The sequence below is a fragment of the Ruditapes philippinarum genome, unplaced genomic scaffold (genome assembly GCF_026571515.1).
Source record: "Ruditapes philippinarum isolate M1 unplaced genomic scaffold, ASM2657151v2 ctg791_1_1_1_1, whole genome shotgun sequence".
NCBI lineage: Eukaryota > Metazoa > Mollusca > Bivalvia > Venerida > Veneridae > Ruditapes > Ruditapes philippinarum.
This window is the reverse complement of record NW_026861391.1, coordinates 436,733-506,783: the sequence shown is the minus strand read 5'-3', so window position 1 is coordinate 506,783 and position 70,051 is coordinate 436,733. Positions and strand designations below refer to the sequence as shown.

Here is a 70,051-nt window from a genome sequence, read left to right as displayed (position 1 = left end):
TTTTTTTTTCTTTTGATTCATACTAAATTTTAAGACTGTTCATGAAAATGTGTAGCCATTGCAAATCTCGAAGGAGGGACTCTATTACTATTATTATTATTATTATTATTATCATTATTATTATTATTATTATTATTATTATTAATAATGTAATCATCATCATCATCATCATCATCATCATCAGCAGCAGCAGCAGCAGCAGCAGCAGCAGCAGCAGCAGCAGCAGCAGCAGCAGCAGCAGCAGCATTATTATTATTATTATTATCAAGCCAGTGAGAAGTCGCTTTTAACTTTTCTAGAACGATCTTATGACACTAAAACACAAATATACATGTATACGTTTGCATGTCCAATGTACAAAAACTCAAAACACCCGAATTCGCTAGTTACTGCAATACTTAAATACAAAAAAACAACCTTTATTGCATTAAGCAAATACATATCTATAGCAAAAGACCATACACGTACATGTTTATTCTTACTGACGCTGAAATAACAATACTAATAAACTATTGGTCTGTATTTATCTTCAAAGAATATGGCAAATGTCTAGTTGGCTGAAAATAGATTCACACACGTAAATCACATTTATAGAAATCTTTATAATGAATTCTGTGTAAAAAATAACATAAAGAAAAAAGAAATACAGAATACTGACATGTACTTACAAATATATCATTTATAAAGAATATATAGATGTTCAAACATTAATGTGCCAGTAACTAACTATCATATCACTGCCTGTCATATTTGTTTTTGTTTCCTAGAAGAACTGATATATCCTAATAATATCCCAGTGGTTAATTCTGTCCGGTGCTCTACTGGGGGACCGGTTCGAAAATCCCGTGTTGGGCATCGTTCAGTAAACGTCACTGTTATTTGTTGATTCTATACTTTGACTTACTAAAGACCATTTGAAAATTGTTTGATATCATATCATAAATTGATCGTTTGAAAGACTAATCATTATGAAGAAATGAAGAAGACAATTTTATTTAACTTATGCATTTACATGTATCTCGTTATACATTAAAATTACTATTTATACATATAAAAACATTTTGTCACGGTTGGTATTCAAACATAACATGATAAAGTCAAAACGTAAAACAAGTTAAAGAGACACCTAAAATAGAAGATGTCTTACTTTGAAAAGTCATCAATATAAATATGCTATAATTTAATTTCAAATGTTTACAAAAATGGCATTTTCCTTAGCTACAAGAAATAATTCGAGTATAGCATAGGAAAGAACAATAAAAAGACCAGGGGAAAAACGCAGTTGTTTCAAATAATGTTTTCACTCACTACAATAGACATTTACTATGAGGAATGGCATTTTCCCGAGTAAAATCGTTGCGTAAATTGTCATAATAAAACAATCAACAAAATGACCGGAATGGAAGATGAGATCAAAACAATCTTCATAAAGTTGGATAGTCACGCAATGTTATAATAACACTAATATTACAATATTGTTTTTGAGCGTAGCCAAATGAAGCCGTAAAATCCGATTTGTTAATATCTTAAATACGTTAATATAAACTAATGGATATTGAAAGCAAATAGATGTATTTCTGATTATAAATTATACGCATTCTTCTTAAAATTAGCTTTAAAACATTTGTTAATATCAAATTTACCATGATTTCTATTGATTATGGATATCACGTGACTCATTATATGAGTTTGCAGCCCATATGCCAGAAGAGATACACACAATCGGCCTGCTAAACAGACACACGCAACCACCCCCCCCCCCCCCCCAAAAAAAAAAAAGTCACATACACCTATGACTTCCGAGTTAACGTCATCAAAACAAGTTAACCAGTCGGTTTTTAGTGTGGACCGCAAGAAACCACGATACGATGGTACGAAAAACAATGCAAAGACAAACAACAGTAAATAATATTATATTGAAAAGCAATACCATTAGTTGGGTCATTTGACTACCAGAAGTACATCGCGATAAGAACTTTTTGATCAATCCTCGTATATCGTATATACATATATGTAATGTAAATTGCAGTATCACATTTCAGAAAATGAACAGTCAATATATCATCATGTTTTACTATTGGCACGTTAAAGTCAATTTTACAAGAAATTTTATTATTTTGTTCTGGTGATTTTTAAGAAGAAATACTAATTTTTCCGTGTTTGTCATGTTGTTATATACATCATTTGTAATAATGTCATAAATGTCATTGATCTTATATCATTATATACCGGACACACAATTAAGAAATGAGATTCATCTTCAGTTAATCCTGATTGGCATACAGTACATAGTCTTTGTTTGTCGTTTGTCGCAGTACAGTATGTGAAGACAGGAAACACTGGCGCAGTACAGTATGTGAAGACAGGAGACACTGGCGCAGTACAGTATGTGAAGGCAGGAGACACTGGCGCAGTACAGTATGTAAAGGCAGGAGACACTGGCGCAGTACAGTATGTGAAGGCAGGAGAACACTGGCGCAGTACAGTATGTGAAGGCAGGAAACCTGGCGCAGTACAGTATGTGAAGGCAGAGACACTGGCGCAGTACAGTAATGTGAAGACAGGAGACACTGGGCGCAGTACAGTATGTGAAGACAGGAGACACTGGCGCAAAGTACAGTATGTGAAGGCAGGGGACACTGGCGCAGTACAGTTGTGTGAAGGCAGGGACAAGCTGGCGCAGTACAGTATGTGAAGGCAGGAGACACTGGCGCAGTACAGTATGTGAAGGCAGGAGACACTGGCGCAGTACAGTATGTGAAGGCAGGAGACACTGGCGCAGTACAGTATGTGACGGCAGGAGACACTATATGAGAGCACGAAAAACGATGAGAGATGGTAATAACAATATCGCACGTTTGCATTCCACTTTCGTGATTTCAAATCAGTTTTTCTTTTTTTCTTCTTTTTTTGTTGTTGTTTTTTATCCATCTAATGAACATGTCGAAACAACCATACAGCAATGACCTTAATTTTCTTCTTCTATATATATTCCTAACGGTTAAAGTGTTTGAAGTCCATATGCTAAATATATTATTTTGGAAAAAAAAACACTTTTAAACTTCTCTTTGTTGTATATTTCAGCAAAGAAGCCATTTGAAACATTAATTTAACAGAATGTTTGTATTTCATATTTCTTTATATTTATTTATATCACTAAATGTCAAAATATTGAAATCTTTACCCGTTCCACGTACACGTGTATATATATACAATAATTTTTGTATTTAGTGCAGAATCATTGGCTTCAACGCGCCGTTTAATTTAATTAAAGGGATATAACCGAATAGTAACTAAAGTTAAATACAACTTACGTTTGTCTTCCTTTACACATGCTGTTATACAAAGAGGGAGCTTATAAACACTGTTTTATTTTATATTATTCATTAAAACTGTGCACGCAGGTATACATATATACAATTTGATCTTACTGTAATAACACCCCCAGTAGTTTTTCATTATCAAAACATTTGCAACTAAACATGTGGATCGTTGAACAACAAACAAACAAATTCAGATAACCCGCATTAATTGCTTAATTATTTTTATTCTCTTGGGCAAGAATAGCGTTTTATAATACACCTATTTAGGGACTTGGACTTTTTTGTAATTAAATGTTGAAATTCTGCTTCAGGCCGGTGGCAGGGGGCGTGGACGGTAACTTGCACTTTCCAAGTACCGTCCATAAAACAGGCTCAATCAAACCGAGCCTGCACATTTTACAATTTTGCCAAATGTTGGGCTTCTTTAGGGCTTCTGGTGTTTTCTCTATTTTATTTGTTGTGCTTACGATAAAAAATGAGCATTAACCTCTATTCGCATTGTGATTTGGGTTTTGCGTATATAGCTTTTTATCTTTGATTGTTTGCAGTGCCTGTGTCTTTACATCAACTTTCGTACAATATTATAGTTCTCATTGTAATCAAATCAAAATATTCTAAACCCGCATTTATCGCAAATATTCAAAATGAAACATCAAATTATAACAAATATAATTATTAATATTTATGTTACAGAATATATTTGTCACTTTTTGCTTTTACTAATAACCTATAAGAAAGATTTGCGGCGCGTTGAGCATTTTAAACATCAAGTCCTCGATGTGATGAATCATTTTCCTGAATTGTAATAGTACTGGTTGATAATAATGGCAACAAAAAATATTCTAAAATAACATGATATTCAGTTGGTGAATGATGTAATAATTATTTTTCAGCAATTTCGTAACAAGCGTCCATTGTACCTTCTCGGAAAAAAAGTGAACAAACAAACCTGTGTAGATAGTAGATAGCATTTTCTCCACATTGAGATAATCCTGCGGACGGACGGACGGACAACCAAGTGCAAAACGACTGTTTTGATATGTCCGTATAATGTTACATTGAATTCTGCATTTTACGTATGATATACTTGATGCAAAACAACGTCAGAACATATACAGAACCTAAATGGAAACTTAAAATGTAATGAGATAATCAACGCAATAACTAATACATGTTTATTAGAATTTATGGCCATGCTCTTGGGCCATCTCTTGCTTTCCACAGCCGGTTTCGATCACGCAGCTTGAAAACATTGAACTGTTTATATTGTATATAAAGCAAACATGTAATTTCTTCTGAACTTGCAATCCTTACAAAAGCATGCACGTTATTACTCTCTCTTAAGGAAAAGGGGTGTTTGTGCTTCTATGAATCAAGAGAATTTGTGAGTTAGATAGTGTAACCGTACTTGTTTATTATAGTCACATGTGTAACATGAGTCAACATGACATGTATAGATATTATGATTACATAAAACAATCCCCATAAGAAACATGTTTTAGCAAACACCGTGTCACCAGTGACATATTTCAGGACATTTTACTAATTATATTAATGAATTAATGATACCAGTAAAATTCTAAGCATTTATGATAAATGTCGCGACATTTTGCAAAACTGCGTTCACACAGTGGTTATATAATTGTTCATAATTATTGTGATAAATAGCACGTATATCAGACATTGGCTGTGAGTTTCCTGGTGATTTAGGAAGTGATCTGGAACTAAAAATCTGATCAAACTTACAATATTGCCTACGTTTTATAAACGGTAAGAACAACTTTATTTTTATCTTTATTTTTTTTCTTTTGTGAATGATAATTATATACATGTATAATCATTGGTGTTCATGTTTCAAATGGAATGTCTGTAATGTATAAGATATTATTATTTGCTTTATATGTTCTTATTAGTATGGTGTCCGTGGCCAAATTGTTAGGGCGTTGACCTCACACCATCTTCCCCCTTATCGCTGTGGGTTCGAATCCTACAAGAGACTTTAAATTATTTCATGTCAGGAAGCTATTCACAGTTTACGGAACGTCGATGGTTCTACTGAGGTGCCCGCACGTGCCTGAAATATCAGAGGGCACCTGAGGTCTTCCTCCAGCAGTAAGCTAGAACGTCACCATATGACCTCTTATGTGTCAGTGCGACGTACAATCCTCCCTCCCCCCATAACTACTCAACAATATTTAACTTAATATTTCTAAAATATCACACACCCGTCTTTTATCACAAACTTTTTTTTTTTTACAGAATGTACTATTTAATACAACTTCATGCTTGAAGCTTAATGATTTCTATATTTTCAGATCATTCATATATTTTAGAGCAGAGGAATAACACAGAATTCTAATAAAACAAGATGTTGCCTAGTAATGACTTAATTGTTCAATCTAACAAATACTTTGGCCTATGGCACTACATTTGATTCGGTTAAAATTATAATTTGAAAAGAAGAACGCGAATGGTCCAAGATAAAATGATGTAAATCACTGAAACATCGTATGAAAACATGCTATTTACGTCATGAAAATGATTTAGAAACTGCAATGAGGGATCCATTCTTCGGTACAGGAAATTTTACAGAACCAAGTTACAACAACAGCGCGTCTGTAGTTGCTGACTATGTTGGTACGTTGTCAGGAAATACAAGCGTCTCTGGTGACGTAAATGTATCATCACGTGACTTAACTTTCTACAGAGACGGATGGGATGATTCAAAAATTCAGTTATATGTATATTATTTAACTTTAACAGAGCGTACTGTATCTCTTATAGGGTTGTTATTAAACGTGTCAACGTGCGTCACACTTTTAACATTAAAAGGGTCATTAAAAACGCAATTAAAACTTATTCTTAGCCTATCTTTGTCTGATGGGGTTATTGCCGTTTATCATCTGTTACTAACTTATGTCAGGTTTCCTAACATTTGGAGTATATTGAAGTTTTCAATGAGGGATCATACCTATCAAGGTGTTTTTATAAATGTACTATAGCTCACGCAAACCATTGCAGGACCTCCACAATGAGCGCATATCAATTTGAAGTGTTTTTCTAAGCGTACATAAACCACTGAAGATATGCAATGGTTTAAAGTGAAAAGGCGTGGCAATTTTTATAGCTTGGTTCTGGGTAACGCCCATGCTTTAATATTTGACATACGCAACATGCTTGATCATATTTCACAAACTTTGTACCCCGGCCACTGAAATATGTTTGTCTTCTTCAATTTTTTTTAGTTTCTTGTTGTTTGTTTTTATTCTTTTTCTTCTTTCGTGATTATCTATGCATAATCAATTACTCTATCAATACATTTATGCAAAACAACCGTCATCTTATCGTCAACGGTAAAATAACAAGAGACAGCTGTCACGGTATGTTATAATAACGTGTATTTTGTTTTTTGTTATGCCAGTTTTTATTAATAATACTAAGTGAGTTTGTTGTGGTTTTTCAATGGATTAACGAGTATGCTTGCTTTACGTAGTAAACACGATTGTGATCCTGGTCATTATGCCTTCAAGAATCCCCGAGATTAAGGCACATACAGAATTATATTTAAGGAAATTATTTAGATGTAAAACACGAGGTGGAAGACAAAATATATTGAGCCGCGTCACGACAAACCAGCATAATGGGTTTGCGACCACGCATGGATCCAGACCAGCCTGCGCATTCCGCGCAGTCTGATCAGGATCCATGCTGTTCGCTTACAAACCCTATAATCAAGTAGAGAAATCTGATGCGAACAGCGAATGGATCCTGATCAGACTGCCGCGCGGATGCGCAGGCTGGTCTGGATCCATGCTGGTCGCAAAATCCTTATGTGTTTTTGTCGTGACGCGGCTCATTTAGAACTTGTGAGAAACAGAGCAATAGGAAGGAAATATATACTGAACAAAAAAGAAAAGATGTAAAATTTCCCCGTGTTTCAGTGGAGAAATAGTGTTGCAATGCACGGGAACCCAGTACATCGTGTATATTCTATGAAACTTTCATTGTGAATTGTATAGATTTCCAAATGTCAAAAGAACGATTGCCTACGATGCCAGACAGTCCTTCATGCCGAAGGGTCATACCCGATATTTAATTTATGATTTTTGTTGGGCGACCCCTTCTGCATTTTAATACCATTTTGATAAACCTCTCAGCAAGTGATTTTTTTTCACAAAAAATCGCAATATAAATACTTCTTTCGATACATATAAGATCTACTTTCGTCATGATTTTCAATAATTTGTGTATATCTGCACTTACATACAGGGGAAGTTTCTTTTTTGTTCAATCATATTGATAAAATACTTGTAAATGAAAGAAACGGTTGTTGGTTTTCTAAGTGTTATAGTTTACTTGTATGGGTATTATCGAAATAAAAGAAATATGTGAACATGTTTGTTTTTAAGTTTGAAAACAATCAGTACTATATGTCGTGCTTTGTCACTTTCTGTATTCATTGTTATTTCGGTTAAAATTAGAAATTTACTTTTTTAGCTAGCGTACATGGAAATCTTAAAGATCCTCCAGAAATGTATTGGTCTAGAATGTTTTTCCTTTTATTTCTTCGCTTGAAAAGTACCAGGCTGAGTGTATTGTAGTTGATTTTCAACTATTGTCTTATCTAGAACTAACAAAAAATATTTTTCTTCACTGTTACTTTTGATTTTAAATTTCTTTAATCGTGTTCATGTTTATGTAAATAATGTAGGCAAACCTAAAGGAGAAATATCTTCTAACTGAAGAGTATTCGGTGTATATAGGACGTTAATTCAAACTTCGACATTATATAGTTTCAACTGATCATTGAGTTTACACCATAATAAATATAGCATCAGTATCGATATGTCTGATTATGTACTCAACAACATCATGTTTATATAACATAAACTTTAACATGTATAAATGTTGACTAACCTTCTCAACATCATGCAGTAAACTTCACTGCACTTTATAGCGAACATGGATATAGCGAACTCTGTTATAGCGAAAATGAATATAGCGAACATTGTTATAACGAACATGGTTATAGCGAACACTATTATAGCGAACATGGTTATAGCGAACATTTTTATAGCTAATGGACAATTACTTACGGTACGAATGATGCCCTTCTTTACTATTACTATTTTTATTATTTCAAAGGATATATAGCTCTATCTAGTGGAATGCAATTCATAAACGTTTAAATTTTGTTGTTACAATTATCGTTTGGTTGATTCTTAGAAGATTAAAAACAAAGCATAGTAAAAAAATAATGACCCGGAACAATATATCGTATTTTGCTGCTATATTAATTATGGTGGGCAAAGATATCACGCATGCACCATTTGTTCCAACGGAAATATACAAACATTTTTCTTTGGTATAAAGGTATTTTGGTTTTCTATTTTTTTTTTCAAAATTCAAACAATAAATACTTCTATGTTTTAATGTACGCTTCATATAAAATCAGTACTTTAAGATAGGAAATATTTTTTTTACTGAAGAAACTTTAAAACAGATTCATGTATCATTAATTTTCTGCTCTACATTTATACGTAATGCGTGTTTATAGTTGATAAATAGAAGTTACAATAAATATCACCATCTGACTTTGTGTACAGTAACTTGTTTGATAAATAAAAATCTATTGTTATAATATCTTGTAATATTTGTGACACTGCATTTCTACATTTTCAGGTCATTATGTGTTTCATTATCTACAAAAAAATCAATTATGTGTAATCATTCAATTATTTTCAGCTAAGTATATGTTTTTTTAGAATAAATTAACACCGCTGTTTTTCCTTTTCTTTTCCTTTTTCCATTTTCATTTATATTTATGTTAAAATATACAAGTACTAAAATACTTTCATAAGGTAGAGTATAAAGTAATTTGTGATTTGAATGGACTAATTATGTATTGCAAACAAATTGGATTAAATTTCGAAGAGGCTGTTTTATTCTGTTCCTTCAAAATTTGTGAAATCCAATAACTTAACCGAGGTTTCATAACATGACGAGAAAGAAATTATTTATTTCGAGATTATATTCCATAGATTATAGATGTGAGAATAGACTATTAGATTGTGTGCAAAATTTCAGATCATTTGCTCACTCCTTTTTCTAGAATGGTTATTAGTTACATAATTAGAATATACTAAATTGGAAAGCGTTGCAACGGCTTTCACTAAAATTTGATGAGAATGATTATCAGTGAATTTCTAAATATATTTCTTAATTATCTTTTGCATATCTTTCTGTTTTCAGTGCCCCAGCTTATCTATGTAAATAATTAAATTTTATGTTTCTAGGCTTTAGACCTCAGTGGAGTTCCTTTAAATCGATAATTAATCAATGTACTGTTTATTTGCCAGTGTTATCACAAATAAAGGGGGACGGGTGAAATACGTTAGGTTAAATAAAATGGAACATTGGGATACTACATGGTTATTGAGCAAAAGTTTATTCAACTTTATCTGACATTTTATGACCTTAAATTCTTTTGTTTCTACAGTGAAATCGTAAACATTACTTACCATTACAAGACGTTTAAAATATAAAAGAATAGAGGTTGTATCATAAAAGTTTAATAATAAGGTAGGCAAAAGTTTCTAAAGTCAACGTACACAATGGCGAAGGAAATAGCTGTTGAATATAATTACCTCGGTAAGACAGGAGTTCGAGTTTCAAATCTATGCCTTGGTACCATGACGTTCGGAGACGGCGTAAGTGTTACTATAAATATACTAAAATCAGTCATTAAATCATGATCTTACCTTAGGTTTAATTTGAAATAAATATCATTTAAAAAGAATGAAATACACGAAAAAATTTAAGTTGTAACTTGTAATTAAAAAATACTCATAGGTATATGTAATTAAAGATACACATAAGTATGAGTTGCTTTTGTTGTCAGTGCTAACGATGGATCGCTACTTACAATAATTTTAAGAAAATACAACTGGTGATATAAATGTATAATGACACATTTCAATTAGAAAAAATGAAGATATATATTATAAGATTATAGGACAACATTATGAATTATAATTACAATTTAATGCATCTGTTGAAAGGTAATGCCAGTTCCAACCCAGCTCAATGAAGAAATGTCACACAAATTGATGGACAGATATTCTGAACTAGGAGGTAATTTCCTAGACACCGCTGATATGTATGGTATCGGTGCGTCGGAGCGGGTGGTTGGCAGTTGGCTTAAAAAGTAAGACCTTTATGATGTGTAAAGTCAAAGTAGAATGATGAGATTTATTTAAGTATCTCATTACTATCTTCTTTAGAACAGTAACCCTTTAAGTTAAATCTTAGTGGAACATTGATTATCAGACTTTGACATCTTTGGAGTACACCTCAAAAAGTTAAAACAATGTAAAACAAAGGAAAACATCTTGGAAGTTTGATGTTGGCTAACATATTTATCAGTTACTTTGCGATAACCTTTCCAGATACTGAAATTGCAGTGATAATGACTTGTACCTAAAACGTACAGAGGTTTATCCTTAGACAACTATATAATGAGAAACGAGAGTAACGAACCACTTTAATTTGCACTTCTATTGAAAAGGGATTGTAAATTCAATGGAGCATTTTCCGCAGATAGTGTACTAAATAATTTTGACAGGAACATTTTCTTGTAATGCACCAAAAACCTGTTTGTGCTACAAGTACATTAAGAATGAGTCATTGAGTTTGGTTTTGCCTTTTTTAATTTGTTGAATATCATTCACGATTTCCTTTTATAGAAGCAATCGCAGTAAATTTGTCCTCGCAACAAAAGTGAGATATCAGACTGATTTTAAAAACGTAAACAAAGTTGGCTTAAGCAGACGACATATTGTTGAAAGCTGCGAAGGAAGCCTGGAACGACTGCAAACAGACTACATAGATCTATACCAGGTTCGGGTCAAAATAGTTTTGAAATAAATAATACATGTATATCATTTTGTAAAATGTACCTTCTTTACTAAAGTATGCTACCATTTGTATATTAATTAATACCTCATTTTTTATGAAGGCTATTTAAGTAAACATAAATTTGAACATTTATCAAATTATCAGTTACCTATTTATGCAACAGAGTTTCATTTAAAACTTCAATTTTATATTTTTTTCAACTGTATACAGTCGCATGCTTGGGATAATGGCACTCCGATCGAAGAGACGCTGAGGACATTTGACGATCTCGTGAGATGCGGGAAAATACGATATTTTGGTGTTTGTAACGTCTGCGGATGGCAGCTTCAAAAAATTGCCGATAAAATTGAGATGATGGGCCTCAATTCATGTGCTACACTTCAGGTATAAAATATATATGAAATTAAATGTATCTATTGTTTGTTTACACTCTTATATTGTGTAAGTGTATTTAGGGAACTGAAAAATAAAAACAAATTGCCAAAATTATTATTACCATAATCTGAATCAGTTGGTTTGAACGTCACTTCATTTATTTATGATTTATCAACGTGCATGCCTTTTCTTCTTTCAGCAACAATATAACCTACTTGCGCGGCAATCTGAGTATGAAGAATTTATGGTGTGTGCAAACGAAGGCATTGGAGTCTTACCCTGGAGTCCATTAAAAGGGTGACTACTCATTTGTTGTTTTAAATTGTTTTTTTTGTAAGTTCAGAATTTGACCTACAAAATATCTGCTTTCAAATTCCTTGGATGAACTGGTGTACTATAATGTCATCTACAACTTTCACTTTTTTTTGCAGTGGACTTTTAACCGGGAAATTCGAGAGAAACAAAACACCAGACGCAAAAGGAAGTAGAATTGGATTTGTTCATCAAGACGAGTCTAAAGCCATGCAAGCTGCGCCAGCATGGAGTAAATATAATGATGATGATAATTACTGGAAGATGATGGACGCCATGAAAGATATTGCTAAAACTCATGGTAGGTTTAAAAGTTTAAATCTTACTTTGTTTTAAATTATCAGCTTAAGTGGCGTTATGTGACTTTTAACTGTAAGATATTCGGTTTCCTGTTTTATTTTTAAAGGATAAACTCTAAAGGACAACGATTTATTGATAACTCTTTACAAAAATATCTACTTATGACTATAGTGTTTATATTTGATAGGTAAAACGGTCCCTCAAGTGTCACTCCGCTGGCTTCTACAGAAAGATGTCGTCTGTTCAGTTATTATTGGAGCCACGTCTTTAAAACAACTTGAAGATAATATGGGCGCAAGTACAGGATGGGCACTGACAGACGAAGAGGTGAGTCCGTTTAAAGCCGATAAAGCGATTATTCTAGAACAGAAATGTTAACTTACTTCGTAATTAAGAATATTTTGGGGGTTTCCCCAGCTTATCCAGGGGTGCAAACAAACTTTTACAGAAACTGTTACAGCTTCAAAAATAAGCGTAGCATGTTGACTAATCTATTGTGACCGGTAGTGCAGTGTGCAACTAGAACGGTAAAAGCTTTTTTATACCGGGACATTAGCTGGGGAAACACCATATTTGCCGAGTTCCGGATAACACCTATTCTAAAACTTTGTATTTACTCAAAATGGTCGCCATTGTACAGCAATCAGATGTGTCATGTTACTACATGTATATTATTACCAGACTTCTATCGATATATATACTGTAATATGATATTATTTTGAAAAGAAGACGGCATTTGATTAAAACATGATAAATGATGAGCTGTTAATAATTTATAATTTTAGAATGCTCCTTTAGAGTTTGTATACATTTAAATATACTTTACATAAATAATATCTTTACCATATAAACGTTTGGAATACATCTGATACTTTATTAGATATTTACAACATGTATTATACGTTATTTCAGATGTCACGGCTTGATAAGGCCAGTCCGAGGGTAAATATGTATCCCTACGATACAATATGGCGTCCTGGTGCCGTCCGGATAAATCCTTTCAACAGTTCTAATACAATATAGATGGCGGTGTCCAGGAGTTCGCATAATACATTTTTCATTATGTTCTGTTATAACAAAGAATATCAGAAGTTTTATGCTCCTGTATTAGCCAACAAATGTAGACTCGTGTGTTTTTAACCACCTCCGTCGTTGTAGAGAAAAGAAAATAAAAGAATTCAATGTGTGTTCTGGAATTCTTTTTATTTCTATCAGGACTTGACTTCATTGTTCAATAATTCTAACCACTTTTTCAAAAATACTTTTGTCCAGACTTAGTTGAAGATCGTGAATGAAAATTATTGTTGATATGACGTTTGCCGTCTTCCTGAAATTAACTTTTTCAAAACCAGGAACATTCAAGCAGCCTCGAAGATTAATCTGTATCTCATAGAAAGGGTCCTGGTTTACTTTCTTTTACAATCTTCAACTTATTTTGGATAAAACGTTTAGGTCCTTACTTATGCACAAGAATCATCAGCATCAAGTATAGTATCATTTTTGCTCATCAATAATAGTATGGAGAAAATTGTGATCTAAATTAAAAACGTCTGCGCATCTGTTCTCATATAGTTACGGAAGCGTCATGGTGCAAATTTAACATGTTCTATAAAAAAAATAACTCCTACGTAGGAGATAAAAAAAGCCTAATTAGGAGTTTATAACTCCGACGTAGGACGTAGGACTTTTAAACTCCTACGTAGGACATTGTAACTCCTACGTAGGACTTTATAAGTCCTACGTAGGAGATAAAAAAGCCTAATTAGGAGTTTAAAACTCCGACGTAGGACGTAGGACTTTTAAACTCCTACGTAGGACATTGTAACTCCTACGTAGGACTTTATAAGTCCTACGTAGGAGATAAAAAAGCCTAATTAGGAGTTTAAAACTCCTACGTAGGACTTTTTAACTCCTATACGTAGGACTTAGTAACTCCTACGTAGGACTTTATAACTCCTACGTTGGACTTTATAACTCCTACGTAGGACTTTTTAACTCCAACGTAGGACTTTGTAAGTCCTACGTAGGACTTTGTAATTCCTACATAGGAGATAAAAAAGCCTAATTAGGAGTTTATAACTCCTAAGTAGGACTTTATAACTCCTACGTAGAAGAACACTTAAAAAGTCCTACGTAGGAGTTATAAACTCCTACGTAGGACTTTTAAACTCCTACGTAGGACTTTAAAACTCCTAATTAGGTTTTTTATCTCCTACGTAGGAGTTATAAAGTCCTACGTATGAGTTATAAAGTCCTACGTAGGACTTATAAAGTCCTACGTAGGAGTTATAAACTCCTAATTAGGCTTTTTTAACTCCTACGTAGGAGTTATAAAGTCCTACGTAGGAGTTTGTAAGTCCTATGTAGGACTTTAAAACTCCTACGTAGGAGTTGAAAAGACTAATTAGGAGTTTATAACTCCTACGTACGACTAATAAAGTCCTACGTAGGACTAACAAAGTCCTACATAGGAGTAATAAACTCCTAATTAGGCTTTTTTTATCTCCTACGTAGGAGTTATAAAGTCCTACGTAGGAGTTACAAAGTCCTACGTAGGAGTTATCTCTTTTTATAGAACTTGTAAATTGGCACCAGGATACGGAAGCGTCCTGGTGCCAATTTAACATGTTCTATAAAAAAAGATAACTCCTACGTAGGACTTTTTAACTCCTACGTAGGACTTTATAACTCCTACGTAGAAGATAAAAAAAGCTAATTAGGAGTTTTAAAGTCCTACGTAGGACTTACAAACTCCTACGTAGGACTTTATAACTCCTGCGTAGGACTTTATCAGTCCTACGTAGGACTTTGTAACTCCTACGTAGGAGATAAAAAAACCTAATTAGGAGTTTTAAAGTCCTACGTAGGAGTTTAAAAGTCCAACGTAGGAGTTTATAACTTCTACGTAGGACTTTATAAGTGTTCTTCTACGTAGGAGTTATAAAGTCCTACGTAGGAGTTATAAACTCCTAATTAGGCTTTTTTTATCTCCTACGTAGGAGTTACAAAGTCATACGTAGGAGAGGAGTTATAAACTCCTAATTATGCTTTTTTATTATACGTAGGAGTTAACTTTTTTTATAGAACATGTTAAATTGGCACCAGAACGCTTCCGTACTATTGCCTGGCAAAATATTACACGAAAAAAGGAGATTTTTGTCTGTCTTTTGAGTATTTTTCGCGTATCTTTCGATAAAAACTACAAATATATCTAACAATAAAACATTTAGCGATGTTCATCCTCATTGTTAAAATGTGTGTAAGACACTCGTACAAATTATTATAATTAATTATTTATAAATAGCGAACCAATAAAATATCAGTCATATAAAAACCTGAAAGTGACTGGAACCCATATCGTGCTTGAACAGAAAGTGATAACCTTATTCACCAGAGTAAAGCAGCCAGAACCAGACAAACCTGTACATTAGTCTAGTCTGACCGGGCCTGATGCTTTTGTCTGACCACCTTCAGCGGATAATACACGGTTTTCAAGGCTTCTCGGCAAACGACTGACTGCGTCACAATCAAACCCTGTAATCACACAACCTGAAATAAATGCATTTCATAATTAACATATACATATGTATCTCACAGCAAACAATTAAAAATACATGTCCACCTTCTAGTTTTCTGGCACATAGCCATGTGTTTTTCATTGTTTAGGTCATTAAAATCAACGACAAAAAGAGTGGATTAACCCTATTTGCAAAATAACAAAAAATATATTAACGCCCCAAAATTAAATCACAAGCTATAGTGTTTCTTCCTCCTTAAACAATGCCCTATCTGAAAATAAATCCCTACGGGACACATGCAATTAGCTTTTTTACTATTTTAAATCTTCTGCATACCCTTTAAATTGAAGAGCTGATTTCCGAGCTAGCTTTATGGATCATACATTCGAATCTGATAGGTACTCCCCAACATTTATGGGTCAAACATCACTAAAATCAATTTTACTTGATAAATGTAACACAATACCGAATTATGGCAACTTTAAATATTAAGAAGTTCAAATATCCACTTCAATTACAAAATGGTCTCTTCTTTGTAAATTTGACCCTGGCCAATTCGAAACTAAACGACCGAAACTGTGTACTGCCTCCAAGGGGATGGATAAAGATAGGAAAATCGTTAAGTATTTATAAATGATAATACATAGTCAAACTCAATCATACCTCAATCGCTATCAAGAAAACATTGAAGTAATATTTCATCAGGTTATGTATGTACAAATTTAAATCAGTTAGGGTATGTTCCCAAATCAGAATGTATGTATTGAGCAATTTAAATATACTCGCAACATAGATATTTATAGCATTTGATCTGGAACGGCCCTGACTAACTATATATATGGTGGCTGTTTTGATACATGAATGGCGATGGTAACGCTAAGTTAAGTTATACATCGTTGTTGCACTAGGAAATGTCATTTTAATGTAGTCCAGGTGTAGAATAGATAGTAATTTCGTTCCAGTTATCTCTCTTGACATGTTTACTTATAACTCATTGTCAAACGCGTCATAATTTTTTGTAAATACATGTAGTACATCAGATGTTTAGTTAAACTTATAGAAAAAAACATAAACATACGTGTAAATCATGACTGAAGCGACAGTAGCGTACAATTTCCTCGGCAAGTCAGGAGTCAAGGTCTCGAACCTGTGTTTGGGTACTATGACATTTGGCGACGGGGTAAGTGATTTTTCTTGTATTGATATAATATAATTTAATTTTATTACATTAATACTAAATTCTAAATGCACTTTGTCAATTATAATTAGATTTACACCTTTTAAGAATATTAAACTACATGATTACACACCGTGCATGCACTGTAAAGTATCTTTTGTTTTAGTTTAACGTATTATCCGGAATCTAAATATATTGTGATTTCGTTTCATAAAGTAAAAATTATAATGTGTGAAGAAGTAAAAGATTTTCTATTTTTTACAAGTTACCCCCTTTATATACATTTTGTTGTTTTTGATGAAAATAGTCATTTTGTACTAAGTTAAATGAAAATATAGCACATTTCACCTCAGAAATTCGTATATATTTTAATTCTTTAGAAAGTCAATCATGTGTTTAACAATGATTTGATAATGGATAAATAAAGAGCATATTGGATGTTTTAAAACTGAAGAAAGTTGCGCTAAATTAACAGAGGGAAGCTGCTTTAAGGCACAATATGCCTCAGAAAGGGACTAACAATGGGCTAACAAGTGTTTAGTATTGTTATAGTGCAGTTAACGTATATGTTTTTTTACGCCGGAAATTAGAAGCGCTGAATGTGAAACAATGTGTTCGGTTTCCTTGTTGAGCTATGTTTTCATTTTATTTTTACATCTATGTCTTTAGATGATGCCGATTCCAACCCAGCTAAATGAGGAAATGTCACACAAATTGATGGACAGATATTCTGAACTAGGAGGTAATTTCCTGGACACCGCTGATATGTATGGTTTCGGTGCGTCGGAGCGGGTAGTTGGCAGTTGGCTTAAAAAGTAATAAACTTGATAATATGTAAAGGTCAAGGCAGAATGGTGTAATTTATCATATCTATAACTCAAATCAGCAATATCGTCAATTATTAGTCAGGGGAAGCATTATTTGTGTCAGACTACGAAAACTTGACCGTTTTGGATAGACTTCAAAGAACGTTTGAATATGATTCAGATGAAATTGCCTTGACATTGACTAGTACCTTAAAAAGGACAGAGGCGTCTTTTGATACCTATCTAAATAGAAATCTCCCACATTGTCAAAGTAAATCTATATAGATTGTACTCATTTCACTAGTATACGATTGGAAAGGGATAATAGAATTATATATCGATTTAACTCAGAAAATGTGAAATGTAATTTCAGATGTTCATTTGTTTAAGGCGTTTAGGACCTATTTGTACTACAATGAATCAGTGAGCATTGTAATGCCCTATTTCACTTTGTTAAATTCTTTTACGATTTCTGTTTCAGGAATAACCGCAGTAATTTCATTCTTGCAACAAAAGTAAGATATCAAACAGACTTTAGTAATGTCAACAGAGTTGGCCTGACCAGACGTCATATTGTTAAAAGCTGCGAAGAAAGTCTAGAAAGACTAAAAACAGACTACATAGATCTTTATCAGGTTTACTCAACATATTTTATATACATCTATATATAAATCTATGTTTGAATGATTAATCTTCAAAGGATTTTCATGTTTAAATCGAAGAACATCTAGAGCAATATTTATTTTATGCATTAAACTCATTAAAGACAGGAAGAAAAATTCCCTAAAGAATGTCCAACGCGGGAAATCTAAAAGTGTGCATGTTCGGTTTGATTGAGCCTATTCGTGGACGTTACTGGAAATGGCAAGGTACCTAAGATCCCATTTGCACTTCAAATCTCACTATTTGTGATGAATTAACATACACATACGAGTAAATCTAAATATAAAAATAAAAATGATCAAGTACAAATAAATGCAATAAAATTTCATTTAAAACTGCAATTAATATTTAAATTATTGCCTATCTTTACAGTCACATGCGTGGGATAATGCCACTCCAATAGAAGAGACGCTGAGAACATTTGACGATCTCGTGAGATGCGGGAAAATACGATATTTTGGTGCTTGTAATTTATGCGGATGGCGACTGCAGAAAATTGTCGACAAAATTGAGATGATGGGACTAAATTCATGTGTTACACTTCAAGTAATAAATATTTATTTGTAAAAAATTACATGGAATTAAATCTCTCTGTTAGTTTACTCTAGTAATTAGTGGGGGAGGGGTCTATGGCCGTATGGTAAAGTCCCCACAAGGACTTTGAATTCTTTCTCGTGAGGAAGCGATACAGCTAGCTTACGGAACGTCGGTATTTCTACTCTGGTGCTCGTTCGTGCTTGCAATAAATGTACGAAGGGCACCTGATGTCTTCCGCCACCAGTAAAATTGGAAAATCGCCATATGCGCCATATGACTTAATACTGCACTGGTGCGACGTAAACCCAAGCAAAAAAAAAATCAACTTGCAATGAGGGAACGGAAAAATGATCAAAAAGTCATCGCTATGATTATTATCATTCTGAATCAGTTGATTTGAATGTCACTTTATTAATTAATTATGATATATTGATAAGCTTGAGTCACTTTACTAATTTATGATTTATCAACGTGCGTGCCTTTTCTTCTTTCAGCAACAATATAATCTACTTGCGCGGCAATCTGAGTTTGAAGAATTCATGGTGTGTGAAAACGAAGGCATTGGAGTCTTACCCTGGAGTCCATTAAAAGGGTGACTTGTTTATCAAATTTTATATTTAAAATACAGAATCATTAGCAACAAAGTTTTTCAATTGTCATTTCCTTTCTTGACATGTTCTCTATATTGTCACCTACATTTTATTTAACCTTTACAGCGGACTTCTAACCGGGAAATTTGAGGAAAACAAAACACCAGACGCAAAAGGAAGTAGAATTGGATTTATCCATCAAGACGAGTCTAAAGCAATGCAATGCGTGCCAGCATGGAGTAAATATAACGATGATGGTAACTACTGGAAGCTTATGGACGCCTTAAAAGATATAGCTAAAGAACATGGTTAGTATATAAAGTATAGTGTTACATAGTTAAAAAACTCATTACAATGACTATGTGTGACGTTTTTCTGAACAACGTCCAAGGACGTCACGTTAAGTTTACGAGTATTTTCTGGGAGTAAAACGTCACTTTAATAGAAAGCGTCTTCCTATAAGCATGTTGTTTATTTCTGACAGGTAAAACGGTCCCTCAGGTATCACTCCGCTGGCTTCTACAGAAAGATGTCGTCTGTTCAGTTATTATTGGAGCTACGTCTTTAAAACAACTTGAAGATAATATGGGCGCAAGTACAGGATGGGCACTGACAGACGAGGAGGTAAGTGTGTTTAATGTCGATAAAGCGATTTTTTTTCTAGAATGGAATAATAAATGTCTGTTAGTTTTAAAACCCATTAGCAGTCGGCAGAAACAAAGTCTGTAAAATACGGGATAAGCAAACATTTAGAAATCTTAAGATATTTAAAAGTTGAAAAAACAACATTTTTTTCCATGAAATGTTGTTAAATTCTAAATCATTTCCATTACAGAACAATCAGTAGGGTTATATATTATGATTTTAGAACTTGATATTTTTGATCATAGAAGACATATGACGGGTTTATTTCAAATGTCGTCTGCTCAGTTTTTATGATGTGTTTTTTATGTACATTAAAATATAATAATATTTAAATAAGTAATACTCGTACCATAAAAACGCTTTGACTATAATGAATGCTGTATATTACACATCTTGCAGATGTCACGGCTCGATGACGTCAGTCCGAAAGTAACAATGTATCCATACGATGCGTACAATATGGGGACCAGGAGCTGAATCCACTCAACCGAACTCAATTCAAAGATAACAGTGTCGGAAATAATGTGCAACAAAACATGATATTTGTTTACATAATATACTTTGTATTATGTTTTGTTATTACGAATGAAGAAGACGAAAATCTGGTGAAAGTGTAATCATTCGGAAGCATTAATCACAACAAAATTATATGAAATTACAGACACGGTATTTAGGTGGATATTCTTGTAATTTTAAGCGAGACGCACGTTACCTCCTTTGTTTATTCTCCTTGAATGGAGCCATTTCCATCTTTGTAGTGAAATCTTAATGATACATTAAGTTTGCGGTATTCTAATGATTATAACACGACTACCAGAAGGGCATTCGTTTTTTAATTTAATAATGAATACTAGCTAACTATCTCAGCACCAAGAGTTCATACCATGATTTGATGTCCATTTGGCACCCCAAAAAGGACTGTAGTCCAGAAAAAGTTGCAGATTATAAAAAAAACGACGTAAAAAGACATGTAAAAGGGCGATATCTACGGAAGAGCATTAGTGCCAGGTGTATGTTTTTTATTAACTCGAAATTTCGAGTTACTAACTCGAAATTTCGAGTTACTTATCTCGAAATTTCGAGTTACTAACTCGAAATTTCGACTTATTAACTCGAAATTTCGAGTTACTTATCTCGAAATTTCGAGTTACTAACTCGAAATTTCGACTTACTAACTCGAAATTTCGAGTTACTAACTCGAAATTTCGACTTACTAACCCGAAATTTCGACTTAGTAACTCGAAATTTCGACTTACTAACTCGAAATTTCGAGTTACTTATCTCGAAATTTCGACTTAGTAACTCGAAATTTCGACTTATTAACAATTAAAGAATGGCCAAAGTTATTTTTAGATGTTAAGAATGTACAGTGTTTGAAGATGGAGATGGAGAAAACGGGTTTGCCTGGACAAAAACTTTTGAAATTTTAACTTAAACTTATAATGCATATACACACCCGAAAAAAAATACAAGCTTCCTTTAATTTTGTACGTTCAGGCGTTCTTCAACGTTGTATTGTATTCATCTGTTCGAACATATCTTTTCACTAAAATCATATTCCTTCTCATCCCTGTAAAAAAACCGATCTATACTTTACGTGAGCGGACATCTGAGGAAAGTATCCGCGGCGTGGCCAAAATAGGGAGTGCTGAGGCCTTTGTGTCAAAATTGTTGGACTGACTATATTTCTTGTAAAATCGGATGCTTTTATATTGTTCCAACATATATATTATAACAAGTATCACTTTATCAACTTTTAATCAACACAATATGAAATCAAGTATTAGTAAATAATGAATAATGTTACAAAAACATTATTAGTATAAAGAAACGTGACAGACTAACTGGCCTATACACGTCATTTAAAACTTATTTAACACATGATATTGCACAGTTTACAATAGGGTGGGTTTTGGACTTGTTGTTTCTCCATATGATGGTTGTATGTGTGCTTAATAAAAAGAAACACCCTGTTAACACGGAAATGTGGAAAGTGTGATTTTACACCCCCCCCTCCACAAAAAGCGAAGGATATGTTCAGTATGTGTGTGGACAATTTGACCCTATAAAATGTTCTGTTAAATAAATGTTAAAGGTGCTCTGTCAATGTGCAACAACTACACACGAAAGAAAGTATCTTGAATTCAATCCTTGCTTTCACCGGCAACCAATGAAAGTCGTGCAATGTAAGTCGAAATTTCGAGTTACTAAGTCGAAATTTCGAGTTACTAAGTCGAAATTTCGAGTTAGTAACTCGAAATTTCGAGATAAGTAACTCGAAATTTCGAGTTAGTAAGTCGAAATTTCGAGTTAGTAAGTCGAAATTTCGAGATAGTAAGTCGAAATTTCGAGTTAGTAACTCGAAATTTCGAGTTAATAAAAAACATACACCTGGCACTAATGCTCTTCCGTAGATATCTCAGAAGTATTGAAACAATAATATTATATGAAAATTGCAGTCTCGGTTTGATTGAGTCTGTTATGAAAGAATATAAAAAAATGTAACATCTCTCACCTACCCTAACACCGGTTTAAGCGGTATTCAATCTTCCACACTAGCGTACTGGAAATGACAAAAAAAAAGAAAAATATATATAATACAAGCATATATGTACATGTACTGCATGATTTTGATCTAAAAGTAATAAACTAAAAAGGAATAAAATGTTGTTTTTTCATCTTCTATTTTTATAATTATTTAAGACATATCATACGGTGTACAATTAGCTTTATGCTAATATTGCTTATGATGAACACTACTTTAAATCTCTGAAGGTTATGAATAATATATCAGACGATCGCTTTGACCACTGACGTCATGGTGAAAGGCATGCTGACACTTATATAAATTAAGAAAGTAAATATTTATGAAAGGTAATCACGAATCATACATTTTTCGATATTATCTAGTGTCATTTGACTACCGAAAGTTAAGTATATGTCACGAATTAAAATGTATCTTTTAGAACCTCAACAATTTTCATGCTGCAACAGGTATTGATTAGCCTTAGCCACTAGCTCAAAGACAGGCCAGCCCCACGTTCGCTTAGTCTGACCAGGCTTTTGACTGACTATATAATTTCTTGATATCCCTAAACTTAATAAAAATGGAGGCTGGACACGTCCATTACAAATCAGCAGGTTAAGCTAAAAGGAAAGAAATGTCCATGATAATCATAAAATACGTGTCTATGATTGATCTTATAAACGGGGACATACCACAATCGCTAAGTATTTAACCTCGTCACTTTAGCGTTCTAGATAAATCAGAGGTCGCCCATGATGAGAAGAAACGATGTCGTCGATTAGAGGACACGATGACCCCAACGGTACGCCGTAATATTTATATCATCATGCAGGTTATCACGAGTAACCTAGTTTGTGAATACTAGATAAAATGTCATTTTTAATGTAATAGATGTATTGGGTACAACACATTAGTTCTACTTTTATGTAATTTACACTAATTTACAGAAAAAAAGAACATAAATCATGACTGAAGCGAAAGTAGCATACAATTACCTCGGCAAGTCGGGCGTCCAGGTCTCGAACCTGTGTTTGGGCACTATGACATTTGGTGACGGGGTAAGTGATGTTTCTTATATTGATATGATACTTTGTTTAAATGTTGACATCAGTCGCATGGCAGCAAAAGAAAAAGGATAAGAAAGAAAACAAGAGCTGTCGGTAGGACAGCAACGCTCGACTATTCTGAGTGCTTGATAGTAAAAAAAATGCTTGATACAGTTACCTCCTCCTGTTTACAGGTTGGGGTCATGATGGTGAACAAGTGTGCAAAGTTTCAAAGCCATGAGTCAATGGACTTTGAAAATATTTGAACTATTACAAAAACTTTAACATAAATTCTAAGTCGAAAAAGGGGCATAATTCTGTCAAAATGCTTGATACAGTTCCCTCCTCCTGTCTACAGGTTGGGGTCATGATGGTGAACAAGTGTGCAAAGTTTCAAAGCCATAAGTCAATGGACTTTGAAAATATTTGAACTATTACAAAAACTTTAACATAAATTCTAAGTCGAAAAAGGGGCATAATTCTGTTAAAATGCTTGATAGAGTTTCCTCCTCCTGTCTACAGGTTGGGGTCATGATGGTGAACAAGTGTGCAAAGTTTCAAAGCCATATGTCAATGGACTTTGAAAATATTTGAACTAGTACAAAAACTTTAACATAAGTGGTTACGCCGACGCGGACGCAGACGCCGACGCCGACGCTCGGGTGACTGCAATAGCTCTACTTATTCTTATCGAATAGTCGAGCTAAAAAGGAAAGAGAAAAAAGAAACAAAGAAAAAACTCCGCTTTGCAGTTCTTGAATTATGTATACTAACATTTGCAATTTTCAGTAACTTCTAAATCTCTACAAATATATTAAAATGTATATAAAGTGTAACTTTTGCGAGGAAGATACTCTTTGTTTTTTCAAGTTACTTCCCTTTATATGGATTTTTATATCCGATACATTTTATTATTAAGCTCAATGTCTATATTTATGATATTTCTACAATTAAAAATAATAAAATGATCTTAATGTCATGTTAAAGCACAAGCTCAACATTTTAATTCTGTATTGTTATTTTTGCAATATTTGTCATTTTCACGATGTAAGTAACTAAAAGTTTATAGGAGTAGGCGAAAGCCTGACTAAAGAAACTGCACAATGCACACACTAGCTAGACAGATGGCGTTTTAGTTATGATATTCAACATCTCTTTGAAAATCATGTTTGTGAGAACTGTTATCATTTACATCTATGTGTTAGGTGATGCCCATTCCAACCCAACTGAATGAAGAAATGTCACACAAATTGATGGACAGATATTTTGAACTAGGAGGTAATTTCCTAGACACTGCTAATGTTTATGGTCTTGGTGCGTCGGAGCGGGTGGTTGGCAACTGGCTGAAGAAGTAAGAACGGTTACATTTATTCTGTAATTAATTAATAATAGCTGTTTTTAAAAGGTGGTATTTACCTAACATAATGGTATATTTTGCTATGAGTTTTCAGATTGATTTATCAAGTGCACTTTTACAGTTCATAGTGTTTACTAAGAGAGGATTCGATTGAATTCATCAACCATTGCTGTATAATTTAATTTTGTTTCAGAAAAGATCGGAGTAGCGTTGTCCTTGCAACGAAATGTCGTTTCCATGTTGATCGTTCAAATGTAAACAAAGTTGGTTTGAGCAGACGACATATAGTTGAAAGTTGTGAAGAAAGTTTGGAAAGACTTCAAACTAATTATATCGACCTGTTACAGGTATTATTAGCCCTCTGTATGTTTTAATAACATATTTTATAAACCTTATCAAGGTATCTTTATGCATGAAAACTTATCATACTTAGGCATGATTGTCATAAGAAAAAATAATATTTTTATACCTTAGTTGTCATTGGGATTAGCCAAACAAAAATAAAGCATTATTTTACAGACAATATTTATATAGTTGTGTATCAATTGTGAAGAAAAACGTTCTTTTTATAGTCACATGCTTGGGATAATGCTACCCCGGTTGAAGAGACGCTGAGGACATTTGACGATCTCGTGAGATGCGGGAAAATACGATATTTTGGTGTCAGTAACGTCTGCGGATGGCAACTACAGAAAATTGTTGATAGAATTGACACGATGGGTCTAAACTCATGTGTATCACTTCAGGTAATAAACAATTATAAATTACACATGAAAGAAAATTAGAACTGTTTGCATTAAAAATAGACGCGTCGATAGTGTACCCTGTTTTACCCTATGTTTGTATCATAGTCTGGGAACCTTTCTGTTGAAAATTTGTCAGATAGAAATTGCATACATATGCATGCACAGTGCGTTAACTGAAGTGCAGGTATTAGTTACCCGCACTCCAGAGCATGCCCAATGATTGGCTCATTTTTGCTGGGGTTTACTTATTGCGACGGCAGAGAAAGGGAAAGAGATAGAAAAATCATGTTCAGATGCTCGTTCATTGGTTTCTTTTTTTATTCATATTGTGACAACAGGGAACGTCTTTTTATGTTTGACTATGATACAAAAGAGAAAGAGGGCAATCTGATTTATACGCGGGGGCTAGAGAAAAATACTAAATTAGAATAAATTGACAGCAGTCAAGTTTATATTTTATATAAACATCACGATTATTCAGTTAAAAGCAATGCTACAAACGTGCAGTTTCATCCATAATATTTTCCTGACATTTTGACAGAACTTTGGTATTTTTAGAAAGGAATTGATATAGATATTTGGGACTCTGAAAATGACTCTGAATTTTGTGGACTCGGAAATTGAAAACGACACATAACTGATTGGATCTAATAAAGATTTATATTTGGAGATCACATTGATGGACTTCATCTGCGAAATAAAACTCATATCAAACACAATATGTCACTCACAGTACGAGTGATAAAGCTTTGCCGAAACTCTTGTCTTCCGCAAATTTGTAAATTTACGTAAAATGACTGTTTCATTTTGTCATTTATTTATCGATTTAACGTTGAATAATCGTGATGTTTATATAAAATATATACATGTACTTGACTGCTGTCAATTTATTAAGTAATTTAATATTTTTCTCTAGCCCCGTGTATTAATCAGATTGCCCTCTTTCTTTTTTGTATCATAGTCAAACATAAAAATTCTTATAACATGTAACCAATGAACTACAGACGTTTCTGCAATGTGAATCCATGCTGGTCGCAAACGCACTATGTTGGTTTTGTCGTGACGCGGCTCATATTCATATATCTAAATTTATTTTTCAGCAACAATACAATCTACTTGCACGTCAGTCCGAGTTCGAGGAGTTTATGGTTTGTGCAAACGAAGGAATAGGCGTGTTGCCATGGAGTCCTTTGAAAGGGTATGTATGAATAACCTGATTCTCGATATAAACAATTGTATTCTTAAACAGGGGAAACAAATAAAACTGTTCCTTAGAAATTTTAAATGATTATGTATAGAGATGACCCAAATTATGATATAAAAGAAAGAAAACGTTTAATATTTTCACTTTTCAACAGTGGACTTTTAACCGGGAAATTTGAGAGAAACAAAACACCAGACGCAAAAGGAAGTAGAATTGGATTTGTTCACCAAGACGAGTCTAAAGCCATGCAAGCTGCGCCAGCTTGGAGTCAATATAACGATGATGATAATTACTGGAAACTAATGGACGCCATGAAAGATATTGCTAAAACTCATAGTAAGGATAGTAAAGTAGTAAAATATCAAAAAGTGCAGCTTACAATATCACAGTAAAGTGTACATAAAAGTACACAATGATTTTCAGAAAGTTAAAATATAGTAAGTACTGAAGGGTACCTGGAGCCTTATACATATGTAACTGATGATTTATATGTAAACCTGGTAGATTTTGTTTATAGCCATTATTGTCCAGAAAGTTTTTTGTGTAAGCAGTTTTCTTTTAAAATCAATATAAAAAGCTCGGGTTCAATAAAATTTTCAGCTATCATTTTATCAATCATGATCATTGATCTCATTCTTAGATACTCCACTTGTATGTTCAATATAAGTCATTACATTTCTTATTAAAGAAGAATGTGCCTTACAAGGGCGCTTTTCTGGTGGTCCTTTATAGTTATATGATGTCCGGGGGGGGGGGGTCCATCCGGACGCAGCTTTCCTTTGTTAATCTATGTATTTATATTTAATTATATAAATACATGTAGTAGAATATATGTTTTTGAATCAGTCATACTTGTAAACCATTACTGTACTTTTTACATTATATGTTGCTTTAATTATTTAAATATATTTTTTTCAACAAGTCTGAGATGAAACATTTATTTATTTCATTATTTAAATAAGCGACATTTCATTCTTGATTGAATTTTAGTAATCTATGAAATTGTTTTCCTTCAAAGGTAAAACGGTCCCACAAGTATCACTCCGCTGGCTTCTACAGAAAGATGTCGTCTGTTCAGTTATTATTGGAGCCACGTCTTTAAAACAACTTGAAGATAACATGGGCGCAAGTACAGGCTGGGAACTGACAGACGAGGAAGTAAGTATATCGTATAAGTCAATTTTACTAAAGGAAATTGGCAACTCTGGGTTAATCTTCCTCACCCGGGGCACATACATATTTAAGGGGATCGGTGGCCGAGTGGTTAAGGTGTCTGTCTCTCAACCCAGGTATCATGGGTTCGAGCCCTACGAGTGTTACAACCATGATTTCTTATATGCCACCAGGAAGCGGACTCGAAAGTGATTAATATATTAAGTTGCAAGAGCATGTTTCGCAATCGAACTTAAATAAATATGTTTAAACCAATCTTCATTTAAAGTCCTTAGACTTAGATGTGTCTTAAGACCAAAACTGAGACAATTTTCATTTCAAAGAAATTGTCCTTACTTTTGACTCTTATGTTAAGAATAACACTGCAGATGAACATTTAAACATTGCGGATTGAAGCCCGTGCCTTTGTATTAAGTATTTTTTCTCATTAGAATGAATTAAGTAAAGTCTAAAACTTTTACTAAAGATAAAAGTATTTATTGAAACGGTCCTAAGTTAGTCCTATAGTTTGTCATAAGTCCAGTGACTAAGGATGCACTTAGGCCATTCTATGAAACTCAGCCCTGAAGTCACCACAGTAATTAGTACGTTCAACAGAACTATGTTTCAGGGCATTTAAAGATAAATTTTATTGTTATGTGTTGATAAGATCAACTGAATTTTGTGTCTTATATATTTGAGCATAGAGCATTAATAACACGCTATGAATTAAGCTTCTCTGTTTGATTTCAGAATTAAGTGTGCATATTCTTTGCTTCTTTTAAAAGAAATGTGTTGTTTTTTGTAGATGTCACGACTTGACGAAGCCAGTCCAAGGGTAAATTTATATCCCTATGAGGTGATATGGCGGGCCAGCAGTGCTAGAACAAATCCGTTTAACCGATCTAACCATATTTAAATAGACTTTATTTGTTGATGCGGATACATGTTTTATTTAGTTTCATAGTACACTTGCCTTAAAAACAACCCACATTTAGGATGGTTTTCTATCATATGTGAAGGTGATTTAAGGATTTAATGTCACAATAGTAAAACATATAGCAAATACTATGACAGCTTTATTGTAGATATTTCTATGGTTTATACTCCTGTTTGATGACATAGCTTTATGATACATGATTAAAGCTGCATGCCTCTAGCTAAGCCAAGATATTTCAAGAAAATCAAAATTGAAAAAGAATGTACTAAGAATTTTAGGAAAAGTAAAAAGATTCAAGATTTGAGTAATAATTTACAAGTTATGTGCGATTGAATGATGACTTTACAGTATTAATTTTCTTTCTACGGTCATTCGCACTGTACTTCTGCTCTGGCATGTACATAACTAGTAATGATAAACTGCTTGAAAGCCCGTCCAGGAACGATGCTGTGGCCGAACTGTGATCTGTGGCTTAAACTGTCGTGGTCCGGAGTAAACTACCAACACCACTAGTACCAGGCATTATTACAACAAACCAGGAACAAATTTTAAACATAGTTATTGGCAAGTGTTAGATATATACATGATTAAATATTACATATATTTGTATAGCAGATAATAAAACGCTCTGGAACAAAATAATATTTGTCGTAAAAATTTTCATCATGTAGAACTTAATCAATCTTATTTTTCCAAAAGGATATCCTATAAATGGTACATTTGTTTTAGATTTTTTATCAATATTTGAAATATTTTTGGGAAAATATCTTCATTGTAAAGCGATGTTAAAACATGCTTTCATATTTAAAAAAATTATCACGTCAAACTAATCAATTTATTATGTGAAGAGAAAATACAATGTACATTTGTATTACATATTTCTACAGCAAGTTTTATCATTTCTGGAGAAAAAAAATCATTCTGCAGTCTATGAGTTTAGTTTAACCATATTTTATTGCCTATATACATACAAACATACACAAAATAGAACAATAAAACAACACGTTCTAACAACATTATATTCAGACTTTCACAGAGGTCAATGAGTATCAGGAGTAAAGCTAATACTTTATTAATTCATCTTACTGGCTATCAAGAAAACGAATCAATTATCATTAAACGAAAACTGGACTTGTGCACGTGCATCCGACTGATATTCGTTCAGCTTTCGCTACATATTCATACACGTCCGAATTGTGCCTACATTGTCGTCTGACTGTCATCACTGACGTCATAACCGGTTTACAGCGTCCCAGGCCAGGCACGAGCTGTACATCTTTATGTCCATTTGTTTTATGTAGACAACGGCTACATACACATTTTGCCTCATAAATGAGTTTGGGAAGTCTGTCTTCATCATAATTGTCTACAAACACCCACGGACACGTTGCCAAATGGCTGGTGGAAGATTTTACTGAAGATCCTTGAAATTTGAAATCCAAAATGTTTTGAAATTTTGTTTTGAAGTTAGTACAATACTTGCGAATATTAGAATACTCCTGCTCATCAACTCGTACAAAATCCTTTGGTGGTGCATACATCGTTGTATTAAAACTTGACACAGTGTAAAAATTTGAAAGTGCACTAATGACATCTTCTAACGCATCTACATTTTCTTTGCACGTGTTTTTCCCAGATCCGGTTGGAATATATGATCCATTTGTATGTATAAGGTGGTATACCTGAATAAAAAACGATTTATTTCTTTGAATTTTAAACATTAAGTATAAGTAAATTTCTTTAAAACTGCATCGCTAAATGAGACTCTTAATATTTCAATATTATTTACATTGATACTCAGTATTCGGGGGTGTCTCAAAAGTGGTTGGACTTATGTTGTTATTTGAAAACTTGGTTATTTTTTGTGACTTAAAAGTATTAGACTGTCAATTTTCATCAATTTCTGTTAAAATATAAATGCCGAGGAGCAAACGTACATTTTATTATGTGAAACTCCTCGGACAAGAAATAATCTATGAATCCGTCTATTTGAAATCAAGATACATCTACTGTATTTTACAGAAACCTCACATGTTAGTCAAAGTATTACTCTATATAAAACAATTATTTCAAATCCGAATGAAAATAATGCTATTACGTACATACGTATTGCTTGAATGAAAATATCGTAAAAGTAAAAAAATAATAGTAAAAAGTTTCGTTATCACCTTGTATACAATAATATTGTCCCACAGACAGACAGTAATAAAAAGTAATAAAAACCTATAATTTATTTTCTACAATTGTAAATTTTACGCATAGGCATATACAAATCTCTCACCAAACACAGAATCACGACGTAGATTCTATACTTCATTATGATATTCTTCTATATAATGTGATAAGTAACAGTGACTTTGCCACAAGATTTAAATGAAGCATGTTGACAATGTCTACTGTTTATATACTAGTAGACCGACGAAACATAGGAAGTCATTGGTCGTTCGCTTTCTTCCGTCGTGAATTTGAACGCCAAAATTCCTGACAGTATAACCATGAATAGGTGCTACTAAATAGGTCTTTGAGCTCAATGTATTGAATAGAATTTACTATAACGTATAAGACGTTCCTATGTACTAATTTATACTTCATAAAAAATCCCTCAAAATCCAGTAATCGCATTAAATTATCATGAATAGTTTCTTTCTTGTTAAATAATTGAGGTAAATTATAGTAATGGGGATTACATTAGAATAAAGTTAAGCATTGTCAATCACTTGACCTACATTAAAAAGATTTACAAAATACAAAGATTATAAAGAGGTATTCATCGACGAATAAAATTTGTAAGTTGTTAATTGGTTCCTTTCTTTGCCTTCATATTGGCGTAAATAATTTGTACCTAACCGAGATCAAAGAACAAACTTTAGACACTCGGAGTAAGAACTGTTAAACGAAAGTCAGACTTATTCTGGTGAATTTACATTTATTTTCTGTCGTATTTACGGTGCTCTATTGAGGTATTACCAATAAAAAGGCTTAAAATAGTTACCTGTGGAAAAGAGGAAATATGGTGTCAATATTTAATGAAACAAAGTATGCTTATTTTGCGTGTGACAAAAACGTCTTTAATCTCAAGACATTTTGAATGCTTGTTGTCATAACAGATTGATACATGCTCACATAATGTTCAAGCATACATAAGCATTATTTGAGTGGGCAATTCAAAATGTTAAGCTTTCGTTAATGATTTTAAGTTTGGATTTTTCAAATGTTACGGAGTTTATTTGATAATTATGAAGATTTAAAAAAAATCTGCTAAAAACTTTTGCCAGTGTAGGAATATTTCAAGCGCTATGTTTTGATGCCGATTTAATACTTTTAGGAGGGTTTGCATCTAATGCTGTTGTATAATACATTCATTAATTGCACAGTATAGTGCACTTACATAGATACTATATTCATTAAACTGACTTGCTTAATGCCACCTTTCCTTGTTGATCCTGTCAAATAAACAGGACTGCTTTTAAAAAATCTGGTTACTGTACTCTGTTTTTAAATGATGATATTATTCCTCATCTTTCTGGTCCTTCGGGATCATTGATTCCAACACTATTCAGTGTTGAGAATTGATAACCGCTCAAGCCGGTGCTAGGGGGCATGAGGATTGTTGCACTTATTCATTTTACCTCATTTTTTTTTGGATTTGTACATAGTACATCACTGCAATATAAATACACAAATTGTAAATATGTCACGTTTCTATTTAACAAACAATAAATTTAATATATACGAGTATTGAATTCCATGTAAAGCTGGAGAATGAACAATTATGGATTAAGCGAATATTATATATCACTTGTAATGTAATGTCCTAAGCAGAGTATCAATTTGAATTTTGAATTTATAAATTTGTACCAAATATAAAATTTAGGTGTTAGTACTAACAGAAGAGTTCCTGATTTTAATCGATTTTCTCAGATATTTAGCTAGATTCGTAAATATTATTTTATTATTGGAAGAAATAAGCTCAATAAATTTACACATTGATGGTCTTTTGTAATAATATTGTTTCACATATTATTCCCTTATGTCTACATAGCATGGGCATATCAAAACAAAATGGTATTCATCTTCCAAATCCATTGTATTACAAAATAAACATATCTTTCACTCCTTGGTATTCTATTTTGCCCATATCTACCCGTTTGTACTCTTAGTGTATGTGCAGACATTCTAATTCTTGTGATGTAAAATCTAAGATTCTTAGGCAATATGTTAAGGTAGTTTTCGTATGAAAATATTTTTTTACAATTTTTATACAGTTCTAAAACAGAATTATTTTCTCTAGATGAATGTCATCTACCTCATATACAGACTCAATCAAACCGATTCTGCAAATTTTCACGTAATTGTGCTGTAATTAATGCTTCCTAGGGATCACTTTGTTTCCAGATTTTTTTTCAAGACGCGCGAATTTCATCACAAACATACGATATTGTCGAACTGTCAAAATGGCTAAGCGATCCGCCCTTATCGGAGACAGATTTAGGGAAACACAGCGAATCTAAGGATTCTAAAAAACACCAAACCCGCGACAACACACTCACTGAAGCTCTTTCGAACATATCTAGCAGAAAAAGGGATGAAATGATTTAGATTCGGTATAATATAACAAATAAAACATGACCTTTCGGGCAAACTGCAAGTTTACGGACTGGTTGGTCAGACCTTCTCAGCTGCGATTCGGACCATAAACCTTCCTCAGCCTGACCAACCAGTCCGTAAACTTACATTTTGCCCTCAAGGCCATGTTTTATTTGTTAATTAAAATGTCGCAAGAATACGCGCACATATCTGGCTTTATTATAAAAGTTTTCGAGTTTGTCTGAATCTGAATAAGGATATACATTTCTTTTAGAATATCATAGAATCTTTTATCACATACCCATGTCGCTTTTCCGATTTTGTAAACGGTTTGGCGCAGTCGTGCAATTATTTTGACGTGGCGTGTTATACAAACAGTATAAAAACATGTTAAATTAATGTTAACATATCGAGGGGTGAAAGCGAAAGAGGTCTAAGTGACATTTTTTCAGAAAATCACTTTTTTATATAAATGTGTTTGAAATCTGTATATACATCTTCTGTGAAAAAATCTTGAACACAACACATTCATTTTTATATATATTTAAAAAATACGAAAAAAGACTAAGTGAAATATGAAAAACAGTCAATGCGAAAAAGGTCTAAGTGAACCTTGTCACTTAGACTTTTTCGCAAATCATTTTATAAAAAAATGTGATGGTCTAAGTGACAAAAATTATAAGCAGTATTTCATTTTCAGTTTTAAAGTATGTTTTATAATGATAACTGTTGATAAAAGTAGTACTGATAAGTAAGATAATATCATTTTTGCATATTTTCATGTATTTTTTTTCACTTAGACTTTTTTCGTATTCAGTGCTGAAACTGTGTATACTATAGTAACTGAATGCGAAAAAAGTCTAAGTGAAAAAATGTTTGCCTATTGACAAAAATATTAAAAACATGAATGATATGATTGTTATTTCATGTTATAAAGTCAATGTTCATTACTTTTTGAAAAGAATAACCCTTCATAATGTGACTTTTTTTAAGTTATTCTAAAGTCAGTTTAAGCAGTATTTTAAAATGTATAAGATGGTTCTATCAAATAATTGATATATTGTCCAAAACCATATTGCATAGTCGAGCTAATAAAAGTAGAAAAATGTTAAACAAAGTAGTAGTTTGACTTCCAAACAAATTCACTGTAACTGCATATACAATGTACCCTATAGTTAAAGATTCAGATGAACTTGCAATGCAGATCTGATTGCCACGTATTTGTTTTACCTTCATTTTGATTTGTATTTTCCGGGGAATGCTTATTTAGCCATGCAATCAAAAACATTCTTTACAGATAGTATTAGACAAAGTATCTCTGTCTTTACAGTTTATTTGCTTTAAATGAAAATAAAACAAATTGTTCATTTTTTTACGAAATAACAAATTGTTAATTTTTGTTGGAAAAAAACAAAATGATTGAATCAAAACTGTAACCTACTCTATATTGGTTTTCAAGCGATTAAATTAAGAAACTGCTTCACTTTCAAAATTATGAAAGCTTACCAATGATTGGCAGTTTAAAGGTTTACGAGACTGACCGGGACTCTCCTGTTAGTACGTGCCTGTCAGATCCTTAGTGTAATTAGGGGCAGATTTCAAGTAACCATATGTAAACAAGTAGCAATGCAAGATTACCAGAAGGATGTTTGTTTATATACCACATATAATAGAACATTTTGGTTTTTTAACAAAATACAAGATTGAGAGACTAAAAACGATCATACTAGAAAAATTGTTAATTTTACATTCGTATTTAAAATCAGTGACAATGTTTATGATTATCATTTATTTTACTTTTATAACTGAACAGTGCATAATGATTAATAATAGTTTCATGATCCTGAACTTAGATTGGTAACCGCCAAAATACACACTCTATAATCAACAGAAGCATTCTTTAATTCTATCTCATGGCACAGTTAGTCCCGAATAAACACAGAAGTAATGTAAGGGCGTGCACATACTATAGCATCCTAGCCTTCTTAGGCACATCCTTACATTTTTATCAGCAACATATTATGAATTACTGCAGATTTGCTTTTAAACAATCAGTACTAATTGTAAAAGGAAATCAGCCTTTAGTCAACTTCATAAAGCTGCGGTCTCACTTACTCCCGCAGCACTACAGTAGTTCCCCAACTAACCACCCAGGATGTGCACAGGATCATCCATGAGCCCCGGCAGAGCCCAGGACGATCCAGGCAGCAGCCCCGGTAGAACCCCGGTGGATTGAAAAACGCCCGAAAAGATAACATTGATACATTATTAAATTTTTTATTTAATATAAATATTTATTGTTCCAGAATAGTAATTCATAAATGATTTTCTGAAATCCTTATGCCATACCTGATAGCAAGGGAAATGGGAAGGGTTTTAATACAAACAAGTGCAATTATCCCAATTGTTGTTATTCTTTTCGAAATGATCTCGGGCCTTTGCCGGGGCTCTACCGGGATCAACCGTAGCTTTACCTTTATCTCCGGGGCTCTGCCTGAAGTTACCGGGGCTAATGCCGGCATATACCAGGGGCTCTACCGTAGCAATATCATAACCCGGATCATCCCGGTTTTGTGGCCGGCAGAGCTTTATACTAACAGCTTATACTAACAGTGGCTTCCCGATATAACCCTGGTCGTTCTGGCAGAGCTAAGGATGAAGCCGGCAAAGGCTATTCTTCTAGATCATCCCGGACCACCGGGTCATTAATAAATATTTCACTCCCATCCGGGGTCGGATTGCCGGGATGTTCCCGGATCATCCCAGATGTTGCCGGGCAGTAGTTACCCGGTCGTTCCCGGATCACCTCGAACATATCGGGGCTCTGCCGGGATGTAAGTGCAGACTGTAGCTTAATGTGCATCTTACACATTTTATATGTATAATGGTACAATAACAAATCATTTTGGTTTTGGTTCAGAAGAAGAAATATTATGTAAAGTAAGTGCCCATGAAAAAATGATTTCTGAAATTTCTATTTTGAAAACATTGTTTGCTTATTTTATGTTATCAACATTAAAGCCTCAGAAATGCTTTTATTTTTATTTCTCAAAAGCTTTTAATTTTGATGTACTTTATAGGATCCAAACCATTACTCATTGGCCGAACCATCTTTTTCATCTGTTGATTTTGGGGGCAATTATAAGGTACATGCAGCGTTCACAAATGAATTTGTATGGAAGTCAAACTTTGTTTATACTTTTATAACAAATTATTTCAGGTTTATCACTACTTTCTTCAGGCTACATCTTCTAAAATTCTCTAAAACCATTATTTCTATCATTTGACCTTTCTAAAGATGCTTTCTGAGGCATAATGTGCCTTTAAAGCAAATAAACTGTATTGTATTATATTATATTGATAATATTCAACATTAATAGGACAGCTTTTCAGGCATGAAAATTGTGCACAAAGGATCCTATATTTTAGTGATATTTTATTTAAATAAGTAATAGAAATAAAAAAGTTGGAACCTTTCGATGAATTCTTATAATGATGGTCCAGTTAAAAGAAAATTTAAGTACTAAATCTAGTGCTTTTTTATGAAATGCCACAGGAAATGCTTGTTCAGAAAGCAAAATGTAAACCAGGGGCCCTCCAAAACTGGCATAACCGTTTGTGTCAAACATGTGATACAGGGTGTTGTTTCTTGACAGCTCACAATAAGATGCATATCACATTCTTTAGTTCATTTTGTCAGATGATTATCATATTTTATTTTATCACTGTCATTAAGCATCATCCTCATCAACAGAGTTGAAAATGGTTTGTTATAGATGTAACTGCCACTAAAGTCTTTATATTTTGTACTTAAGCTGCAGCTTAAAGCTGTTATAACTATTGCAGGGATTTGTGTGGTATGAATTTAGTGTAACTAGAGATAACTGTATACCACTATAGCAGTCATTGTGAAAGTAGCTGTACTAGTAATGGTAATGTTTGTGATGACAGAATTATAATATCTGTCATATTTTGCGGTTCAGATTGGAATATTCGTCCTACAGGACCTGCCCATGGGTATATTCCCGAAGGACAGATATTCTGATCCTTCAACTAAACATGTGTCAGTTATTTTTTTCTTGCATAATCTACCATATTTCAATCATATTTTAAATACTTTATCTTAATAAAACAACTTTCCACGGAAATTAATGTCATTACACCGTAACTAATTTCTTACAACTGCGTATGAAATTACAACTTCATTCCTTTCGGCAAAGTCCATATCATCCTAAGAATGCCATTGTATAGCATGTGACTTATCTGGCACCCCCCATGATAGATGAAATTTCAGGAATGGGTAAATAGTAGTCTTAGTAGTCACTTTCACTATCATTGCTACATAATCTTCAGTTAATACTACTACTATGTGATAGTAAACTGAAGATAGTCTGTAGCTAAGTATAGGAAGCTATGTGGTTGACTATTAGCTGAAGATACTGTAGCAGCAACTAGTGATTGTAGTGGTAATTATTGATATTTTAGTGATTGTAGTACAAAAGCTGTGATAGTGATACAAATGTCAGTATTAAAGTGAAACCAAAGAAGTAGATTTCATGTTTGTTTGTTTGTTTGTTTCATTTTAAAACGCCTTTCCCAACAGTATTTCAGTCAAATAGGCGGGTAGTTTTCTAACCATCGTTCCTGGAGAGTTACACCAGTACTAGACTACCTTCCTCCGCGCTAAACTACCCGGGAATCGAACCCACGCCAGAGAGGTACTAGTAACTGGATTAGAAGTCATCGACTCTAACCCCTAGACTCGAGGCGGTATAGATTTCATGTAGTTTGCTGTTGATACTATAGCAGTTACATGTATATTGATAGTATTGAGAGACTAGTGGAAATGTTAGCTGTGAATACTTCAGCATTGATAGTTTGGATTGTTTGTTTTGTCACTAACACTGTAAAGGTTACATGGCAACTTTCCAGCGTAAATGGTAAAGGAAGGCCATCATGCACTATTTCAGGCACATTTTGGACACCTAAGTAGAACCACCATCCTAGTTGTAAACCTTCTCAAAATGAAAGAATATAAAGTTCCTTATGTAAATTGAACCCACAGTAGTGAGGTTGAAGTGTCTTGAAGCTGGCCATCTTAACCAATTGACTATGATGTCCACAGAAGTGATAATAATAGTAGTGTTACACTTGTGTTAGCTGTTGATACTTAAGCAATGACAGTTATTGTAGAGTTAGACTTGTGGAATTGTTAGCTGTTGATACTGTAGCTGTGACAGTGATTGTAGAGTTGGACTTGTGGACTTGTTAGCTGAAATTGTTGTAGTGACATTGATTGTAGAGTTGGACTTGAAGAATTGTTAGCTGTAGATACTGTAGCAGTGACAGTGATTGTAGAGTTGGACTTGTGGAGTAGTTGCATGTTGATACTGTAGCAGTGACAATGATTGTAAAGTTAGACTTGTGGAATTGTTAGCTGTTGATACTGTAGCGGTGACAGTGATTGTAGAGTTGGACTTGAGGCATTGTTAGCTGTTGATACTGTAGCACTGGCAGTGATTGTAGAGTTGGACTTGTGGAATAAGAGCATGTTGATACTGTACCAGTGACAGTGATTGTAGAGTTGAACTTGTGGAATTGTTAACTGTTGATTCTGTAGCAGTGGCAGTGATTGTAGAGTTGAACTTGTGGAATTGTTAACTGTTGATTCTGTAGCAGTGGCAGTGATTGTAGAGTTGAACTTGTGGAATTGTTAACTGTTGATTCTGTAGCAGTGGCAGTGATTGTAGAGTTGAACTTGTGGAATTGTTAACTGTTGATTCTGTAGCAGTGGCAGTGATTGTAGAGTTGAACTTGTGGAATTGTTAACTGTTGATTCTGTAGCAGTGGCAGTGATTGTAGAGTTGAACTTGTGGAATTGTTAACTGTTGATTCTGTAGCAGTGGCAGTGATTGTAGAGTTGAACTTTTGGAATTGTTAGCTGTTGATAATGTAGCAGTGACAGTGATTGTAGAGTTGGACTTGTGGAATTGTTGCATGTTGATTCTGTAGCAGTGACAGTGATTGTAGAGTTGAACTTTTGAAATTGTTAGCTGTTGATAATGTAGCAGTGACTGTGATTGTAGAGTTGGGCTTGTGGAATTGTTGCATGTTGATTCTGTAGCAGTGGCAGTGATTGTAGAGTTGAACTTGTGGAATTGTTATATATAGCTGTTGATTCTGTAGCAGTGGCAGTGATTGTAGAGTTGAACTTTTGAAATTGTTAGCTGTTGATAATGTAGCAGTGACAGTGATTGTAGAGCTGGACTTGTGGAATTGTTAACTGTTGATTCTGTAGCAGTGGCAGTGATTGTAGAGTTGAACTTTTGAAATTGTTAGCTGTTGATAATGTAGCAGTGACAGTGATTGTAGAGTTGGACTTGTGGAATTGTTGCATGTTGATTCTGTAGCAGTGACAGTGTTTGTAGAGGTGAACTTTTGAAATTGTTAGCTGTTGATAATGTAGCAGTGACAGTGATTGTAGAGTTGGACTTGTGGAATTGTTGCATGTTGATTCTGTAGCAGTGACAGTGTTTGTAGAGTTGAACTTTTGAAATTGTTAGCTGTTGATAATGTACCAGTGACTGTGATTGTAGAGTTGGGCTTGTGGAATTGTTGCATGTTGATTCTGTAGCAGTGGCAGTGATTGTAGAGTTGAACTTGTGGAATTGTTAGCTGTTGAAACTGTAGCAGTGACAGTGATTGTAGAGTTGGACTTGTGGACTTGTCAGCTGTTGATATTGTAGCAGTGACTTTTAGAGTTGTAAGTCATTGATACTGTAGAAGTGACAGTGATTGTAGTCTTAGACTTATATCATTACCACAACTCACATGGCTATTGCCACTTACATCAAAACTACCATTACTACAAGCACCACTACTATTACCAATACTTTTACTTATTCAATATTTACATATTTTGGAAATTTGACAATCATAGTCAGTGTGATATCAGAATAGTCATCTTAAAATTGCAAGAAACAATTTCTTGTTTAAATTTAATGCAATTTATAAATCATCAAATAATTCATCAACAAGTTTCAGACTTTTTTGTAAATCTAATTTGTTGTGGACAATATTATACACCCTGTACAAAATTTGCATAGATGTAAAAGTGATGTCTATCAGGTCTTGCCAAGAAATAATTGACAACATCCTTTGTTGATTTTGAAGAATCGTTATGTTTCAAATTATGAAGAATTATGTACTTTTTGGTGATGAATTGTGCAGAATGTAAACTGTAACAAGTGTGCTGTATTTTCTGTAAATATATCATCAAAACTTTTTTATTACTAATCTTAGATTACTTAGTCTTCGCCCTTCTTTTATGTCCAGTGCGAGTGCCTAAATCTGAAAATGTCCATTTTATGTAAACTGTCTTCAATAGCTTTTATTAAACCATTCATTTAAATATTGCATTCTTATGGTTAACACTAAGTGTATTACATTGTATTATAGTTGTTTATATGTGTTGACCATGTTGTTATTTGGTTTTACATTAGAATTGAAGAACAAAATTCCTTTCCAGTATCTGTTTTAGCGATTATCTTATGGAAATCAACTAAAACTTTTGTTTATGATCACAATTAGACAAAAAATGCCATTATTTTAGAAACAGAATGCAATAATAAATATGTAGAAACTTAAATTAGTCCTAGAATCTTATAAACTTTAATATTATTTTCCTTTAAGATGAAAGTATCTGGTTAATTTGGTCGAATGTCACTTATTTATCAGGCAAGTTTTAAATGACCATTTACGGCGAAAAAGGTCCAAGTGAATTTTTTTATGCCACCGCAGCATCTGCGATGCGGTGGCATATAGCGATTCACCTGTGTGTGTGTGTTTGTTTGTGTGTGTGTGTGTTATATAGATTATATAGTGAACTTCAAAAATCTTCTTGTGAAAAACCACTGGTCCAATTTCAACCAAACTTGGCAGGATTGATCCTTTGGTGAAGGGCTTCCAAAGTTGTTCAAAGAATTTCATTCCATGCAGAAATCTGGTTGCCATGGCAACCAAAAGGAATTATAAGAATAAATTAAAAAAATCTTCTTGTAAAGACCCAAAAGGCCTAGAGCTTAGATATTTTGCATAAAGCATTGTCTGGTAGACCTCTACCAAGATTGTTCAAATTATAGTCCTGGGGTCAAAATCGGCCCCGCCCCGGGGGTCATTGATTTTCACTATATGTACATATAGTAAAAACTTAAAATACCTTCTTGTAAAGACCCAAAAGTCCTAGAGCTTTGATATTTTGCATAAGGCATTGTCTTGTAGACCCTTACCAAGATTGTTCAAATGATAGCCCTGGGGTCAAAATCGGCCCCACCCCGGGGGTCATTGATTTTCACTATATGTACATATAGTAAAAACTTAAAATACCTTCTTGTAAAGACCCAAAAGGCCTAGAGCTTAGATATTTTGCATAAGGCATTGTCTGGTAGACTTCTACCCAGATTGTTCAAATGATAGCCCTGGGGTCAAAATCGGCCCCGCCCCGGGGGTCATTGGTTTTCCTTATATGTATATAGTAAAAACTTGTAGTTAAAACTTTAAAAAAATTCTAGCAATTGACAAATGCTAGAGGTTAGATATTTTGCATGAAACATTGTGTAGTGAACCTCTAGCAAGATTGTACAAATTATAGCCCTGGGGTAAAAATTGGCCCCACCCCCAGGGGTCATTGATTTTCACTATGTACATATAGTAAAAAAAACAAACTTATTGTCTGAAGGTACAAGGCTTAGAGATTTTATATTTGGTATGTTATATCATGGGTCCTCTACTAAAGTTGTTTTAATTATGCCCCTAGTGTTAAAATTGCCCTGCCCCAGAGGCGATAGTTTTCCTTATATGTATAAAGTAAACACTTGAAAAACTTCTTCTCTGAATTGACAAAGGCTAGAGGTTAAATATATGGAATTAGACTTTGCGAAGTGAACCTCTACCAAGATTGTTCAAATTATAGCCCTTGGGTCAAAATTGGTTCCACCCCGGGGGTCATTGATTTTCATTATGTACATATAGTAAAAAAAAAAAAAATATTTTTGTCTGAAGGAACAAGGCATAGAGCTTTGATCTTTGCTATATAATATCATCTATAGGTCCTCTACCAAAGTTGTTCAAATTTTTCCCTTGGTGTCAAAATTGGCCCTGCCCGGGGGCAGTGATTCTCATTATGTACACATAGTAAAAACAGAAAATAAAACAAATGTTTTCTGAATGGGAGAAAGCTACAGCTTAGATATTTGACTTGAAATGTTGTTTGGTGGACCTGTATCAAGATTGTTTTGAATTAAACCCTTGGGTCAAAATTTTGCCTTGCCCAAGGGGAAAGTGACCTACTTTCTTATCCTTTGATGTACAGCAATGAAATTTTGACCATGTGCACAGTTTAAGTTGTAAAATTGAACTTTGATATCAGGTGATCTAGATTTTGATGATGTGACCTACTTTCTTGTCCTTTGATGTACAGCTATGAAATTTGAACCATGTGCACAGATTAAGATGTAAAGTGAACTTTGATATTAGCTGGATTTAGATTTTAACAAAGTGTCTTACTGTGTTGTCCTTTGATGTAGTCATGAAATTTAGGCTGTGTGAAAATATGACCTTCACCACCAAATTCACCAGATTCAAGTGCATTGATATATTCCTACTCTGATCTTTTATTGGATTAACAATAGATTCAACCACTAATCTGATGATAAGAATTAGATAGGTCAGGGATCTATGCATTATGACAATCTTCAATTGTATAGAAACAAAAAATATCTGTTCCTACACTACTATTTAGTGTTGTATTAATGCGGTGGCATAGCATTTTTCTCAAATGCAATCTTGTTTTAAAATTTATATTATTTTCTTTCCAATTCTATATTCAGAATAGTAAGTTATGATAAAACTTATTCTATATTGAGCATTTCTGTCTAAATAGGGTGTTTATTTCCTGTTTTCCGTCACTTAGACTTTTTTCGCATTTACCAGATTTGTGATATTTTGACAAATATTGAGTGCGAAAAAAGTCTAAGTACATTTTTACAAATATAACCTTTTTCTTTCATTTTTTTTTCAAGTAATTTTTTTTAAATGTACAATATAACTGATTTTTATTTGAGAGTACACAAATGATAATTATATATATAACCTGAAAAAAACAGGACAGTTTTTTGTCTCTCCTGAAAAATATACAGATATGCACTTAGACTTCTTTCGCTTTCACCCCTCGATATATTTAAAGAACGTCGATGAAAATAAATTATTGCATACCAGACCAGTGTTTCCGTTAGTTATACCCATGCCGTAAATTTTATCTGCCATAGAGGTGCATTATATGAATTAACCACGTTAAAACGATGTCATTTAGGCGCATTTAAGACAGTAACTGCGTTCTTAGAATTACGACATTAAGCCGTTATGAATAAAAATGTAAATTCATACGCTATTGTAGATGAAATGACATTAAAGGCCCATTATGCCCCCAAAACGCTTTTAATTTATTTTTACTAAAGTTTATTATTTTGGTGTCCTGTTAGTGTCCTTAGTTTTACTCAATGTCCAAGTACATACAACATCCTTTGCTGCTGATGCCTTTGTCAATTCGTACAATTCTAGTGATATGGTGTTTGCATGGAAGTCAAAACACTACATTGTTTACATTTTGCTACTTCTTGACTAATAACCTCACTTTCTTCAGTTGATAAGCATCTAACATGCCCTAAAACCATTACCCAAATATTTTAAAACCCATGTGCCCTTTGTAAAAGTGGAACATTTCATTCATTACTGAGGCATAAAGTGCCTTTAATTTCCATGAAAAAATTGTTTTATTTTGGAAAAGTATATAAAATTTGATAGTATGGTAGAATATGCAAAATAAAATGTGTGGCATGTGCGATCCGATCCGAACCGCAACATAATTATGGCACACAATATTATTCTATTATTTTTTAACTGTACGGTATTCTAATGTTAGTATGCGATAATAAGTACATTCACTATACTGTATTCGTAAAACGCCTCATTTGAGCCGCGTCACGACAAAACCAACATAGTGCGTTTGCGACCAGCATGGATCCAGACCAGCCTGCGCATCCGCGTAGTCTGATCAGGACCCATGCTGTTCGCTTATCAACACTATAACAAGTAGAGGAACTGATAGCGAACAGCATCGATCCTGATCAGATTGCGCGGATGCGCAGGCTGGTCTGGATCCATGCTGATCGCAAACCCATTGTGTTGGTTTTGTCGTGACGCGGCTCATTTCTTAATTTATTGAACCTACAAATTCAATATCCTCTATTTATTCATTTAACCGCCATGTACATTTTTTAGAAACCGTGCTTTTGACAGGTTTAATACCATTTCTAACCTAACATATATTATTTTGCTTCATATATAAATGAAATAACACAGTTTTCAACAGAAAATAAACATAAATTCAACTGCAAGCCATTACGGTTACTCATTTTCAATTTCAAACAAACGAACGCTCGGGCCTTCTTAAACTTAACAGAAGGTGTGCTCCTGTCTATCAGGAAGAGTTTCAAATTGAAATACAAGTAATTGTTTTGCACAATACCTGCGTATTATACATATTATTACAGGATTACGGACACTAAAGAGCTAACATTCTTGAATAACAACATATTGAAATATTTTCAAATAATGATGTCACAGTGGAAAACACCTTCAAGATATACTAAAAATAGGTATCCAAAACCTGCCGGAAGAAAGCGAGAGTGATTTCGGGTTATCACGATACTATTAATTTAAAGTACATTTAGATCAGCTATGTAAACGTTGACCAAGTACAATTATAAACTTCGGTCACATTCGGTCATCTCTTACAAGTTAAATCGAAAGATCACTATATAACCGAAGCAGTATCTTCGTGGTTTAAAAAACAAACAACAAAAAAACTTACATTCTTAAAAATAAAGATAAAAATGTAATTGACTGAAATATATACATAAAAATGTATAAATATGTATAAAAACATTTATACTAATTGGTATAGATAAAAGGTCTTTTAGATCTAGCTAGCATCATTATGAAAGGAATCTTGCAGAAGGAAATATTACAACATTCACGAATCGTAATTACATCTATTATCTTCAAACTAATAAACAAAATAATAAAGCGTTTTTTAAATAAGCATGATAAGCAACAAAACCAGGCCACACGTTCAATTATCATTGGTTTATTTTAAACCCAAGTTAAATTTAAAACGAACATGCGTCTCAATGTTATCGTAGTATTTAAGTCTCGTTTTACACTCACGTATAAGAAACAATTGCAGCGACCTAAATGGTGACTTCGTTAGAAATCATCTTAGTGAAAATCCCACATGTCATTGCGGAAATGCAGCTGAGAATGCTGAACATTTTTTCTTTAAATGCCCGAGTTATCAAACGCAAAGAATAACACTCTTTACAGAAACTAGGACGTTCCACCCACTGAATACAAATCTACTGTTACTTGGTAGTGATAGCCTAGCATCTATTTACTGCTGTCCATAAATTTATTAAAAATACAAATCGATTCACTTATACCTAAACATTAAACCTTTATTGTAATCAGTTATAAATGTACTTAGAATATTATATAAGAAGTAATTACAAATACCCTGTACCCAATATAAAGTAAATGCACATAACAGCCTTAACGAAACCCGTGACACTTAGGGGTGGGGGTGGGGGGTAGGTTATACTGAATCCTTAGATCATCCATATTTATAAATTTATAAAATACACGAACGTTGATTTCTATCTGTTCGATTACTTTATTGTATATTGTTAAAAATCGTTTCTTACGATTCATTCCATCAGCAATTATACATGATATACACTATGTTTATGTTATATGCCATTAAGTATTGAATATAGTTTTTTCGTTTCATTATTTACCGGGGAGGGCCGACCGCTAATGTTGTAAGAACTTGGGCCCAACCCGTTTGCTTTTGCTGTTTAAAATACATATGAAATTTGTATCTGTATTGTATATACATGTATATAGCAATAAAATATGATAAAACTAAAAAGTCTCGTTTTACAATCGGGACATATATCTAAATATAACCGGTTATTCGACGTCAACGCAGATATTTATATTTATTATCAGACGTGCTAGTTTTTGAACTTTTCTTATGAACATATACTGTACACATTTATATGCTATAATATTACATTTAGATTTATCTATTAACACAAGTTATACGTGAATTCACAGATATTGTTATTGTGCGGATGGTTATATGCATACTAACTTTATATCTTAATTGATATAACGTGATCAGCAAAAAATGACAACTGCAAAAGTAGCATACAACTATCTCGGCAGGTCGGGGGTCCAAGTCTCGAACATATGTTTGGGTACCATGACATTTGGCGACGGGGTAAGTGTCTTGTTTCTTATTTTTGTTATTAATGACTTGAAGGAAACTTTGAACCAGATGTTAGCACAATCACATCGCAAATTAAAACATTCGTTGAATTGGTTTTATTTTTCATATAGAAAGTAAATGCATCGAATGGAAAATTATTATCTCATGCAGTATAACATTGCTCTGCTTATTTATTGAACATTCTTAACTAAAAGATCTCAATTAATTGACCCCACTGAAAAGTTATCAATTAGCTAGAGAAATGGTTATATGAATATATCTGTATTGAGTGCAAGCATGACAAATTGAAAGTACGATAAATAATCACAACTGATACTTTGCTATTTATAGATCTTTATCATACTGACTATGCATTTTTTTGCTACGTTGCGTTTCGTGTATTTTCTGTCATAAATCATTATGAGTTACTTCCCTCCACATGCAGATAAAGCTTTCAAGATTTATGTTTGTTCTTTTGTTTTTCACTGTTATTTTTATTTGTTTACTTTTCTAATTTCAATAAAATTCAAACACATATAATAAACACATGCAAGTAAATGAGTAATTACAAAACTATTTATAACTTTCAAGGTTAACTTTATATAGTTTATTACTTGAAATCTTTATGACAGAGATAGTTGTCCTATATGGAGTAACATAGGAATTTAACATATAAAATCACTTCTCGAGAAGTTATGTCTGTGAAAGTAAAACGCAGGAATTATTGTCGAAATACACGTGGCCAGTATACCCCCCCCCCCCACACACACACCCATAAATACCCCTACCCCTACATTACAATACAATACAATACAAGTCTGAAGTTAATATTGATAATTCCAATTAAATTCTTTTTATTTTCATATATATTCATATTGTAGGTTATGCCCATTCCAACACAACTGAATGAGGAAATGTCACACAAGTTGATGGACAGATATTTTGAACTAGGAGGTAATTTCCTAGACACCGCTAATGTTTATGGTCTTGGTGCGTCGGAGCGGGTTGTTGGCAACTGGCTTAAGAAGTAAGAACGATTGGATAGTTTATAATCATGTCATTTCGTCAATGATATATTTTGTAATCAACATTTTAAAATAATATAAATTTATAAATGAAGTAGCGGCCACGATTAGAAAAGAAACTTAACACAAATGACATCTTGCTTTTATAATATTTAATATGTTTCAGAAAAGATCGGAGCAGCATTGTACTAGCAACGAAATGTCGTTTCCATGTTGATCGTTCAAATATAAACAAAGTTGGTTTGAGCCGACGACATATTATTGAAAGTTGTGAAGAAAGTTTGGAAAGACTTCAAACTAATTATATCGACCTGTTACAGGTACTGTAACTTGGTCCAGTGTTGTAGAATTTTGATTGATTTTATACATGCATATCATCAATACATGCTTGATTAAGAAAATCGCCTCGAAACGTTCTTTAATTGTTCCACCTTGTCCTCTATCTGACATTTTCAAAGTAGTTTAGTAAATAATCATTTGGTCATATATTTAAAATATTCCATCGGTATATGTCTATCACGGATTACTTGTTTTATTTTGTAAAATAAATATTGTTATATTACAGTCACATGCTTGGGATAATGCCACTCCGATAGAAGAGACGCTGAGGACATTTGACGATCTCGTGAGATGCGGGAAAATACGATACTTTGGTGTCAGTAACGTCTGCGGATGGCAACTACAGAAAATAGTGGATAAAATTGAGATGATGGGACTTAATTCATGTGTATCACTTCAGGTAGTCTGAATAAACAATTTCATTTATATTAAAAGAGCATCATTATTTTTGTATAACTTGAATCTATTCACAGGAACTTGAAATGCTATCAATAATAATGATAATATCCAAAATATATCCCCTATATAGTATAAATAAACACAAGGAATGAAACGCCTTTTCCCCACCCCAACATAATTTATGCCGAACAAATCAACAAAACAACGGATCAAAATAATATATCAGGCCATTTCGATAAACAATGCATAAATGCATCGAAAACCACCGATAACTTTTAAAACTATTTCAAGGGCATGCAAACAGCAATAAAATGAATGCTAAATGGCTGTTATATTAAAGCGACTGATTTCGGTAACGCAATTCTATACACTTATTGAATACCTTTATGGGCTCTTCAGGTAATTAACATTCAGGCATGCATCATAGTTTAGGAGATACGCAACAACGATACGTTATTTACATAATCCAAACAAACAAGCTTACATTAACACGTCTGGCAAAACTGTAATTTATTTTCATGAGGAATATCTGTATTGCATTTAGTACATATACATTGAACAACGTCATTGCTATGTTCCAAATTATCCCCCTTGAGATTCATAGTCTTTGTCATTAAATTTTGAGATTGCTTTTATTAAAAATGCGAATACTTAGATAGAATAAAAAAACCGTGTATGTTAAATCTTATTTCAGCAACAATACAATTTGCTTGCACGTCAATCTGAATTCGAAGAGTTTATGGTGTGTGCAAATGAAGGCATTGGGGTATTGCCATGGAGTCCTTTGAAAGGGTATATATAAAGCGTTTGTTACAGTAATAAATTACCTGATTATATCATTTCTCATTACCTATAGTTGACAATTATTTGACAATATCAAAAACGCGTTTGCCTGTTTTAAGTTTATTAACTATTACCCTTTGCAAAAGTAAAAATGATGAAAAACCTGAACCGTTTCCAATTACAGTGGGCTTTTAACCGGGAAATTTGAGAGAAACAAAACACCAGACGCAAAGGGAAGTAGAATTGGATTTGTTCACCAAGACGAGTCTAAAGCAATGCAAGCTGCGCCAGCATGGAGTCAATATAACGATGACGATAATTACTGGAAGCTAATGGACGCCATGAAAGATATTGCTACGAATCATGGTAAGTGCAAAGCTTGAGATAGTGTTGGTAGAAGAGAGCAACATATTCAGGTACAACACAATATATGAGGAGAAAAAAAAAAGCTCAGCCCGCATAGCTCAGTTGGTTAGAGCGTGTAACTTGTAATTTCAGATTCAATTCAAGGCTGGCCAACTAAAATTACCAAAACAGTCTTTCGATTGAGACTTAAAGTCAATGTCCCGTGTATAAGTACTTAAACACTAGGCACGTTAAAGAACCAGGAGAATCTTCTGGAATTGGGGCATCTTTATGTATCAGGATCTTGAACTATACTCTAAAATCTAAAATGACTAATACCCTTCTGGATGACCCGCCGAAATGGGTAACCCGTAGCGAGTATGAATAAATTCAAATACATGAAGAGAAAATGAAGCTTGAATATTTGCTTCGTCAAACAATTGTAGTGTTATTGAAATGTGTAATAGATGGAAACTTGCACAGTACTTCATCCCACTGTTTTTTTTATAATTTTTGTCCTTCAGAGCATTTGTTCTAAGAAATCAATTGTTGTAGATTGTTTATGTTAATCGGTGTAAAATAGCAAGAGGAATCTTACAAAGTTCATTGTCTGTAACTAAAATACGAAAACAAAGCGACTTTATAATTTTCACTTACTGATTTTGTTTTCGTCGTTGTTGGTTTCTGTATGGTAAACATGGTGAAAGGTCGCCAAATATTCTTGATTTTGCTGTTATATATTTCTTTTTATCTAAAGGATAATTGATTCCAACAGTTTAGTTTAGTGTTGTATATAGAACATTGCTTTTGCTGGAACTAAGATTTTTTTATACTAATCATGAACACTTTTATTTGAAATGTGTATGCACAAATCTTTATTTTTGTATTGCCTTTTCATACTAGTAACAGAAGGTGTTTAGTTTTGTGAATTGGCTTGAATGATCAGCCCTAGCGAGGTCTAAGGGACCTTGGGACGTGGAACAAATTTTGGTTCCCATTATCAGAGTCAAACAATTAACTGTAAATATGCCAATAACATTTTTTTCCAATTTAATTGATATTGCATCGAGAGAGGTCTCCTCTGATCAAAAATTTTGAAGATATAAAATTTAAAATTTTAGGTAAAACGGTCCCTCAAGTATCACTCCGCTGGCTTCTACAGAAAGATGTCGTTTGCTCGGTTATTATTGGAGCCACGTCTTTAAAACAACTTGAAGATAACATGGGTGCAAGTACAGGATGGGAACTGTCGGACGAGGAGGTAAACATGTTGTATAAGTACATTTATGTTCCTAAATATATAATAATGCAATTGTCAATATTGTTTTTATTTGGACCATTATAATATAATCAATTTAGGCATTACAATGTTTTATAATTAGAATTGACTTATCTTCCTCAAACAATTTTTCAATTCATATTGTGGTGTCTGTTTTCAGATTTACATACAACTTATATAAAAGTGAATGAAATTATAAATTTGAATGGCAATACTCAGTTTGAATCGTCATTTACAACTTGAGAAACATTCCTAGGTTTAAATTATTATTAGTAGTAGCATTGATCGTTCTCATGGTTTATATTACTATTTGCACATTAAACATATTTGTTTAACACATGCATTTTTCGGCCTGTTGCAGTTGTACCAAAACTTTTCTGCAACGTGCACGTGATATATCACGTGTCAATTGTGATAAAATAGCTCGGAACATTGGTATTAATCCAAATGACCATCGCCATAAAGTGCTGCAGTGATTCTCTCGCTTGTTTCAATCATTAATAATGTACAAACATTATATCTGTCTATAACTTTATTCCTTTATTTCTTTTTGACATTTTCAGATGACTCGACTTAACGAGGCCAGTCCCAGGGTAAATTTATATCCCTATGAGATGATATGGCGGGCAGGAAATAATAGAATCAATCCATTCAACAGATCTAACAATGTGTAAAAGTTGTTTCCGGCAGTTTGTAAAGTTTGACTTTTATGTAACAGTTACAGTACTGAACATATTATATGCAATTTTTCTAATATACATTTTTATCATTCACGATTAACAGTCATGATATCTGAAAAATTTGATATATTCATTCCCACATTTAACTTGTTCGTTTATTAAGTTTGTTTATTGGTCATATTTTACAGAGTAATTAGCATCATTATTGCCAACTCCACTTTATAGTAATGACAGCAAGTCTGAAAAGGTAATTGGATACGTAAATTAGTTCTTACGTTGATTAGACAGAATATACATGTAATTATGTCAACTTTTACATGAAAATACACTTATTTCAAAACCTGTATTGTGTAACTGAGGTTTGGTTTTCAACTTTCTGCAGTACTGTAGATATGTTTACTACATTGTATTAAGTTAGTAGTATATATTGAATAGTTTATTTCATTATCATGTATTGCACTGTGATGTCATATATATTTGTATTTATATATGTCTATATTTTCTTCATTGGGCCAAAAGCCTTAAAGGAAATGAAATAAATAAACTGAAAAACTATGGGTTGAATAAGTTTTAAAGCCAAAGTACATTCATTGTAACACATAGAGTCTTAAATATGTTCAGAACTAATAAGCCCTATTTGCCGTATTTAAATATGATTTGATACTCCTCTAAACGATGCATCAATCAAAAATGCTGAAATAAGGGAAGTATCAGAACAGCCGCCAATTAATGAAACAAACGGACATAAAAGGCCTGGTTGCGAAAGATAGTTTTAACTGTCTCTGAATAAAAAATACAGCTTAAATATTTCAACAAATGAATATACTTTATTTCAATATACATGAAATGTGTTACAAAATATATCAATGAACCATGATAAGAAAGGAAGAGTTTCGGTTGAAAATTAATTTCTTTAGAATTGAAATAGTTGAACTTTCTAACGGCCTCGGTAAATTTCACATTAATTAGTCAGATCCATAGACTTGGATATTAACCACATAATCCTACAAAAACTTACATTATATTATATCAAACAGGATGTTTGGACAAAACATTTTATTTGTCAAATTATTAAGGTATTTTTCTGTAATCAGTTCCTTTCACCAGTTACTGTCATTCAGTTTTTTTTCAAATTATACATAATTAATTTGAAATAAGAACATGTAATTATAAACTGTGATGAGATCATAAACGAAAAATGTAATAGCAAAGAATAATAGATAGACATTCGTATTCATTCACGTTTTAGATGTCATTTAAAGTTAACATTTATTATCACAAATCTTACGGAATGATATTATGATGTTATCAGACCAATTCTTGATGAATATTACATTTTATAACTTAACATAGCACTCGTTCACATCATACATATAACTATGTATATCATTTACATCTCATAGGTTTATTTCATCTTCGTACATGTCTACAGTTAAAGGTTGTGAGGAGGAGATCTTTAGTGGTCGAAAGTTAACTACACGAGGACAAAACGGAATTAATCACAGCTCCGCACTTCAAACCATTTTTTAAAGCAAGAATAATAAGATTTATTAAATCTAAACAATCCAACTTTATTTATGTTAAGCGAATGTACCAGACAACTTTTAGATTAAAAAGCTTGTAAAAATATAATCATACAAGATATGAACAACCTATTAAGTGATATTTAACAACATAGTTTGAAAAGGTATTTTAATAAAAACGTATTAAGGACAATGCTTACGAAATAAAGTCAATTAAAATAGTAATGTGATGAATCGTAAGTACATGTAAATTAAAGGAAAATGGTTTAAAAATAGGTAACAAATTGCTTTAGAAGGCATACGCTTTTATACGATAAAGGGAAAAATTTTCTATTGATGCTATAAGAATTAATAGTATTATTTATGGTACTTTTAAAATACTGACTCATACAGTTTATAGTTAATTTATTATCATTAATTCAAATTCTGGCCTTTGGCGCCATTCCTGTTATCAAGCTCTTTGTTTCGTGTCGAATGCCAGTGGCTCCAAGGCTCCAAACTGGTGTCTGTAGAACCGAGGTATCCGCACGTGTTGAAAATAATATATTTGTAGTCTTTCTGAAACTTTGAACATTCCTCACCAAGGTTGACTAGGCAGAACGACGTTTACAGAACGAAGCCCCCGACAAAATCCAGCAATCCACGACCACTGTACAAATAACAACAGTGTTTATAAACATTTAATCACCTGAAAGTCTATTCAGCATCTTACATTAGTTGACAAAAGAATATCAATGTAAAGGTGTACAAAACAATTATTATCATATATTTAAATATACCATTTACATCATTTATATTAAAATAAGAATAACTCAATAAAACCGAGTTACAAGTATTGTTTTTGTTAATGCTCTTGAGTGATCCCATTCTCCAGCAATTTTGTTATACAAAAGAAAGTATAATTACGTGACCTACAAATAATTTCCAATAAACTAATTTTTTTTAGCCTGCCACAAGATTATCACCCTACACTCAATTATATTCCTAGATATGTATAGAAATATGCATCTTTTTAAACACTATATTATATACTACGAACTCATTTGGCATAGAGAGTGCTGACAAAACGTCAATACACACTGGAGAAAATGCTCTCTTTAATTCATTTAATGAATATTAAAGTGACATTATGCCTATCCTCGTGCATGTAAATGGTAACAGCACAGGTAAAGAAAAACATTTTACCATATTGGACAAATCTATAAATATCTTCAAAATGTATGTTTAATGTTCAATTGAAAAAAGTAGGACAGTTTTTAATATCTAAGGCAGTTTTAATAGTACATCTTATCCATTTTTATATAAAACAAATGTTGGTCAATAAGAAATTATAACAATCAATCTTTTCAAATCCATAACTAATTAACTAATTAAACGAAACAACAATTGAATCGAGTTTATTGGCAGTAGAAACATACAGTTACAAACGTGAAAGAACATGCGTAAATATGATTATATTCTCTTATTGTCAAGTCAGGTACAAACCAAAATATGAATGTCAGTGGAAAACTTCAATAACCATTCATAGAGGAAATTATTTCATTCAAAAGCCACACTAGTTTTATTTGTCAATATTGTCACTTGAACTTGAGACTTAACAATACATTAAAAAGTTAAAGTTCAACACTTTAGGTCATATATGTCATAAAAATCTGTCTTATAAAATTCCGAAAAGAATGCTAAACAAATAATTGCTTTGATTTCGTCCAAGATTGTAATTTATTTATAGTATTTTACAAGTTTTAAGCAATCAACGCGTAGAATTATGATGAAACAACGGGACAAATCATTGCCACGTGATTGTTTTGACACTTTCTAAATCTTCTTCCTGTTGCATTAGGAAATCTAAGGAAAACATGAATCATACAATATAAGGAGGTTTGATTTGTGTTTAATAATACACCAGATAAACGAGCTAGACGAAATAGAATCTAATATGGCATGCTAGTTATCACGTATTTCTGCATAATAATAATAATAATAATAATAATAATAATAATGATGATGATGATGATGATATTGATGATGATAATAAAGTAGTAGAAATAATAATAATAATAATAATAATAATGAAAAAGACGCATGCACAAAATTATCCTAGAAAATTTCAATGTTAATATAAAATAAAGTGTATATGCTTCGCAATTATTTGATATAAGTACATTGTAACACATCAACAAATTTCACTAAAATTTTCAATTTTTTACCTTCATGTTTTGATATTTTACTCAGTCAGAAAAGAAGGAATATGCCATTTTTCTATGAGGAGAAGATACGGTACTGAAAAAACAACTTTTAGGATGTTGCATATGGGTGTCCTTTACACGAGTAAGATATCTAAAACCATCTAAAAAAAGTCAAATGTAACAAATTTAATAACTTAATACATTGAAGGAATATCATCCAATTATCCAAATTTATAATAGTTTTATTCTGTAAAGAAAGAAACATCTACCCGGATGTCATAGTGAATGAGAATAAACCAACTTTAAGAAATGAAGAAAATCGGTGTAACTATAGAATACGTATTTGTTAAAAATTATGTACGGGTCGATCACTTAACGTGATGCATTTGTGTAATGGTTTTGCCTTGTTTTGAATTTGAAACAATCTATAAAAATTTACAAGTACGAGTATAAGTACATCTCTTATAAGAAATTTGCAGTATCATAATACAAAGAAATACACACACACAAAAAAAAAGAAACCAAAATAAGTCAGACTGCACGGCAGGTTGGTAGTGATAAACCCCCACTCACTTTCAGTTCTAGCCGGTTTAGAATTAAATTGAATTAATTGGCGATGAGAACATGATACTAATATATCTGAAAAAGGAATAGATCCCTCGAAAGCAATGAACGCACTCAAATTAAATGAAAATTGCAAATTCGGTTTAACTGAGTCTGTAATGTAGAAGTGCAATATCTATCTCTCATGCCCTGACTGAAGTGGGCCCACTTAAATTACTGACAGAGTCACGCAGGAGCAATTTAATTGTATGACTGTATATTGATTTTACTGATATAAAAAAAGAAATAAATGAAAACTATTGGCAAAAATTTACAGCCAACTACAATATTGTTCAAAATGTATTTTAGATATTGACTATATTTTTCATCTGACCATTACAGCACCTTTCCTTTAACAAAAAAAAGGTGACAGGACATTCATTGATCAGGAGCATATCTATATAATGTTATGATTCTAAAAGGAACGGAGAAATGATAAAAAGTCCATTTTGATTTTGACATCAATAAAAGTTACTTTCATTCAAACCAAGATAGATATTTCAGTCTTGAACGCAAAGCTTGGACTTACAATAGTATTTGTTTAGGTAAGACTGCAGACGTATTAGAAGGTGAATCAACATAGAAAAAAGGAAGAGTTTCTTTTTTTATAAATTGAATGTACTAAAGTTAATCTTCCTAGGAGTATTTAAGTTACTTACGAAATTTTACAGTGTATAATCTATATACCATAAAAGCTTTTACGTAAGTTTGTCATAGCTATTTGTATATGTTTGTTTTAATAAAAACGACGTGTTAAAATACATGTATACATGTACCAATTCAACAACAAATCTAGTTTGATGGTATTTCCCATTAAATAAACTTGTAGATTGCCAAATAACCATTCCAGTGTCAACTTGACTCAAATCAAACAAACTGACTTCTTACAAAGCAACAAGATTGTTCAATAGAAATAAGATATATTAATACCAGAATAAAAAAGAATTCTACTTCAATGTATTGGAATGTAAACGAAAACATTTCAATTGTTATACAGCCATTAAATAAATAATAGATGTTGATTTTTTTTATAGAACAATGATTTCTATTAAGTTTTAAGTTCATCTATAAACAGTTTCCGTATTGCCATTCCGACACAAACTTGTACTGAGGTCATTTGCAAATTTCTAAAAGACCAAACAATGGTCGTGTCAAGTCAGCTTGCCTCTTTCCTGGTATTATATAAAATAAATTACCAGTAAACTTGGCACGTCTCTTAAATATATTTAGGCTTGCTTTGCGCATCATTAACATGATAAAAGCCTTTTAGAGATTATACGTATGACCTAAAATCTTATTGAATGAATACATCGTTCACATTTTTACCTATACCTTTAATTCATAGCACGCTATAACTGTCTTGTTAAAAACTAATTATGTCTCAGAAATGTTTGATATTTTTATTTCTCAAAATATTTTTTATTTTGTTGTCCTGTTTCAGTTTCCAAAAAAGTTACCATTGGCCAATTGCCAGAACCATCGTTTTTCCAACCTTTTTTGGAAATTAGAACAGTTATAGTGATTTAATATTTTCTATGGAAGTCAAAATAGTGCTTTGTTAAGATTTGCTACTTTTATGACAAATAAGTTCAGCACTGAAAAACATTTAACATGTTTACACGTTATGAAACCCATGTTTGCTATTTCTAAATAAAGCAAAATTATTCGTTTCTGAGTAAGGGTTTTTGGACATCTTTTAAGGTTGTTTCAACTTGTTTGTTAATTGTTATTAAAGATTGATTCGCCCTCTCTCTACTCTCTCCTGTTCTATCTTTCGTTTATTGCACCATTTGTTTCCGGTGCATCTTTTTTTTTTTGAAATTGCAAAACGACACACTTTTAAACAGTCTTATTTATAAATCGATCGATATCAATAACAGAACATGCGGTGTTATTAAACATTCATAGCTGAGATTTACCCTGTTCAATTGATCGTATAAATGGGACCGATTATGTCATTATAAAACTATTGACACATCCAATTGAGGCTTATTAAGAGGTTATTAACGACGATAAGAAAATAGCGCGTTTCAAGCTTAAACACTTACACGTCATAAAAATCACCAGGAGTTCTTAATATAGAATTAAACTCTTTTCATCATCACCGGAATATATTTGGCAATAAATCATTTACAGTATTTTGAAGATATTAAGAGACGGAAATCAAACTACACGAGGACAAAGCAGATCAAATCATATCTTTGCGATTGCTTTTGAAACTGACCAAAATCTCCCTTCCTTTTGCATGGGGAAATCCAAAACTTACAAATATCTTATATAATGCAAGACTTCTCTCATGTTCATTATTTTATGTAAGTCAGGAATTCGAACCAGCCAACATGAAATGTTACATTATTATAGTAAGTAGTCAGTGCAATTTCTGATATCATTTTGTTTGTAATTTGCTTAGATGACATATTATATAAAAACATAACTCAAACTTAGTTGACTAGTTGATTTTGATTGTATATTTGTTGCTTTTTTGTTGTTATTCTATTTTTTTAATAGATCAACATATCTTTGGTTAAATAAGTTCAGTTACTCTGGAACATGTATGATAAAATTATGTATTTTTGTGTCCCGTTTCTGCCTAATGCCCCACTTGGTGCCTTTTCAGTTGTCATGTGTACTTTGGCGTTGTTTGGAGCTGAGGCCTTTGACCGTTGCTCTCTATTATCTATACCCTTTTTTAAGTTTTAAGGTATCACTAATAAGAATTATGTTACAATATTTAGTTTTTATTTCAGATATTAAGCGCACAAATGATGATTGTACAGCAAACAACTGCTCAATGTATACATCATCCAAATGCTGAACAGCAAAAGCAACAACTGAAAAGAGACGCTTTTCATGAATATATAAGTAATGGCTGGACTTTAAAAATAATGGACGAATACCGGAAAAATACTAGACCTGAAAGACCGAGTAATCTTATTGACGTCCTAGTACGGCAAAGGGATTATTCCGGAGAGAAAAGCTGTAGGAAAAATAGGATAATTACACCTGATTCTGATATTCAAACACTGTCAACATGTCCATGGTATTATGTTATAGATTTTGATTCTCAGAGAGAACCACAAGTTATTTCAAAAGCAAAATGTTCGTGTAAACGTTGTTTTACTGTAGACAGGGGAGGTAAATCTCGTGATATGTGTAGAGAAATAAATTCCTTTATTCCCGTAATTAAATGGAGGTGTCCAAACAATTATACCGGAAATAAACCGTATTACTTTCAGTATTATCTTGACTATGAAGCCGTTCCGGTAGGATGTACTTGTCAAAGACCATTTAAAATAGGTTGATATCACATACATACTATTTACAACTGCAGAAATATGAACAGAAAAAATGGAAATGGGGTGATTCCTCGGAAGTACAGAAATCAACAATATAATATGAAAATTGAAGACTAAAAGTTAAAATATATGGCTCAAAAGAGAATGTCAAAGAATTTGCCAGGAACGGGCATTACCATAAAAATATCGTCTTTATACTTAAACACACACATTATATACATGTTTTGCCATTAATTTATAGCTATTGTCATAAAATAAAGATTGTACAATAGTTTCTTTAAATAAATTACTAATGTTTATTTATATTCTATTTTCACTAAAGATATTGTTTGATTTTATTGACCTGTCAATTGCATATTGATTACACGGTCAATGCACACAATGTATTAATCTTCAATAAATCACAGTACATATCCATATCGGTACCCTCTTTGCGAAATCTACTCAAATGGTACCCTCTCTGCTCATGTGCTAAAAACAAACCAGCGATGGATAACATTCCAGCTAATGTTCCTTCAACTGACACAAGGAGGTATGTCATGTGGAAAATATGTATACCACGGAACACTAGAATGTATTATCTTTGAGCGTTTATTGTAGTGTGCCATTTTCAATTATTGCAACCTCAAAATAAGCTACATAAAATGGACATGTCCTGCCTCGCCCATCACCTCGACATTATTTTCGGACTGAAATGAACCAGAGGCTTTATTTTATATGCATCATACATACTACATATGTTCATTTATACATAATCTTCAAGAAAATAACAGTTATTATTAAAAAATAAATGTAAAATTAAAAAAAACATCATACTTTTGGTTTTGCAGCGAAACGGGTCGCCTCTTTGCTATTTAGTTTAATAATATTTTATTGCATATTTTGTACATGATTAATTTACACAATCTAACATCAATATATTAAGCATGAATATAATGTACATATAAAAGGGTTGGACCAAAAGTTATACCAACATTATCTAGGGTCCTCCCCTGAAGGTCTATCTTGTTGGCTTAATGGTAACATAGTAAGTAAATGTGGGTTTTAGAAATTCTGAGATATTTATTAATATGATAAGCGATATTATTCATGTATTTTAACTGAAGAAAGAATCGCTTAACCTAAAAAACAAAGAAACTTACAAAATGACTTAATGAGGTAAAATGGAAAAAAAAATATATGCATTAACAATTTGCCACTATAATAAACGTACCAACCTGATTTGAGCAGTTTTAACTTATAGAAATAAATATAGTATATGTGTGAACAAATTAGTAAACTCTACTTGATGAAATTATCCTCTTGAATAGTCTTATGTTCGGTTCTGCAAGTCATCAATACAATTATGCATATTCATGTTTTTGAGTCACGGGAGTTTGAATGGATAATAAGTCTCTTTCGATTCAATGTTTTTTTTATACCGGGTACCCGTCCTAGAACAGGACGTAAAGAAGCAAGAAACGCGAAAGATGGTACAAGACTTTATAATACAGGTAGTCGGAATTCGACCGCAAATATACGTCAATGAATAAATGAATACAGAAGATAAATGAATAAATAAACAAATGAATAAATAATAAACAAATGAATAAATAAACAAGTGCAAATACATTATATAAAATCTATCACGAGCGGAAGTATATATTGATGAAACTTAAAAAGCAGCACAGTACGAATCTAATTTTTTTCTTATGTCCGAGGTGACGGAAAATAATGCTAAATGTTAAGTTATTTGTCATAATAGGAGCAACATGTAACACTGTAATGTTTTTACTTCCATACAAAATACTAAATTACTACAATGTTTAACTTTACTGATTGACAAAAGCAACAGACTGAAGCAGAATTTTGATTAGGTTATAGGCCAATGAGTAACCTTTTTAAACAGGACACCAAAATTACCGTTCTATAACATACTAAGTATACATCACACGATCACGTATATCTGAAAAGTATAAAATATTTCCTATAACTACGGTGATTTATGTGGGTCATCGTGGTATGTATTTATATTGCTGCATTTTGATTGAAAGAAGCTCACATTGGTTCGAATCCTGAGTGGATCGAATTCTTTTATGTTAGTAAGCTACACAGCAAGCTGGCAATTGTCTGTTGATTTTTCTGAAATACTGAAAGAGGGGCATATTATTTTCTTCCACTCACCCAAAAGCTGCAAGACTAGTCTCTATATGAACTTTTGTATTTTGTGCCATTAAACATGAACACTAACTAGTTAGTTAAATGTTATAACATGGTACAAATTGGTTCAAGCTGCATACTCTGTAAATTAATGATATTTCAGTTTAATCTGATTCGTTTACCTTGACTTTTACATGCAGTATAATTCTATGAATGCTTGAATAGGCATTTCTTATTTAAGACAGGCGATTCCTGCCACTGACCAGTTCTAAGATTAAGCATCATAAGTTTAAGTAAAAGCTGTGTTCTTTTATTTACATTAAAATTTTGTGAATAACAGAACTCCGTATCATTACAGTATAGTATATTTTAAACGAAATATTACATACTTAACGATTAACGCAAATAAAAGCGTGTGTCGTGCTTTGATGGTACATGTGTTAAAAAATGAGAGGGTACCTGTGATATAAAAAATTCAAAAACAGAGAGCTGCAAAACCGAAAGTAGGGTGCTTTTATGAATCATGTGTCCGAAAATGATATGTAAATGAACATATGAAATATGTATGTTGCATATATAATCAACCCACAGGTTCATTTCAGCCCGAAAAATATGTCGAGGTGATGGGCGAGTCAGGACATGTCGATTTTCTGTAGCTTATTGTAAAGTTGCAGTACTTGAAAAACGGGTACATGACAAATCAGCACATGAATAAAACATTCTTGTGTTCCGTGGTATACATCTTTTCCACGTGTCATACCTCCTTTCCTTATTACAATGAAATTTTACTGGATTGTTATCTATCGCTGGTTTGGTTTTAGCAGAGAATGACCTGTGCATGTGCAAAGAGGGTACCGTTTGAGCAGATTTCGCAAAGAGGGTACCGATATGGATATGCACCGTGTAAATGATCGGTAAACTTCGTGAGATGTACGCAGTTGGATTTGATTAAATTCAATTTGTTAGTTTATACATAACACATGGGTTTGTGGGTAACAGTAAAAATATTATCCCGAGGAAAATACTGTTACGCCGAGGGTAACCATATTTTTACGAGGGATGATATTTTTACTGTTACTCAAAAACCCATGTGTTATTTATTTTATTACCCCGAGCAATTACTGTGATGATTTTATTTCATTTTCTTTAGAAAATAGACCATGTGACCAGATTTTAAACTGTTAAAATACTGTTACCCTGTAACAGTATAAATTTCTAAGTCACATGGTACACTTGCATTAACAGTATAAATAACTCTCAGTGGCCCATGGGAAATGAACATTAAACAAAAAGTGAGGGGTAATAAAATGAAATAATTATACTGACTGTTATATCGCAATAGGTCAACGTTTATAACTTCTAAATGTCCCACGTGTTGAAAGATCGAGACCGTGTATGTCTACGTTTTTTTTCCTTATTTATCTTTTCAACATTATTGAAGTATGATTTTTTTTTGGTTGTTCTCTTTTTTTAATATAAAACATATTTAGCACTTATTTTTGCAAGGGCCATACACTTTTTGATAGCATGGTTTAAGAATTAAAATTATAATCAATAAATGTCATTTCAATGCCATAAAATGCAATACAAAACAGACAATTCAGGGTTTTAAGTTGTTCCATATCCGTGAAGACCATTTATTTTGCAAGCATTTTCCATTAAAACATACTTCAAAAACAAAGAAAGAATGGGTCAAGAAAAAATGGCAAAAGTATGGCAGAACCATAGACCTCTAATATATTAGTTAATCACTCAACCGACTGTGTTATTGAGGATATGACCAGATCCTAAACATTCAGATAATGTGTCATTAGTCATTTACTCCATATTAATTCTTGTAATCTATACGGACAGACCCGAAATGGAATTGAATATTTAAATTAGTGCTATATTGTATTCATAATTGACAGATCTATAATATCAGACTATATAGTGTTTACTTATAATTTTTTTCCCAATAACCCCCTTACCATCCAACAATAAACGTATATTTCAAAATAAACCTATCCTTAACCCACTTACTGTATTTACCGTTAGTGCCATTAAAAACGTTTTAGCGACTAGGTAATATGCATTTTAAAATATTTTTATAAAGAAATGTTGCCTTATGACCATGTTGGATTTCTGACAAAAAACTTCTTATTTTACATCACACTGCATTTAATGTGTTTACATGTACTCTGTTAAATTCTTCCTTAATTCTGCAATGTAGAGTTTATTCTAACTTTGATATGAAGCTTTTACAAGCACACTGTCTTTGACTTCTCAAACATCATCATGTGAATTGTGTATTTGTAACATAAATGCTTGTGATTATGGAACGGGGACCTCTGTAAACTATTGTGACGTAGATTTGATTAACTTTCTTTACTTTGATAAACTTAACAACAGTATTGTATAATAGAATTTATCACATAATACAACCATTCTTATGATACATAGTAAATAAAACATTTTAAGTACAAATGACATTCGTTGTCTTACATTTTTTGAGAACATTATTATCAGCTCTAACAAATATTGAATTATCATTAACTATTTATTAAAGTTGCATGAAAGCTTTATTTTAAACCTGATAATATTAGAATGTCTTTTAAACTTTAAATACTTTTTCCGACGAAAGAAGTAAGAGTCTGTTCTCGTAAAAAAGAATAAAAAGCGTAGGGGGTTTAAATATTAACTTATTTACGTCAGATGTAAAATAGTTACTATATATGCAATGATCAGTTTATATACGAATTAAAAGTAAATTTACCTATTCCTGCATGAATGTAAATATTTGTATAACGTTTCAACGTAACAGGAAGTTAATGATTTAGTATTAAACACCTTTTCCGTATGTAATCAAACAGATATTCTAATATAAATAAAATATATGTCTTATGGGCGTTCAGCAAGTTTAACCACTGGGTGAGGGGAAAAAACCTATAGAATTTTTTTTTATTTAAGGCATGCCAAATCAAATATGTCCAACGTTATATATTTAATTTTCATTAAAACATTTTACAAACTTTATAAACAATGTGCCTTTCCATTTACATTCGTCAAATTATAATAAAAATACCCCCAAAAAACATAATTTGTGGTTAAGAAAAAATAATTACTGTTTAAACACAGTTTCTGCATACCATTATTTCAACGCTGAAAGGATAGTTGCGTTGTCACAAACAAAACATTAAGTTATTGTTAACGGGAGATTTCTCTTATATTTACCAACGGAAATATGCTAACAATTACATTTTCCTAAACTAACCTATGAATCATCTACAAATAATTCAATTCAATTTATTTATTCAGGATATGAGCAAAAACATGTTCATCGCCTTAAATATGATGGCGACAGTAACAATATCAACATTTGATAAGATCATGGAAATATAAACATTCCTCCATGTCCATTTTATTTTTATATAAAAAAATTAAAATGTATCTTAAAGTAAAACATTGTAAAGTGAAGAAAGAAGGCAATCTTTGTATTGCAAACGGCGCTTACAATCTACGTAAATTACCAAGCAAAATAGCCCTTACTGCGTTAGAGATATGGTGATTAATATTGCAATATCAGTCAAATACATCACATATCATGTAAATTATAACTTGAATCTTGAGTGTTTTTTTTACTTATCTTAAAATCTTAGTACAAGTTTGGTTTTCTTGAAATATTTGGCTTATCTGGAGACATACAGCTTCAGGGAGCTTCGCTGGGGTCCAAAAGCCTAAAACGTGGCAAATTAAAATATTTCAAAGGTAAAACATGAAGCTTAACCGACATATATTCAAATGATAGCAAAAATATGTATCGATTATTTTATTGTTAAAACTATATTTTGACCGATTATTGGCATGAAATGAGCTTGAACTATCTATTGCTTTTCATTTTCGTGTCATGAATATGAAAACTTATTTCTTGTTCCGTCATATAAAAAAAACTCAGCAGAGATCCCTTTATATTTTATTGTTTAAATGCATATATTTAGATATATTAATTTCTGGCAAACTCAATTAAATTGATGAAGTAACCCTTATCCATGAAAAGAGACAAATATAATTTCAAGCTTGGATTTCCTCCTAAGAGTACATAGCAACCTTGCTCTTTCAACTATTTCATTTATCAGCTAAAACTGCAACATAGACTGTGTGTTTTAAATGGGAATTTACTACTTGTTTACCGCCTCCGTGATCGAGGGGTTAGAGTGGATGACTTCTAATCCAGTTACCTCTCTGGCTTGGGTTCGATCCCCGGGATATGCTTTGGTAGTTTAGCATGGAGGAAGGTAGTCTAGTACTGGTGAACGATGGTTAGGAAACTACCCGCCTATATGACTGAAATACTGTTGGGAAAAGGCGTAAAATGAAACAAACAAACAAACAAACAAACAAACAAACAAAAACTACTTGTTTACTCTTATTTTAAGGAGAGGGGTGTTTTTGTTTTTTTACACAAGTCCATATCTTATCATCATTGAAAGCAAATTAGGAAAAGTAAAACTAGTACTTGTAAGTGCATTGTGTTACGTCTTATAATTTTGTTCAAATATATCATTTGATTTAACGTCTGTTGTACTTAAATTCTGTACTTTGTCCTAAAGTATGCACCACTGGATGCCTTTTCGGTGGTCATATGTGACTTGGTTTTATCGGGAGTTTCGATCTGGCAACGTCGTTCTGTCTTGATTGTTTTTTTTTTCTATTCATATAAACGCGATGATGACAGCTACACATTTCTATACGTAATACAATTTTGCAATATTGATATATAGCTTTTACCTTTGAATATGTAAATACTATTATGCCGATGTGATTAGTTTATTTTAAATCTGTAAGAACGTATCTTATCTATTTTGGATTAATATCAATTATTCTTTGTGTGCCTTTTGTTGCTGGCTTATTTATTGGATATTCTTACAACATCTGTGCCATATTTTGTAGTGAAATTGACAAAAAGGGAATTTTTGAACAATTCCCATCGGATGTTAAATTTCAACAAAATTTAATTTATATATTACATATGAATACAAGAAAAGGAATTATTGCAACAGGAGTACAATTTCCTTACCCTTTATTACTACAATTACAGTTCACAACGCCTTTGCGTTAATACAGTTTGACTTCAAGGTTATATTGTAATTGGCATGGCAAAATTAGTGAATATTTGGATAGGTTAAATCATTAAATACATTCAAATCAAGTAAATTACGTTAAATATGTAGAGGAAATAAATTATAACTGTAAAAGTTCGCCGACGAATTAATGAACAAACATTTACTAATGTTCAGGATTTGTTGATAAATCTTTTCCTGTTGAGTTAGGAAACACCTGTATGTTATTCTCCTTTAATCCTATATAAAACATGTTTTATTCTAGGGAATACATTAAAGTGTTAACTTTACAGATTAACTTATCGTCAAAAATATTTTATACAACCTAAATAAAAAATATGAAAATATTTTCGCCGACTGTAAGTACCTTTGAGAGTATTTGGGATTTTTTCTTTTCTTATTTTTTTCTTTCTTGATGAATAATTATGTGCACATTTGGTAGAATATGTTGCAAATGTCTTTCTCTGCCTAACGGAGTGCACGGAAGGACTATTGTGGTCTTCCATCATCAATAAAGCTAAAAGGTCACAGTACCTTTCCAGTGTCTGTGAGATTTTATACCAACCAGAATATAACACAATGAGATATAATGCAAGGAATAACTAAAATTACAGCAAAACTCTTTTATAAGTATTGTTGAAAGTATATAAAGAACAGTTTTTCTGTTTAAATCACACAGACTACTCTCATTCCCGTAAAGTTCTCATTTGCATAAGACTGACAAAACGTAAAACTTTAAACCTGCATTGATACGAAACACATTAAACATTTGCTGACATACAGAAAAAAATATATATTTATTCAAAACAAGTTACTGGCTCATAAGTGGCATAGAATAAACAAATTATATCATAGAAGCATACGTCAATTTTGATACTTAATCTACGTTCTGAATTTTCTGTAAATGATTTTTATCATACATTTTTAACTAAAAAAACATAAGTATACAAATATACGAATACAAATGAAATGACATAGTATTGCAACGAGATATCATTTGGTCATATAGATACCAAAAGTCAAACGAGAAAATAACAGTTACTGTACAACTGCTTATATTTACTTTAAAATATTTATGGCTTTCTTTTCTTTCAGATATTAACACTGGTCTTGATGTGCGAACACTTTATTCAATCAACGAGCCAATGCGTACATCCATCTGACGCAAATCAACAGATCAATCGGCTCAAAAACCAAGTGTTTCGTAACTACATTCTTGGTGACTGGACATACAATGTAATAGACGAATACCGTAAAATAACAAGACATAATTTTCCAAGAAACCTTCTTGATGCGACAACCAGACAAAGTCAAATTCACGGAAAGAGAAGCTGTAAAGAAAACATAAAGGTTACATCTGATTCAGATATTGAGGTACAATCGACATGTCCATGGTATACTGTGATGGACTTTAATGCTCAACGAGTACCACAAACAATTGCTAAAGCAAAATGCTCCTGTAACCGTTGTTTTACTACAGATCGGACTGGCAAAACACGTGATAGATGCACAAGTGTTAATTCATTCATTCCAGTCGTCAAATGGAGTTGTCAAAGTAACGGTCCTAGTCCAATTCCGAAATACTTTCAATATTTCATCGACATTGAAACCGTTCCGGTTGGATGCACATGTAAACGGCCAAGTATCATTTAAGAGTATTATTTTAAATTAAACAAATGTTTACAGAAACATTTTACAACAACGAAAATGGAAAAAAGTTGGCTGGACTGTTAATTTAATAGAACATTATTTAGGATATAATATTTTACTAAAGCATGCTATAAAATTGTTATGTTATAAAAGTGTTATGTTATATTTTTTTTCTAAATTAAGTCATCATATGAAATATGTAAGATATTTTACACAATGTTCTAGTCAGTCGCATTTTGTCTCCAGTATCTATTGCAATATCTTTATTGATATTTTTGATTCATGTTCTCATATTTTTATGTAATTTTAGGTCTAGTGTTCATAAATACATTATTGTTTTAGCAAAAAAGTGAATATACTCAATTATCGAAATATCAATTATTCAGTCACTTGAAAGGAGAACAATTGATAACATTTACTTCATTTATGACTTGATTCACGAAAATTACAATGTATGTTCAAAATACAAAGCAACTTAATCATAAATGTACAGTTATTGCAAGAAATAGATGTATACATGTATTACAAATTATAGTTCGCAATAAATTGATGTCGTTAGTGAAGGACGTATTGTTTAAACAGGATAAAAACTTGTTTTCATTTTTGCTAGTCCAAAATAAATACTCAACAGAAGAAATTGTCTATGTTTTTATTAATTCAACGAAAAATGTCTGTTGTAGTACAAATACAAGTGAATTTACAATATTATTTTAATAGTTTGCTTTCTAAAACTAGAATGATTTATCACAACAGGAAATGTTATTTGTGATATTATATATTCACATTTGTACACAAGCTTGACGGATGAGTGCATTGAAAAGTAGCTTCAAGAACGGTATATAAATCATACCTAATCTTTAAAATCTTTACAAAACCAAACTGTAGTAATTTAATAGCGTTTATCCACCGACGCCCACATGATAATAGTTATGCGTTCATTGACAAGTTCATAGTTTATCTACATTATTGATAACTTTGATAAAAAAACATACAAATATTGCTCTCACTTTGTAAAGGAGATGTCAATATATAGATGTTATCCAAAATACTTGACACTTCGCTTAATACAGTCGTACACTATTATATTACTTTTAATTCACACTGATTTACATATCTCAAATAAAGTGTCGGCTGTTTGTGTAGATACCTTTAGACAGATTTGTGAATCTTTGTTTCATCGAAATTGTATCACGTATACTCCACTAACAATGTTGTCTAGGTCAATGACAAAGTAGGGACAATATTAATGGTAATTTAAATAAAGCACGGTCATCCGTCCAATAACATGCTTTATCTTAACGTTTTCAATTGTACCGTGTTTGTGAACCGCAATGCCTCAACCAAGGACCTAACATATTGCATTTGTAGTTATTATTCAGCAGATAATTTCATTGATTGTATTATTGTTATATAACATCTCTTTATTTACTCGAATGATGGTACTTATCATATTTATGAAACATATTACTAATAACCTGGTCAAAGATAAGTAAACAACAATCACGATAATAAACCAGTTATAAGAAGCATGCACCAAACTTTATACTGTTGAATCACCCTTAGGATATGTGGCCTGCTTTTTAAATTTGTCTTTTG

General features: G+C 32.5%; 6 protein-coding genes across 7 annotated transcripts; 5 read left to right on the top strand and 1 right to left on the bottom strand.

The window, feature by feature from the left end:
- Positions 1-9,498: 9,498 nt before the first annotated feature.
- On the top strand, positions 9,499-21,159 carry LOC132715474 (1-deoxyxylulose-5-phosphate synthase YajO-like). Of its 2 annotated transcripts, none has more exons than XM_060698480.1 (8): positions 9,499-10,033; positions 10,385-10,530; positions 11,069-11,222; positions 11,451-11,624; positions 19,423-19,520; positions 19,645-19,826; positions 20,003-20,142; positions 20,563-21,159. In XM_060698480.1, exons 1-8 carry the CDS (start codon positions 9,938-9,940, stop codon positions 20,638-20,640), a joined length of 1,068 nt encoding a protein of 355 aa, XP_060554463.1. In that variant the 5' UTR covers positions 9,499-9,937; the 3' UTR covers positions 20,641-21,159. The 2 variants fall into 2 exon arrangements, with proteins under 2 accessions (XP_060554463.1, XP_060554462.1); XM_060698479.1 differs by lacking the exons at positions 19,423-19,520; positions 19,645-19,826; positions 20,003-20,142; positions 20,563-21,159 and adding exons at positions 11,815-11,912; positions 12,047-12,228; positions 12,415-12,554; positions 13,140-13,331 and having other exon boundaries at positions 9,501-10,033.
- A 2,375-nt stretch (positions 21,160-23,534) lies between these two features.
- LOC132715477 (1-deoxyxylulose-5-phosphate synthase YajO-like) lies at positions 23,535-29,266 on the top strand. Its single transcript, XM_060698482.1, has 8 exons — positions 23,535-23,748; positions 24,942-25,087; positions 25,287-25,440; positions 25,666-25,839; positions 26,940-27,037; positions 27,198-27,379; positions 28,062-28,201; positions 29,004-29,266. Exons 1-8 carry the CDS (start codon positions 23,656-23,658, stop codon positions 29,112-29,114), a joined length of 1,098 nt encoding a protein of 365 aa, XP_060554465.1. The 5' UTR covers positions 23,535-23,655; the 3' UTR covers positions 29,115-29,266.
- Positions 29,267-30,139: 873 nt separating this feature from the next.
- Positions 30,140-31,492, bottom strand: LOC132715490 (uncharacterized). The gene is made up of 2 exons (XM_060698498.1): positions 31,417-31,492; positions 30,140-30,817 (listed from the first exon to the last, which is right to left on the bottom strand). The coding sequence occupies exons 1-2, from the start codon at positions 31,450-31,452 to the stop codon at positions 30,251-30,253; spliced, it is 603 nt and encodes a 200-aa protein (XP_060554481.1). The 5' UTR covers positions 31,453-31,492; the 3' UTR covers positions 30,140-30,250.
- Positions 31,493-46,843: 15,351 nt separating this feature from the next.
- On the top strand, positions 46,844-52,514 carry LOC132715476 (1-deoxyxylulose-5-phosphate synthase YajO-like). The gene is made up of 8 exons (XM_060698481.1): positions 46,844-47,121; positions 47,991-48,136; positions 48,301-48,454; positions 48,700-48,873; positions 49,567-49,664; positions 49,840-50,021; positions 51,122-51,261; positions 51,843-52,514. The coding sequence occupies exons 1-8, from the start codon at positions 47,029-47,031 to the stop codon at positions 51,951-51,953; spliced, it is 1,098 nt and encodes a 365-aa protein (XP_060554464.1). The 5' UTR covers positions 46,844-47,028; the 3' UTR covers positions 51,954-52,514.
- A 5,914-nt stretch (positions 52,515-58,428) lies between these two features.
- LOC132715489 (interleukin 17-like protein) lies at positions 58,429-60,254 on the top strand. Its single transcript, XM_060698497.1, has 2 exons — positions 58,429-58,631; positions 59,019-60,254. The coding sequence occupies exons 1-2, from the start codon at positions 58,611-58,613 to the stop codon at positions 59,571-59,573; spliced, it is 576 nt and encodes a 191-aa protein (XP_060554480.1). The 5' UTR covers positions 58,429-58,610; the 3' UTR covers positions 59,574-60,254.
- A 6,254-nt stretch (positions 60,255-66,508) lies between these two features.
- On the top strand, positions 66,509-69,078 carry LOC132715488 (interleukin 17-like protein). Its single transcript, XM_060698496.1, has 2 exons — positions 66,509-67,164; positions 67,901-69,078. Exons 1-2 carry the CDS (start codon positions 67,144-67,146, stop codon positions 68,456-68,458), a joined length of 579 nt encoding a protein of 192 aa, XP_060554479.1. The 5' UTR covers positions 66,509-67,143; the 3' UTR covers positions 68,459-69,078.
- Positions 69,079-70,051: the final 973 nt, after the last annotated feature.

Bases quoted from the DNA above. Each gene is read 5' to 3' on its own strand.
- LOC132715489 (XM_060698497.1), top strand. From the start codon at position 58,611: ATGAAATGTTACATTATTATA. The intron at 58,632-59,018 runs GTAAGTAGTCAG...TTTTTATTTCAG, and splicing joins TGAAATGTTACATTATTATA to ATATTAAGCGCACAAATGAT.
- LOC132715488 (XM_060698496.1), top strand. From the start codon at position 67,144: ATGAAAATATTTTCGCCGACT. The intron at 67,165-67,900 runs GTAAGTACCTTT...CTTTTCTTTCAG, and splicing joins TGAAAATATTTTCGCCGACT to ATATTAACACTGGTCTTGAT.
- LOC132715474 (XM_060698479.1), top strand. From the start codon at position 9,938: ATGGCGAAGGAAATAGCTGTTGAATATAATTACCTCGGTAAGACAGGA. The intron at 10,034-10,384 runs GTAAGTGTTACT...ATCTGTTGAAAG, and splicing joins CCATGACGTTCGGAGACGGC to GTAATGCCAGTTCCAACCCA. The intron at 11,223-11,450 runs GTTCGGGTCAAA...AACTGTATACAG, and splicing joins ACTACATAGATCTATACCAG to TCGCATGCTTGGGATAATGG.
- LOC132715476 (XM_060698481.1), top strand. From the start codon at position 47,029: ATGACAACTGCAAAAGTAGCATACAACTATCTCGGCAGGTCGGGGGTC. The intron at 48,874-49,566 runs GTAGTCTGAATA...ATCTTATTTCAG, and splicing joins ATTCATGTGTATCACTTCAG to CAACAATACAATTTGCTTGC. The intron at 51,262-51,842 runs GTAAACATGTTG...TGACATTTTCAG, and splicing joins GGGAACTGTCGGACGAGGAG to ATGACTCGACTTAACGAGGC.
- LOC132715477 (XM_060698482.1), top strand. From the start codon at position 23,656: ATGACTGAAGCGAAAGTAGCATACAATTACCTCGGCAAGTCGGGCGTC. The intron at 25,441-25,665 runs GTATTATTAGCC...TTCTTTTTATAG, and splicing joins ATTATATCGACCTGTTACAG to TCACATGCTTGGGATAATGC. The intron at 27,038-27,197 runs GTATGTATGAAT...ACTTTTCAACAG, and splicing joins CCATGGAGTCCTTTGAAAGG to TGGACTTTTAACCGGGAAAT.
- LOC132715490 (XM_060698498.1), bottom strand. From the start codon at position 31,452: ATGAAGTATAGAATCTACGTCGTGATTCTGTGTTTG. The intron at 30,818-31,416 runs GTGAGAGATTTG...TTTTTTATTCAG, and splicing joins ACGTCGTGATTCTGTGTTTG to GTATACCACCTTATACATAC.